The sequence below is a fragment of the Nycticebus coucang genome, chromosome 12, assembly GCF_027406575.1.
Source record: "Nycticebus coucang isolate mNycCou1 chromosome 12, mNycCou1.pri, whole genome shotgun sequence".
NCBI lineage: Eukaryota > Metazoa > Chordata > Mammalia > Primates > Lorisidae > Nycticebus > Nycticebus coucang.
In genome coordinates, this window is record NC_069791.1 from 45,422,052 (window position 1) to 45,494,140 (window position 72,089).

General features: G+C 39.5%; 1 pseudogene; it reads right to left on the reverse strand.

Annotated features, from left to right (window-relative positions):
- Positions 1–32,935: 32,935 nt before the first annotated feature.
- Positions 32,936–39,223, reverse strand: LOC128561927 (tubulin beta chain-like; annotated as a pseudogene).
- Positions 39,224–72,089: the final 32,866 nt, after the last annotated feature.

Sequence of the window (72,089 nt, forward strand, 5' to 3'; positions counted from 1 at the left end):
AAAAAATCACATTTCTTTTGCTACTCTCAAAGTTTTCTTTGTTTTCGACTTTTAACAATTTAATTATGTCTTGGGGTGGATTACTTTGAGTTTACTTTATTGGTTGTCCTTTCAGTTTCCCAGATCTGGAAATTCCCAAAGTCTGGGAAGTTTTTAGCATCATGCACCATATAATAACATTTCAGTCAACCACAGATTGCATATACTATGGTGATCTCATGAGATTATAATGGAGCTGAAAAATTTCTACCGTCTACTGACATAGCCACTGCAATATGTTAGTGCAGCATATTACTCAAGTGTTGGTGGTGATGCTAGTGTAAACATCTGCATTTCAAGTTGTATTAAAGTATAGCATATATAAACTGAACATGGTGGCTCATGCCTACAATATTAGTACCTTGGGAGGCTAAGGTGGATCACTTGGGACCAGGAGTCTGAGACCAACCTGAGGAACATAGCAAGCCACATCTCTCCAAAAAAAAAAAAAAAAGTTAAACAGATGTGGTGGCATATGCCTGTAGTTCAAGTTACTTTGGAGGCTGTAGATCACTTAAGCTCAGAAGTTTGAGGTTGTAGCGTGCTATGAAGATGCCACTGCACTTTAACCTGGGCAACAGAGTGAGATTCTGTCTCAAAAAAAAAAAAATTAAAGTATAGCATATACCATATATATAATACATAATACTGATAATGATAATAAATGACTATGTTACTGGTTTACATATTTACTATACTATGCTCCTTGTCATTATTTTAAAGCACACACCAATTCCCTTTCCTCTTTTTCTCCCCCCTCAGCATTCCACATCGTATATCAAATCAACACATTATACCCCATAAATGTATACAGTTATGATTTTAATTAAAAATTAATAAAAATGAAACATACACCTTCTACTTATTACCACAAATGTTAACTGTGAAATGGCATCAGGCAGGCCTTTCAGGAGGTATTCCAGAAGAAGGCATTGTTATCATAATACCTCTATGCACATTATTGCCCCTGAAGACATTCCAGCAAGATAACATGTGAAATTGGAAGACATTGATATTGATGATCCTGACCCTGTGTAGGCCTAGAGTAGTATGTTTGTATCTTTGTTTTTAACAAAAATATTGAAAAGCAAAAAATAAAAATTTTTAGAACAAGAAAAAGCCTATAAAATAGGGATATAAGGAAAGAAAGTTTTTTTACCAGCCATACAATGTTTGTGTTTGAAGTTAAGTGTTATTACAAAAGAGTTAAAATGTTAAGAGTTAAAATGAGTTACAAAAGAGTTAAAATGTTTTAAAAAATTAAAAAGATTGGGCGGCGCCTGTGGCTCAGTGAGTAGGAGCCAGACCCATATGCCAAGGGTGGCGGGTTCAAACCCAGCCCCGGCCAAACTGCAACAACAACAAAAAAAAAATTAAAAAGATTATAAACTAAAAAAGGTACAGTAAACCAGGGTTAATTTATTATTGGAGAAGAAAATATTTTAAGTAAACTTAATGTAGCCTAAGTGTACAGTGTTTATAGAATCTACAGTTTAGATTCTACTCATTCGTTGACTTACCCTAAGCTTAAATATAGAGTCCTAACATATTCCCTCAAAAATATTTCCTGTCTCTTGTTGCTTATACACATCCTTCTTTCAGAAGTTATTATAATTGGTTGTGATCTTTTGTTTGCATGTTTATATTTTTCTTCACAATGGGAACATCTTTTGATCAAAGATCATGCCTGAGTTATTTTTGTCTGCCAATTTCCTAGTGAGATTTTTGAGACGAGTAAACACTCAATAAAAGATGAATAAATAAATAAATACATTTTCCCCTCAGAGATCTTCTTTGTGCCTTCCCATCCTCCATGTTCTGTGCATTAATTGTATCAATTACTTTAAATGTTCCATTAATGATTGCTGCAAAGACTCACAGGATGCAAATTATTTATACTCATGGAACAGTTTTATTACAAGCAAACAATATGGGACAACAACATGAGGAATGGAGTATTTATTTAAAGTATCTGGATTTTGCATGTCTTAGACTCCTTTGCTCTTCTGTTGCAGGTTTAAACAAGACAAGCTTTGTCTCCAGGTCTCAAACCACCACAACTGTATATACAAACCATCTCATTACCAAGAAGCCCAGAAATGGTTTCTGGCCTTTGTCTCATATAACGAGCCATCAAAGCAGTTATGAGATCAGGCTTGGCTATCAAATATGCCTCATTCCACCAAAACCAAGTACAAGTCATAAGGCTAATTATTACTACTAAAAAATGCTGACAGGCTGGTACATCCTGTTTGAAAATAACTCATAGACCCACAGTTAGAAAGCATCACTTGTATTTAGTTGCTATGACTGTGTGAAGCCAAGGGCACAATTGTGTACCAGGAAGATTTGGAGTAAGTATTCCAGAGCAGCTGAGGTTATTTTAAAAAAACTAGTGGGAAGAATAGTGTCAGGATAGTTCTTAGGTTTTAAAGAATCACAGATTTTTTTTTTTTTTCTGATGCTAAACATGTGAAATATCAGTCTTTAGCTGGGGGTAAACATAAGCTTTCTTGCAAAGAAACCCAGACAAGCGTTGAAATACATTTTTGTGAATTAACTACCTCTTCTCAAAATCACAGCTAGCTGCTGTTCATCCTCAAACTAACTAGGTATTAAGTGGCTTAGAAGAAAGTTGGTCAGAACCAAAAGAAAGGTAAATCTAATTTAACCAAACTTCAGGCAGGCCTTACCTAATTATAGAATCTCAGGAGTGCAGAGGGCCTTAATTTATTTATGTGAGGTTTATTTCCTTTTAATTGTGATATTCATGCTCATTTTAACGCTATTATTAAAAGGCAGGTCTCTCTCATATCCATTGAAATAAAACTTACCAAAGTTTTCTCAAAGCCCTTGTATTTCAGTATACTTCTATACTGGTTATACATTCTCCCTTTCATTCTATAGTACATAATGCCTGGGATATAGTAGGTGTTAAATAAATGTTTGAAAATTAAGGAACGTGCAGGTAATTATAATGCCAGATGAAACTCAGATGTTTCCCACTGTTGACTCTCCAACTTTCTCCCCCAGACTCTTAAACATTGCCAGAGGACATGATCTAACAGAGCTGATATGGCGTGGTTCAGATTTATGCTATTAAACCCAGCTAGGTCCTTATTGCCTTTGGACAATCTTTTTAGTCATGTCTCTCTGCCCTCCTAGAACATTCACTGTAATTGTTTATTCCAGAACTTTAACTCGTGCAAACCCTAGTCTCACCCTAAGCTTCCTTAATCTCAGCAGCAGACCTTTTGAGAAAATTGTTCAGCAGCACTATCAACTTTTTACCTTGTTTGGTGGTTACATGTGGTTATGAATTGTTGGGTGGTTATGTATGGGACTTATTTTGCCCTCTCATTTTAAACTTCTTAAGACCAGGATTCATCTCCACCATCCCACCTCAACCTGCACCATAACCCATTAAACACAGAACAGTAGTTTCCAATAAATTGAGGCCATCTACTCTGATTTTTGCTGCACTACACACCACTCCTAAGCTAGAGGTATAAAATAGCAACTATTTCGTTATTTGTGTGTCAGAAATTTCGGAAGGACACAGTGAGTAGGATTTACCTCTGCTCCATTATATCGAAGAGTCTTACCTGGGAAGACGAGGAGCCTGGAATCACTGGCAGATACATTGACTCTCATGTCTAGTAAATGAGATAGGAGGAACAGAAACCGGTATTACCAACTAGAGCACCTGCATGCAGCTTTCTTATAGGATGGTAGACTCAAAGTCTTTGTACTTACTAAATAGTGGTGGTCTTAGGCTTTGAGTGTAAGTGTTCCAACGAGCACGGTGGAAGCTGCATTTCTCTTTATGTGTTGGCCTCTAACATGGCTTTCATATCTGCTGCACTGTATTGGTTGAAATAGTCACCAATTTCACACATATTCAAGGGGAAAGGCCATAGACCCTACCTTTCAAAGAGAGGGCATGTCAAAAATCAATTGCAAAAAGAGCATGTGGGTGATACCCTGTTTCCCCGAAAATAAGACATCCTCTGAAAATAAGACCTACTTACAGGAAAGATAAGACGTCCCCTGAAAATAAGACCTAGTGCATCTTTGGGAGCACACCTTAAAAAAAGACACTGTCTTATTTTCGGGGAAACAGGGTAGATATTGTTGCATCTATCTGTAGAAAATGCGGATTGCCCTCTTATTGCCTACATTTTCTCTCTGTCACCTCCAGAATTTTCTGTTAGTCCTTAACCACACAGCCTCAAGGCCAAGGCTAATACCTCCATCTCTACCCTCTCCTCTGATTGGCCCTTTTTCATCAACGAAACCATCAGTGAAATCAATGAAACGAGCCTCAAAGGCAAGGCTGATACCTTTGTCTCTACCTTCATTCTCTTATCAGCCCTTGTTTCATCAGTGCTGCCTCTTTGATGTTTTTCTGATGTTGTCTGAAAATTGTTCATTGTCGGTTATGGGAAAACTTACCCTTGGCCAGGTGTGGTCACTCATACCTGTAATATCCTAGTACTCTGGGAAGTTGAGGCTGGTAGATTGTTTGAGCTCAGGATTGAGACCAGCCCAAGCAAAGCAAGACCACGTCTCTACTAAAAATAGAAAAATTAGCTGGGCATTGTGGCTCAGGCCTGTAGTCCCAGCTATTTGGGAGGCCAAGGCAGGATGATTCCTTGAACTCAGGAGTTTGAAGTTGCTGTGAGCTGTGATGATGCCACTGCACTCTATCCCTGGTGATAAAGCAAGACCCAGTCTCAAAAAGGAAAAAAAAGAATAAAGCTTACTTTCCTAAATTCTTTCACTGATACTATTTTCCTTTTAAGTTCCTTTCTGTAATTTTCTTTCTCATTCCAAACATATCCCTGTGTCTTATTTACACATCATTTACTTGTTTTTTAACCTCCTGCACTCTGACTTCTTTCTCTTCTACTTCCCCTGAAATTCCTCTGAAGCCTGTTAATATGTTCCTAATTATCAATCCCCATAGGGTCTTTTCAGAGTTCTCATGCCCTGTACCATTTCTGCAGCATTTTGTACGAATGCCATATGCACAGCTACATAATTGATCTAATTAATCTGAACTACTTTGAACAGGCTTCATTTTCTCCTGCCCCTGCTCTTGTGTTCAAGATACTCTCTTCACAAAAAATGTCCTCACATCATCTCCACCTTTGAAATTTTTCTAATCCTTTATGGTGTGACTCAAAATGCCTCTTCCTCCATAAAGCTATGCCTAACTACCCACTCTCCCCTTTCTTTCTATAGAATTCATTGCTTCTGGTTTACCGAAAAGAGCTTTAGGCATATTATGTTAGAATTCTTCTGATTCTGTCACTGTATGACCTTGGACAAGAAATGTATCTGGTCCTTAGTTTCTCTCATCACACAAAATTTAACTTAAGTGATGTTACAAATTTAATACAAGTTTGTTGTAACAAATAAAAATCTACTCAATTCAAGTACAATCTTCCACTTCTCCCAATTCCACTTTGGTTAAGAATTCCCTTCGGTCCTTAAAGATATTTTGATGCTGAAATGACACATACCCACGAACACATAGGCATACATGCACATTCACATAAACATTTTTCCTATAATAATGAATTCATATTACATAACAACTTGTGATTTTTTTATAGGAAGCAATATGTATTACAGACATCTCTCATTTTTATAGTTTTATTACTTTAAATTATTAAAAAATACACACAATGAAATTTTTTGGCATATAATTCTGAATTAAGCACATATATAGATTTATGTATGTATACAAATATATACACAGATATTGTACACGTGAACCAACAGATAGTCAGAATAGAGAATGTTTACATGACTCCAAAAGTTCCCTTGTGCTACCACTTTGTAGTTAAACCTTTTCCCCATCCCTAACCTTCAGCTCTTTCTGAAGCTGAATCTCCATAGTATAATCTCCATTGTCATATAAATGGAACTATCCAGAATCCAGTCTCCATAGTATATTTGGAGACTGGATTCTTTTATTTGGCATGATTGTCTCTACATAGAAAAATCTTAACAAATCTGCTACAAAAGCTCCTAGAACTAATACATGAATGTAACAAGACTACAGGATACAAGGCTAACATTAATTATATTTCTATATACTAGCAGTGAACATGTGGAAAATAAAACAAAAAATAGAATTTTCAATAGTTACATAAAAAATGAAATAGGTGTAAACCTAGCATTCTTGCCAACTTTTTGAAACTGGGCTGTTTGTTGATGATATTTCCCTTGCAAATTGTTGATTTTTTTTTCAGTTCTTCTTTTGTCAAGTAATTTGGATTGCATCATTGACATTTTGATTGTTATAAGACTTTGTGTCTTATTTGAATCCTATGGAGAATGTTGCTTTTTGCTTGCTTATTTCGGTAGGCATGTTAGTTATGTGCTGCCACATAACGTGTTATTCCAAACTCAGTAGTTTAAAAGCAAACATGATCTTGCAGTCTTTGAAGGTCAGAAACTAAGAGTGACATAGCTCAGTGGTTTAGTATTAGAAGCTCCCCAAATGTTGCAGTCAATGTAGTTAGCATGGGCTGCAGTTATCTGAGCTTTGACTGGATCTTGAGAATCATCCATTCATGTGGGTGTTGACAGGAGACTTTAGTTCCTTGCCAGGTAGGTGTCTTCATAGGGTTGCTCATGACCTGGCTTCCCTTGCATAGGGTGATTGAGAGAGAGAGAGAGTGACCCCAAGGCCAAAGCCACAGTCTTTATAACCTTGAAAGCAACAAGCAATCATTTTTGCCATATTCTAGTGGTCATGCAGACTGACCATGGTACAGTGTGGGAGGGAAGAGTGGGTGTGAATACCAGCAGGTTGGGGCATTGGGAGCCACCTCGGAGTCTGGCTACCACATTAGGCATTCAAACCAGTTATGTTTAAGCTGAATTCCTACTTGCTTTCTGTGTACTGTATTTCCAATTCAGTTCAATTTTCAAAGCCTTTTCAATTCTATTTGAGTCTTTCCCGTATGTGTGCCACCTGGTAGGCAACCTGGAACCCTCGGTGGTGTTCTATCCTGCAGTTCACTTCTGAAGCTTTAGTATACTGTTTAGGATCATCTCCATGTATGCATATCTCAAGGCTGAGCCCGGAATTTCATCATAGCTATACATGATCCTTTTTTGAGCCTCTTCTTCTCTTTAATCTCCCCAACACTCTCTGTAATCCAGGAGTATCTCTTTCTGGTCCTTTGGCTAAACAGCAGGGCATTTTGCATTCCCACTTGGCCACATACTTCCTGCAGCTGGGTCTGCCTCCATATTTAAGTGATGAGTATGTGTATAAAATGGTATTTCTCCCTATACTATGCATATCACAGTTCATCTTGGCAGAGAGAAGGAGTTTCCCTCCTCAGTTTCCTGTAAGGTCTAGCCAACCCTGTTGTCCTTATACAGTCATGATCCAGCTGCATTGTAGTGTTGGCATGGTGGCTTCCTTGGTGTCTTGGTTAGGAAAGAGAAAAAAAAGAATGAGAGGGAGAGAGAGAGAAGAGAGAGAAGGAAGAGGAGGAAAGGACAGAGGGAAGGAGAGAAGCAAAGAAAGGAGGAAGGAAGGAGAGAGAGAGAAGAAAAGAGGAGAGGAAGGAAGGAGAGAGAAGGAAAGAAAGGAGGAAGGAAGGAGAGACCGAGAAAGAAAGACAGAAAGTGACAAGGAGAAAGGAAGCAAGATAGGAAGGAAAGGAGAGAGGGAAAGAAAGAATGTAAGAAGGAGAAAGGGAGGGGGAGGAAGGAATCTAGGGAGGGAGGAAGGGAAAGAAAGAGTATGAGAAGGAGGGAGGGAGAGAGGGAGGGATGGAAGGACGGAGAGAAATGGAAGGATAGAAGGACAGAAGGAAGAAAATGAAGAGGGAAGGAAAGCATCTCTCCTTTTCTTTCTGGTCCATACAGTGCCCTATTTCTCCTCAGACCAGAGAGGGCTTCTCCTGGAGCCCTTGCTCTCTGTGCTGACTCCACAGATCTGGGATTTGGGTTGCTTTTCAGTCCAGGCATGGAGAAGAGGAAAGAGAAAAAAAAAAACATAGGAAATTCATTACTAAATTGTTTGTAATTTGTGTTCTTCTTCCTCAATCTGCCTGCCATTTACTTTTCAGTCTTCATATAACTTCCCTGTGCATTTTTTTTTTTTTTTTGTAGAGACAGAGTCTCATTGTACCACCCTCGGTAGAGTGCCGTGGCGTCACAAGGTTCACAGCAACCTCCAGCTCTTGGGCTTACGTGATTCTCTTGCCTCAGCCTCCCGAGCAGCTGGGACTACAGGCGCCCGCCACAACGCCCGGCTATTTTTTTTTGTTGTTGCAGTTTGGCCGGGGCTGGGTTTGAACCCGCCACCCTCGGTATATGGGGCCGGCGCCCTACTCACTGAGCCACAGGTGCCGCCCAACTTCCCTGTGCATTTTGTCTAGGGTCTTAGCTGCATTCAGTAAAGGGTTTTCAGATAAAAATACAAGACACCCTGTATAGCTTTTTAGTATATATTTACTTTAAATATTGTGGGACATATACTAAAAATTACTCATTGTTTACCTGAAAATATCATTTAACTGGTATCCTATATTTTTATTTGGTAAATGTGGAAATCCTAATTCAATGGGAGACAGGGTGGAGTGTGCTTACTTCATCTTATCCAGAACAGGAATTTCACCTCATTATTTTGACAGCTGCCTACCATTCCCTTTTATGGAAGCATAAAATGTATTTGGCCACTTCTCCATTGATATTTAGGCAGTCTTCTATTTTCTCCTCTTTTAAATAATGCCACAGTGACATTCACTTATATTTATCTTTGCACACTTTAGTCTCAGTTTCTTTATCTATGCCAAATGGGGAAGTGCAACTGCCTATCTCAAAGGGTTGTTGTGAGAATCAAATGATGATGAGTGTGAATATGCTTAGTAAGCTGTTAAGGACTATGGAAAGTCTTTCTCAGCACTTGCCTTGGGAGTTGCAGTGGACTTCTAAACACACAGGCATAGCTTCTCTATCAGCTTAAAAAAAATTCCTGGAGTGGATAGGTTTTGTCTTATTTAGCTTTGTAATCAATTCTATTGAGTTCTATCACACTATTTTGCTTTTAGATGACTCCAAATAAATAATGGTCCACTAAGATAATTAAATTTGCCTTCTTTATTGGCCCTCACCTTCTAACACTTCCTTCTCTCTAGATGCAACTTATTAATTATGTCTGTCTTAGTTCTCTTTCTCCAATCACTTATTTTGTTCAACAAACTGGTTTCCTAAATTTATTGACCTCTAAGTTTTTACATTACATCTTTATGAAATGTTCAGGTGATGCAGGTGGTTCTGCCACCTCAGGAACCCCTGGATTAATGCACTGTCCCAGTAATGCCTTGGCCTCTTCCTACCAAATCACACGTTAGGGATCATTTATCTGACCTTGCCTCCATGCAGCCAGGATTCTTAGGGTTGCAAGTGACAGAAAACTCAAAATAGCTTAAGCCATAAAGGTGATGACATGTGGCTAAAAAATCCAGAGGTAGCATTGGCTTGAATTACTGACATGTTAAATATGTCACCAAAGGGATCACAGCTGCTCCAGATCTGGCTTCTGGATTATATAGTTCCTGCAGTAGTTCTAGAACTTATTTGTATCTTCCAAGAAGAGAAACTCTCTTTACCTAGCTCTTGAGGAAAAGAGAAGAAATTTCTCCTTTGAGAAAGGAGGAAGTTGTAGCTAACTGCTCATTGACTTTGATTCCTAATCATCAAATCACTACATAGGTTGGGGATGGAATATGCTGATTGGTGAAAGTCTACTAAGGTGGCCCCCTGGGGTACAGAGAAAGGGGCAGGAAAAGTTCAGGGGCCCAGCAACACCTGGTGTTCTCTAAGGAGCTTCTATGTGTCAGTTTCATGTCAAATATTCACTGAAAACTCTAATGTTTTTCCCCCTCATCTCTATGACTTTCTTTGTGTCAATACCAAACCCACTTGCTAGAAGCCCACTCAATGGTAAATTCTGTTTAATGAAAATGTTTTTCTGAGAGTCAAGTAATTTCCTTTCAGACACATGTGAATTGTGATTAATCATTTTTAAAAAGAAGCAAATTTCTTTAACTATCTCCATTGAAAACCTCTTCTGGTTATACACCTTTGCATTAAACACAAAGTGAAAATACCAACCTCCTTATCCAAAGGCAGGTATAACATATGGTTGCAGGTAGATTCTCACATTTAAATTGAATTTAATTATAATGATTTGCCTGGGCAACAATTATCCTAACTGAATGTAAAAGAGAATCACACTTTTCATTAAAATGCAGAATCAATTGGGCAACTGAAAGCAGCTGCCTTGGATGGGGACAGACCAAAAAAAAAAAAATAATAATAGACTTAAGAAAGGCCAACAGCAAAGCAGATGAAACAAATGTGTCTTTTTGTTCCTTGGATTTCTTACCAATATCTTTAAAAAATAATTAGAAACAAGCAAATAAACAAATAGCAAAAGCAGCTATTTACAGACCAAGGAGAGGGTAACCTATTCCATTATTTAAGCAGTTTCTCTGGCTGATAGGAAAATTGATGCAAATTAACATCATGGGTGTTTTAAAGCTAAACTCTTGATTTTTCCCTTCATTCCCTTTTTGTTGTTCCTGAGATCCATTAGAGCACTTAAGACATCAGCCCAACTCCCTCTGTTTATAAACAGAAAATATCATTTGATCTGTCAAAGAGCAGGCATGGGTAAGTGACCTCTTCTTAGAGTGCATTCACAGAGCCTTGTCAGACAGTAGCCCTTGTTTCCAATGGAATGTAGGCTAAAGAGCTTCCAGGTTATTGTTCTCTGGTTACTGAGCAACCATGAAGTCCTTGCCAGGGTCAGTCCCCTCCCCCAAAATTAATCTGCTTGCATAATAGCCGGTGATCCAACCATCTGGTCACTCTGCTCCTCTGTCGTCCATCCTGCTTTCTAAGGCCCTCTCTCATCTGCCGTCAGCTCCCCTGGAGCTGCTTCTCTCACCTGCTCCCATCCTCTGTGCTCTCACCCACCCACTTCTTCATCTCATGGCTTCTAGGCCTCTGCAGCTTTCTGTCCCTTCTTGACCCTCTTACAATCACAGTCCTGTCTGAAATTTGGCAAAGAGAACAAACCCTCTAAAAAACATTAATGCTTCTGATGGAAACAGCTGGTTCCTCGAGTTGGAAGGAATATGGGGCTGGGGATTGTGAACGGCACTTGTTGTGAAAGAAGCAAGTGGAAAGGCAGAGTTCACACAGAAAACTCTCCCCCTTGACCAGCTCTCTCCTGACTATCTTATGTTTACCAAAGACGTAGCTAAGAGATTTTATGAATAGGTATGTTCTAAAGCTCCCTCCAAAGTGGAAAATTTTCAATGAATGTTGATAGTCTTCTGGTTTCTACCTTTAATGTGAGGGCTTGAGGGGTTTATTAAAATGAAAATGTAAATTAATCTAAACATCAAATTTGTTGGACCCATTTCATTTATAGCATTTTGTTGTTCAGCACATAATTAGGCCAACTTAATCTGTAGTTTCTGGTCACCCTTTCTATTCTTTTCTGACCACCCCCTGTGTTGCCAGGATACGATGGCTATTCACAGGTGCAGTACCATTTATAACCTGGGCCAAGAAATATCTCCTTGAACTGAAATTTTAATAATTTCACACATTGATGCTGGGTGGGGTAGCTCATGCCTGTAATCCTAGCTCTCTGGGAGGCTGAGCTGGGTGGATTGCTTGAGCTCAAGAGTTGAAGACCAGCCTGAGCATGAGTGAGACCCCCATCTCTAAAAATAGCTGGGCATTGTGCCGGGTACCTGTAGTCCCAGCTACTTGGGAGACTGAGACAAGAGAACCACTGAGTCTAAGAGTTTGAGGTTGCTGTGAGCTATGATGCCACAGCACTCTACTGAGGGCAACAAAGTGAGACTCTTTAAAAAAAAATATATATATATATATACATTGTATTAACCAGGGTCCCAGGAAGATATAAACCCTGAAGTTATGAAAACTGGATGAGAGTTTATTAAAGGGACTATTTACAAAGGCATAGTAAGGTATAGGGAACCACAGTGGATGGTAGAAGCCAGGGACTTCCTTACCAGTCCCCGGCCTGTAGGGCCAAAGGAGGGAGCAATTACTAGAACTTTCAGGTAGAGAGTCATGTGGAAAGGACATCTTTTCAGACATTGTGGCCTTTGGTTGAGGGATTTGGCTTGTTCATATTCTCTTCTGCCAATCTTCTCCCAGGTTTCCCCTTTGACAACCAGAAGCTGGAGAGTCATGGAGCCCACAGATGTGACCCAGACAAGTCAGCCTCTTTCCAGGGCAGAGATTAGGCTGGAGATGGGAGGAGAGTAGATCCAGAAGGGGGCAACAGAAGATATATCACAGGCAGGCACACCCTCTGGGAGAGGCAGGCAAACTGGAGATAAAGAAAAATAGCACAGGAAGTTTATGTATATGTATCAGGATAACATTTTCTGAGTTAGAAGCCAATCTGAGATAGAAATACAAGATTCTTTGGTCCTGGTCTTTGATTTAATTTTAGATCCCTGTAATTTTTGGAAGTATTTCCGTATCAGTGGGTACACAAGTCTTTAAAATATGTGCCAATATTTTAGGTCCATCTAAAAATACTATATGGGGGGAGCTTAAGTATATACGTATTTAAATGTTTTCTGTGTTGGCATGGAATAATTTTAATAAATGAATACAAGTACTTTTATTTTATGAAGAGATGCTGCATCTATTATTTTTAGACCTCTTCCCCCTCCCCTCCATAAAAAGGTATTTCTTCTTTTTAGAAATACCTCCTTGGGCTGGGCATGCTGGTTTGCACCGATAGTCCCAGCTACTTAGGAGATTGAGGCAGAAGGATCACTTAAGCCCAGGAGTTCTGGGCTATAGTATTCTGTGCCAGTTGGGTGTCCACACTAATTTTGACATCAATGTGGTGACCTCCCAGGAGTAGGGGACCACTAGGTTGCCTAAGTAAGGAGTGGTGACCTGGCCCAGGTTGGAAATGGAGCAGGTCAAAATTCCCATGCTAATCAGTGGTGGTACTGCACCTGTGAATAGCCATCGTATCCTGGCAACACAGGGATACCCCATCTCTAATAAGAAAAAAAAGAAAGAAAAAGAAATATCTCCTTGAATTTCCATCGGAGACCCTTCCTATCTCAGCTCTTGTGGCTCTGTGGTTGGGCATGGGATTCAGTTTGGCTGAAAGTGTACTTAGTCCCCTCAACCACGGGAATGTGATCAAGGGTGAGCACCCAAAACATGTCAGGCCAGAGGGGAACCCAGAACATTTATTCTTCAAACTCCCTCAAACTCTGGAGAGTGTTAGGACAGGAGCAACAGACAGTTGTATCTGCACCAAGAGGACACTGGCCATGAAAGTGACGTGAGGGAGAGTCGATCTCAGGTGTGGAGGTAACAGGCTCTAGGGACAGGGTTCAGTCCTTGAATTAGTCTGTGCGGGAAGCCAGCTGTAGCCTGGTGCACACACTAAGGGTTCCCTTTTTACTCAAGTCAGTTTGAGTCAGATCTTCTGTCACTTGGAACTGAAATTCCTCCAAATGATACAAAGTGTTCTAGTGAAGTCATCGGTATGAGACATTTCCTTAAGGGCAAAACGATTGTCCCATTAACTTCCATTATGAAGTTGTGATTTCTTTTACTTTCTCAAAAAATTATCTCCACAGGCTGTTGGAAATGAGATAAGTGACACCACATCACAGCACCCTGGGGTCTGTCAGCAGCATGCTGTGTTATGCACAGCTTCTTAGCTATTCCTTCCTTTAGCATTTCTCCCCTCAGTTTCTCTCCTCAGCCCTGTGCTCGCCATTTGATTTGCCTCTCATCTTCCCTTAGTCCGAGTATTTACACTGCTCGACAACAGGGCTCCAGCCGGCAATGGGCATGTCTGTGTACCCCTCGAACATCAATACAGAGCACCACAGAATGGGGTGAAATTTGTTCCTCACTTCATGGCTCCTGTAAGCTCAGCCTTTGGTGTAGTTTATATGAGTGAAGCGTATTTGCGTTCATCCACTTATTCAGTGAAGTGAATCAAGCCACTTTCTAACATAAGGACAGGGGGTGAAAGAGAGACTGCATTTTGTAGAATGTGGATGGGACTCTTAGAGCTGTTCTGCAGTCTTAGGTTTTGGCAGCACGGTGGTTAGAGTCAGCCCTGCGTGTCTTGATCTGGGGGGAGGGATGAGAGTAGGGTCACTGGGGGACTCAGCCTGGACTCTGCCTGGCACTCTGCATCAGTGGTGCAGATCTGCAGGGAGGTGCTCCAAGTGTATTAGGGGGGCTGCCACCCCTGTTCTTCCTGGCTCGCAGGGGCAGTTCTAGGCCTGCTCACAGGGATGGATGTGTGAGTCAGAGCCAGTAACAGGGCATGATTCTTTTCTTCAGAAAATGACAGAAAGTGGGAAAGGTGAGTTACCTCCTTTGTCCATCTACAAGAGCCCAAAGGTTTGATTCCAGATTCAGAGACATTGGGTTCAAATTCTAGCTCCATCTTTAGGAGCCAAATGGCTTCTGTAAGATGGAAATAAAAATAACAGTCACCTCAGAAAGCTGTGATAATTAATTGAGATAATATTCACGAGAGCAGTTAACACTGTACCTGGAACCTGTAAGTCTCCAGTAAATGGGAGCGCGAAAGGGAGAATGGAATGCACTATGGAAGATTTTTAAGAAGTAGACTATCTTTCTGCAATTAATTTCCCTCACCTCTGACCCACAAGTCTCCTCAGAACTGCTTAGGTGTCTCCAAGTTTCCTTGTCACACAGTTGAAAAATGACTGTGGATCACGTTGCATTGCAAATAATCCAACAACCAGGCAGCAGACTCAGGATCTGAAACTGACTTTTCATATTGTTCATGCACATTGCTCTTCAAGCACAATTATCATCAGAAAGCTAGCACTAAAAATAATACCAATTCTCATTTTTCTCTCAGCATTATGCATTGCCTCAGTGTTTCCCAGGCATGTTTATTTACTTGATTCATAACAGTGAATCTTTTCTCTAATTAGCCTGATGGCAATGTGTTGGATTCCTCGGCAACGCTCAGTCCAGGTAAAATCTTTATTACTGGTGAAACACAGGAGGCCCCTGAGTTACTGTTTTCCCTTGAGAAGCTCAGTGGATGTGTGGATCCTGGCAGGAGCTGTGAGAGCAATTTTGATGGGGAAAAAAAAGAGAGGACCAAAGTCAAATCAAACCATTACTTGGACAATTTCAGAACCTTGTTCCCTCTGAGGAGAATGACAAGTTCGCCTTCCTCTTGTCCCCTTTTCACTGCCTCAGTGTACCTTGTACACATGTAAATGGAATGCTAGGCAGAGAGAGTTATGGGCAGCTCCCTGCACGTGTCCCAGCACCTCGCCCGTATCTCCTACTCACAATTTGGCCATAAACCACGGCAGGAACTTGAGAGCTCTGTTTGTAATCTTTTTGATTATTAGATGCCAAGATGTTGGCCATCCAGGTAGTACAAAATCCCTTAACACCGGTAACATTTTACCCTGGGCCATTCACTCCCAACATGTCTCTGACTTGTTCTTCACAAACCTGAAGAGTTAGAATAAGATCATTTGGGATCTGAGAAGGGTTTTTAGGGCTGAGAACCAATTATTAATTCCGGAATTATTCAATTTGTCCCCTAACATGTCTTTTCTCTCTCTCTCTCCTAAAGAAAGCAGTTCATGCATCCAACCCTGAGAAAAAGCAACAGGCAGTCTGAGGACACAGCTCTGTAATCTGTGAGCTCTAAGTGTTGGCTGTGAAGCTGGGAGATTTGCAGCTAAAGCTGCCAGTGAAGTCGCATCTGAGACAAGCTTAGGAGAGAGAGTGTGTGTAGGGAGGAAGGGGGAGGCATACGAAGGTGGGAAGGAAGGAATAGAAAGTGAGCAAATTGAAACAGGAATGGAAGCAAAAAAGAAATTAAAAAAGTCAACCCAACCAAGCAATTTCATATTACAACTCCTTCAGTCTTGGGGAAAAAAACCTTGCAGATAGAGGAAACATGAAAGGCTGAGAGGTTCTAGCTCTGGCTCTGACCCTCATTTGCTGCGAGATCGCCAGCAAAGCTTAGGGCTACCACGTGTATCCAATGGAGGATACTCAGAGCTGTCCAAGCTATCTCCCTGGGCTGATAGGGGCTGAAGTCATATGACATGTTATGAAACTGCTTTGAAAACTGAAAAATCTAGTGCCAAATGTAATGTATTACCAGTTTTTTTTTCAGAGAACCTGTGTCTAACATGCCTCAAGCTTCTCTATTTCTGCCCTTCCCTTACTGTAAGCCATCTTAGGCTCTGCTCGGAATCTTCCATTGACACATCATATGTCATTTTATTCTCAGCAAAGAAGTACAGGCATAGACCTGGCTCTGCCACTAATTCCCAAAGGTGCAGATGGTATCAGATCTTTTGTGTTTTCTTGCCTCTGGACAGGTTTTCCCCTGTAATCAAACAGCTAGAGGTTATTGTCCAGTGGGCAGTGACTCTCTGGTCAACCTCCCCATATGGCATGTAGGTGGTCATCCTTTACTGCCACATATGGGAAGGGGTGTCAGTAAGGAAGGATGTGGCTAGCATGCTGTGGGGTTCTGGGGCCCTAGAGGTTTCCAAATGGCTGAAATTGGAGGTGTAACTAAAATCATTTCCTGCAGTTTGAGGAATGAGTGGAAGCTCTCAACATTCATACCACCAAGTTGTAACCAGACTGCGTTGCTTCCAAGTGTGTGGAAAGTCCTTCATTTTTATTATGGAGTTTGCTATGACTCTGGGGTTAATGTCCCACATAGATTGTATCCAGGTTGCTGATCAGAGCAGGGATTTTCATAATGGGCAGGATTTGAGGGATCTCTGGAGATCTCTGGGAGTTTCTGTGCTCTGTGGCATGCTGGGAAAAAGAGTTACAGCACCTCGGACATCAACCCTTTTCAACTGGAAAGAGAATGTTCTGGGTACCCTAGTCGCTTCAGTAGTTAGTGACAGACTTCCCTCATTGCTTTGATGTCTATGCTCTCTATCACTCACATATTAAATAACATTTGCTTACTGAGTGCCTATTATGTGGGTAAGCCCCACAATGCCAACAAATATTATATTAAATATCTGTGAAGACTATATGTTCTCAGGGAATTTTCATTGTTTTGTCTGAGACATATGAGCTTATTTTCTAAAAAATGGCTGCAAAGGCCACAGTATGTCCCTCAGTGCCAAATGAGTGGCAGAGGAAATAGTGCCTATCAGAGCTCAGAGGAGGCAGAGACCCATACACACTAGAGTGGTCTAGGAAGAGGTAGCAGAAGAGAGGGGACGAAAATTGGGCTTTAAAGGAGTATAAGTAGGATTTCGAAGGCTGGAGAGAGTGAAGACTGTGGGCCTAGGGTACCCAGTGGGAGCAAACTTTGCACAAAAATATGCACAGGACTGAGATTGACTTGGGAGCAAAATGGGGGCTCAAGACAGTAGTTAAGGGCATGCTCTTTGGTGTCAGTCTGCTATCTGCTATGTAAGTGACCTTCAGAAAGTTACTGATGACCTCTTAACTTCCATTTTTCTCATTTATTAAATGAAGATAAATGCTTGCCTTAAAAGGTCATCATAAGGAGTAAATGAGATAATACATAAAGTGCTTATCAGAGTGCCTTGCGCATAGGTAAGCCCTCCATAAATGGTAGTCATTATTAGTCATCTTGGGAATAGTAATTGAATTATGGACAATGGGGAGGCTACTGAAGACTTTTGTGCAGAGGTGTGACAAAACCAGAGCAGTCTTTTTGAGAAATGAATAATACAGTGGTATTAATTTGTAGGGGGAGAAAAGGCTAGATGTAGGAATACTAATTAGAAAACAACTTTAGTCATTCAACTGTGAAGAAATAACCTTGATCATGGTGAAGGCAAGAAAAGATTGAAAGAAAAGACATTTATATCTATTTTCATGATTGTACGTAGGAAATTAAAAAAGTGGAAAATTTCCAAGATCAGAGTGTAAGTTTCTGGAGCACAGGAGCTGTATTTTAATTCTCTTTCTTCCCAGTACTTAGCATATCTCTTGTATTGTATACTGCAATCATTGGTAAATGTTTTTGAATGAAGGTGTAAAGAAGTTAGTGAATGAATGAATGAAAGGAAAAATGATTTGTAATTCATGATCGAAAGTTGTTGAAAGAATGACAGTTGCTACTGACCAAATTCAATCCTTTCTTGAATTATTTTTGGTATCTGTTACTCTTTACTCATCATGCTTATGCATGGACATTTACATACTATACAGTATGCAGAGTTCTAATATCTGTATGTTATTCCTTTTTAAGGAAATGATTCTAATTTTAATGAATATGGCTAAGGGGATAGTTTTAGTCTAGGGATTTTTGTTTGTTGTGTTTTATAAACTTGAATAAGGATGTTATATGTCAAATATGTTCCCGTTACGGTTGTTAAAACTAAAAACCATGCACGTTTTTATTTAATTGTGGGAAATTTCTTTCTTTTTTTTTTTTTTTGAGACAGAGTCTTACTATGTCGCCCTTGGTAGAGTGCTGTGGCGTTACAGCTCACAGCAACCTCAAGCTCTTGGGCTTAAGTGATTCTCTTGCCTCAGCCTCTCAAGTAGCTGGAACTACAGGTGCCTGCTACAATGCCTGGGTATTTTTTTTTTTTTTTTTGTCATTGTTGTTTGGCAGGCCCAGGCTGGATTCCAACCCGTCAGGTCTGGTGTATGTGGCTGGCACCGTAGCTGCTGAGCGACAGGCGCTGAGCCAGGAAATTTGTTTTAAATATCAATATTTGTAGAATGGGATCAAGAGACCTTATCCACTTCTACATATATTTTATTCTTTCCCTTTTCTCCTTTTTTCCATCTCACAAGAATTCGTGTAAATTGATTGTTTCTTTAAACCAATAATGTTTCCAGAAAACTCAACTTTTTGGTTTCTGAGGATGGGGAAGAAGTTCTAAAATGATCAGAACTAGGAACTTTAACCCTATCCAAAAGTGAATATCTGCTGTCAATCTTTGTGTCATAGCCTGAAACTGTTTACTAAAAGAAACTAACTTCCTTAAGATTTAAATTCACTCAAAGGCCTTGTTCATGTTTTTCAAAGAGACCCAAACACATTAATATCTGGCATAGGTATACTTGATCAGATTGTGAGTCATCCTTTGCGAGGATTACCATGAAATTATAACTATCACTCTCTTTTGCTGGACAGTTTACTAAGGTAATTTCTCCTTTTTACTATTAAAACCCAAACAATTCTCAGACTTGGGAATAGGTGGAATTAAGCTGTGTGACTGCATGAGCTCTTGCTGAAAACAAGATGCCCTCAGGAGTTGTTCAGCAGTGTTTGCCTTTCCATACACAAATAGAATAGAAAATGACTTTGTTACCTGCAGTCTTTTTATGGGGTCCTGAACTGTGGTGATTATGTAAGATTCCAGCTCTTTAAACTAAGATTTCTCATATAGGGTTAGGATATTATAGTCATTTGTAGAGATGTATAGGTTTTTGATACCCCAGGAAACAAGAGGAAACAAGGTTATATGATGGCCACATCTACCCGGGTAGGCAGTGTGGAAAAGACCTTGTACTTGGTGTTGCAGATCACCATGTACCCGATTCCTGAGAAAGGCAAACACTGGGGAACAACTCCTGAGGGCATGTAGGTATCATCATCTACACTTTCTCTTCCTCCCACTGCCACCACCAGGCGGATCCTGACAGCACAGAGGTGATGCCAATGTATTAACAGTGTTGAATGGTAGGGATTATTGACAGAGAATCACTGACATATGGTGTTAATACCCATCTGGGCAGTACATGAAACAATGAAGAAACTCAAGACACCAGGTTTGCTGATCTTATTGTACAGTGAAATTGTCTTCTTGGACAGCTGCTTCTTTCTGGCCCTTGCACAGAAGAGGAGGGGTTGCTGTCCCTTCATGGGACTGCCTTGAGCATCCATTCAGCTAAAAGGTGGAATAGATACTGATTAATTTAGATAACTGGGAACAAAAACAAACTCAAGGTAACTTACCTTGGAAGGGGGATTTATTGGAAGAGTATTAGAATATCTCATATTGTCTAAAGAGGAGTTGAACATTTCGTCTTCAGGAAGGGCAGTGACCAGCATGGCGTTAGGGACCTCTGAAAGCACTACTGTTAAATAGACTCAGTTCTTAAAGATTTCAGTTTCTGAGTCTCCATTCAATATTTCATAGTTACTACAGGGAGACTAATTGCCTAATTTGTGCCAGGTATCTGTTCTTGGACTGATTAGCTATGGCCACCGGGACAGAGCCAGCTACCAGAGATCACCTTTATGGAGAGCTCAAGCAGTTCTGTGAGAAGTTATTATAACATGTTTTTGCTACTAGGAAAGACTCTGTTGCTCTGCAATAGGCCTGTGTGAACTGAGATAAAATTTCTCAAAAGTAGAGTAAAACTCTTTATTCTCTGAGCTATTAAAGATGGCTGCAGAGCACTAGGGAATCTCTACGAGGTTCATAGAATGGTGGCCCATGAAAATCCCTCATTACTAGTAGGTCAGTTATGTATTGCTACATAACAAATCACCCCCAAAACTTAGTGGCTTAAAAGAACTGTTGTTATTTACTCAGCATTCTACGAGTCAACAGTTTGGGATGAGCTCAACTGGACACTTCTCCTGGTGTCATGTAGAGTCAGTGATGTGGCTCAAGCCTCTAGAATGGGGTTGAATAGTCCAAGGTGGTTTCACTCACCTACCCGGCATTTGGTTTTGACAATGGGCTGGGCCCCTTTCCACGGGGTCTCTACTCTCAACCAGGAGAGCCCAGGCTTTTTCATATGGCACTGAGTGTTTCTAGAGGCACACAGGGAAGGCTTAGGCTTAGAAGAGCCTAAGAAGCTCTGCTATAGCACATTCACTGCATTTCATGGTTCAAAGCAAATCACAGGCCACCCCAGACTCAAGGCTGAGAAAAATAGACTATCTTCCTCTGGAAGGAATGGCAGAGTGGTGAGCAGATAGGGATGAAGAAGGATTATTGTAGTCATCTTTGTAAACAACCTACCACACCTGGGACCTACCTGTATTAAAAAGCAAACAACAACAAAAATGTTAAGCATTTATAGCAAACATGCAGCCACGGAGGAAGTTAAATAGCATGCTATTATAAAATACCCACGAGAAGTTAGTAGCAAAAAGTGACCTATACAATTTCTAAAATTCACAGGGAAGTTGTGAGTAGAGGACATCAGAAAGTGTACTGGATTGAGATAAAGATAGATTGGATCACAGATCCAGTCTTGTTATCACCTTCTCTGTAAATTTTACCATCTGCTTAACCTGCACACCTTAGCTTCCTTGTGGGTTGTATAAGAAAATGTACAAGTCACATGATTGTTGTGAGATAGAGCCTGTGGACAGTAAACACACTGTACAAATGCAAAGTCATTAACAAGATTTCAAATTATAAAACCTTGTTTTCTTCTCTTCTAGTTATGTCCTTTAAAATAAGGAATAATCTTAGGCTTATGTAGCCACAAAAGATACGTTTTTACGAAAGTTTTCTTTGATCTAAATGCTTTTTGATGATTTGCCAGTGAATATAGTGGAATATATCTTTGTTCTAAGTGTACAAAAATGTGTGAAATTAAAATACCCAGGAGGAGAGTAATTGGATGTATCCATTTGGTGAAAAAGTAAAGCATGTGGAAAAGAAAATGAGCCTAAAAGCATGAGAGAGACTGTGTCTTTGAGACTGTGTACCAATAATTAGGTGAGATTTCCTCCATGTGAACAGTTTTAAGAGAAAATGATTTGAAATGGTAGAATGTATGCCAAGCTAGGTATGAAAGCTAAACATAGCTAACTTTGAAGAAGCAAAAGGAAAAATTTCTCTAAAATGCAATAACTAATTTTCTTAGAGAATGAGTTGTGACAAATAGAAAACCAATAGATTTTAGTATTCCAGAGAACAAAGAAAGTTTCTCCCTCTATGGGCTCTAGTGTGAGAATTGGCAAACTTTGACCTGGAGCTAAATTCAGCCCAAGTGAGTAAAGGTTGGGTGGACCACAGTCCTGCCCATTCGCTTACGTATTGTCTGTGGCTACTTTCATGTTACAGGGGCAGAGTTGATTACTTGTAACAGGGACTGCACAGCCCACAAAGTAGAAAATATTTAATACCTGGCCCTTTACAGAAAATGTGTGCCAATGTCTGCTACAGGGGGACGATTCTGAGGCACATTCTGTATGGTTCTTCAGGGTGTCCCCAGCAAGATTGAGACCCAGATGTCCACAGCGGTAACCAACACTTTAATTTACACTTTATCCCCCCTTTGCCCAGCCCTGTCTCTCTTTCCCTCCTCTCTTGCTTGCATTTCCTAGGACCACTTTCCAAATAAGCTACTTGCCCTTAAGACCTTGTCTGCTTTGGGGGAAATACAAACTAAGATAGAACTCAGTCCCCTCTGGTAGTTATTTTTCAATTTACGTGTATGTGATCTTGCTCCGTGACTCATCACACATGCCATGCAGCTCACACATATGACCTTACCATTGAAACAAATGTTTTGTGAAATAATATTTACCTTTGCTTGTGTTTTCTATTCTCTTTTATATTTAATTTTTTTTAAATGATCTGATCATGACCAAATAAACTGATTCGACATAGCCCAGGAACTATATACCAGGTTTTGAATCCATGGGTCTGTGAGTGGCCACAAGTCAAAATTGCATGGACTGGGGTTCATAGGCCTTGATCATGTTGTCTGGTTAAAAGAAAGCAGAGTATGTATCTGGAAGACTTGAACAGGAACTCTTACTTGTAAAGGCAAAAATGCATTGGCTCCATCCTGGAAAGAACACGGGGAAGGAAACGAAGGCATGAAGTTGTAAGGAAACAAAAAAATGCCTTTAGGATGAAGGAGGAAGACTGAGAAACCCAGTGAGGAGGTAAAGCTGCCAAGAACTTGAAGACATCCCTCTTTCCTTCATTCCCACATTGTACCAAACAGGTACCATGTGTAAAAGCAACAAATAACATTTGAATGAGTGTGAGCAATCAGCGGGCAGCATTCCTATATTTTTGAGTCATTGTCCTCTATTGCCTATAATTTATGCCCTTGTCATTGTCAACTCTTTACCTGTGATTTCAGATGATCTACTCCTGCTAAATACTATCCTGCCTGAATCCTTCTACTTCTCTGCTACTCCTTCTTTTTTTTTTTTGAGACAGAGTCTCACTATGTCACCCTCAGTAGAGTGCAGTGGCATCACAGCTCACAGCAACCTCAAACTCTTGGGTTTAAGTGATTCTTTTGCCTCAGCCTCCCAAATAGCTGGGACTACAGGCGCCCATCACAACACCTGGCTATTTTTTTCTAGCTGTTGTCATTGCTGTTTAGCAGACTTGGGTTCAAATCCACCAGCCCTGTATGTGGCCAGCACCCTAACCACTGAACCACGGGTGCCACGACCTTTTTTTTTTTTTTGAGACAGAGTCTTACTCCATTGCCCTCAGTAGAGCGTTGTGGCATCATAGCTCACAGTACCCTCACACTCTTGGGCTTGAGCAATCCTCTTGCCTTAGCCTCCTGAATAGCTGGGACTACAGGGACCCACCACAACACGGGGCTAGTAGAGCCCTTTTTTTTCAAGTAGAAAATAAAAGAAAGGGTCTCACTCTTGCTCAGGCTGGTCTCCGACTCCTGAGCTTAGGCAATCCACCCGCCTTGGCCTCCCATAGTGCTAGGATTACAGGCATGAGCCACGGCACCCGACCCTGGTATCTGTTCTAAACTGTGGATGTTTTCCAGGGCTCATTCCTTACTTTTCTTTTTTTTTCATGCCATATACTTTCTTTAATCAATTTCACCCACTCTCATGATTTAATGGCCATTTTTATGTTTCTGGTCTATGAAATAAATACCTTCACCCTAAATCCCACACCCTCAGATTTATTTCACCATCTGCCTGCTTAATCTAGACTAAAAACTTAACACATCCTAAATTGCATTCATCATCTGTAACGCCCACCAAATCTCCTCCTCCTCCCATCCCTGTTCTGTGTTCTCTCTTTCCTGCCATTGGGGCAATAACCCAGGTCGGAAGACTGAAAGCCTCCTAAATTCCTTTTATTTTACTCCCCTATCCAAATGGGCATAGGTCCTGAATATTCTTTCTAACCATTCTCCTGTCCTATTTCTATTGCCATTGTCAGAATTCATTACTGGATTTTGAGCTTCATCATTCTCCTTTATATTATTGAGATAATCTATTTATTGATCTTCCTGTCCTCTTCACATTTAATCCTTTCTTCATAAAGCCACTAGGGTCATCTTCTAAAATGCTTCAGATCAGGGAGAAAGAAACCATGGGGAGTATTTTAAACAGGAATGAATTTAATACTGCTAGCTGGTACTTAACGAAACATTACAAAGACTATAGGATTGTAGGTCAGAGAAGGCTGCCAGTGGCTGTACAGTGTGATAGTAGTTTTCTGGGAATAAAGGACATGGCTGTTGTTGCCTAAGTGAAGGACTTTAGAAAACCACTGCTGATGTTCATAGATGCCTGTGGCATCAAAGTGGGTGCTTCCCATGGAGCTGAATGAGAAAAACCGAATGTCTGTTTCAGCTCACACATCTGCCTGCCACTGTTGGAGGGATAATGGTGGCCTTTGATTTCTTTCTACTTTCTGAATCTGGCAGGATTCCAAATTGGTGAACTGTAAATTGGAATACAGCCAATGTGGGATCTAGAAAATATATCCCTGGATTCCCAACTCATGCAATCCGGGAGAGAGCATGGAAGGGATGGGAATGACTCTGAGGCCCACAGATAGTCTGGCACACTCCCCTCTATCACTTGTAGGATAAAATCCAAACTGCTCATCAAGGACAAACCACATCCTTCACAAGCAGGGGCCTTCTGCTCTAATCATCCCTCTTCCTTTCTTCCTTGGTGCTGACCTTATTGACTTGCAATTACTCAGCTGCCCTTTAAAGTTTATGCCTTTGTGCCTTTGTATCCTATTCCCCAGGGCTGGGAGTCCTCTGCCATTCCCTTCCTCACCAGTGGCCTTCTTGACAGGCTTCTGTTTATTCTTAAGACCCCAGTGCAGAGACTGCCTGTACTACTAAGTTTCCCTGATTGTCCCCAGCAGGGCTGACCCTCTCTTGTGCCATCATTGTACCTTGACTCACCTCTTTACTTGGTAGGTCCCATATTCATTTGTATGCCTGCCTTCTTTGCTACACTGTGAGCTCCTTAATTGTTTCTTCTTTACACTTCTCTCCTGAGTGCCCTGCCCAGAGCTTGGTTTATCATAGGTGCCCAGTTCACTTGGAATAAACGAGTAGGCAAAGGCTCCTATACGGCACTATGCCTCAAGGTTATAGCATCAGTGAAATTGCTTGCAAGAGAAATAAAGAACTAGACCCCTTGTAATAGAGATACCATTTGCTAATTTCTAACCTATAGAAAACAGTATTCTACAGGTGGATTCCAGCTGTCTTTCTATTCATGGCCTGAATTCCTTGTCATATCAAAAGAATTATTCAGCAGCTGCCTGTATTTCTACATCTCAAATATCTTTTCAAATAGATTCTGAATTTGAAAATGGTATTGGACCCTGGCTGGATACTATTTGGCTTAAAAAATATATACTTTCCTCAAATGCCTGCTTGCTTTGTTAGACTGTGAGATCTTTGAAGAAGGAAATGGGGATGGGAAGAGGGAAATTTGGCCATCTTTTTGAACAGAGAATGAGGAGGAGTGAATTGGTTTCCTAGGAGATAAGGCTCTTCTTTATTTAAAGTTTCCCCACAGAAAGGTTTCTGTACTTGTGTCTTCTCCTTAGTCATAGGAGTGTACCATCAAATATGCAGCTCAGAATTCCTCTCAGCAACTATCAAATGTGAGCCTAATATCCTGGCCTTTGGTCCTTAGTCTCTCTGCTAGAGTGTAATAAAGGAAACTGATCATGCTAATTGTAATAGACATTTTGGTTATTTAATCTCCTAATCACTAGGGCAGGAATCTTTAACAATTGACCTACTGCGGAGTACAACCTCAGCTCCCCAGCTCACAGTTTCTTTACAGCAGTTGACAGCCCCCACCCCACCCCCACCACACGCCTTCTGAGCCACTTCCTCCTACCGGGCATTCTCAGAGTTCCTGGAAGAAGGCGATGTGTAATAATCTCTCAGTCTGGAGACTTTAGAACCAGAAGCGCCTCCCTTCCAAGAGACCTCTTGGCTTTGGAGGAATGAAAAGTGGCACCTTATTAAAAAGAGATTGTGAAACGGAAAAATAAACATCCAATGTACTCCATACTAATATGAAACCAATATATAAAAAATTACATGTGCTTATGAAAAATAAAACACAAATATAGTCTAGTACAGGGATAAAGGGGAGCAGGAGAGGGAACGACGGCAGGAGGAGGGCGAGCATGAGGCAGGATCTCACCTAACGTGCACATTGTGAGGGTGTATACCACGCCCCTGGGTGAGGGGCTTTTTTACAACTGGAACTTTACTCTGGAAGTGAGAACAATGTAACCTAAAAATTTGTTCCCTCATATTAACTTGAAATAAAAAATTTATATGTATAAAAGAGATTATGATTTTTGTCTCCCTGTGTGCATGTGACCGGATAGAGCCAAATTCCTTTTATCTGTCTTGGTCAGCTGGAGGTAATGGAGATGATCTAGGCAGAACCATACAGAAGCTAGAGGTCACCCCAGCCCCTATGTCAGCATTTCCCCACCTCTTGCAATGATCACTCCCAAGATCGAAGAAAGTCTATACCGACAGCCCTGGAGTATTGCAAGTGTCTGTCCACTCACATCTCTCTTCCCTGAGGACTGTCACCTCCTTGACTGCCAGGTTCCCCTTGCTTCACTATTCATCTTTTTCTCGGAGTACCTGAGCTTCTGGTATCCATTGATTTCAGTGAGGTTTGATTCTAACTCAAGCTAGGCCAGGTAGTGCTCCCTCCACGTGAGTTTAGGTTGAGGCCCGAAATACTAGTTTCTAGCTGAGGTGACTCTGTGCCTGGAGAAAATGTCAGGTCAAGAGCTGCGTGGCAGCTGTGCACTCGGCTGGGGGTGGGGGTGGGGGTGTCAGAAAGCAGAAGTGCAGAGGGGCTTGGTGCTAGGACCCAAGGGAGTGCCCCACCCAGGCTCCTGCTCGCTCTGGTTCTAGTCCCTCCCTCAGAGTCACCCAGCTTTTTCCTTAAATTGGGTTAAAGTTGCATTTTGTCCTAATAAACAAAAGAAATTTGGGGAATCCATGCACATAAGAAAGGAGATGATCAAGCATTGAGTAACTCGTCTTTTATGTCAAGGCATTGAGGTAAGGACGGCAATTGAGGAGAGTTCCAGAAAAGGATGATGTGACGATCAAGTCTGGGAATTAGAGAAGTGGCATGAACTTAGACAGCAGGACAGCTGTGGGGTGTGTGTGAAAGCGATACAAACACACACACATGGGGTGGCAGGGATGGACGTTTAGTGCGGCTAATATAAATCCTTTAGGGAATGTGGTTTGTCATTATTTTTTCTAGTATTTCATTTCAGAGTCACCCTGAAAACTGTGCAGATAGAGAGGTCTTTGCAAAGAAAGGAATTGTGGTTAGTACAAGTCCTGCCAAACGCCTCCCCAGCTCTCCTTGTTTTTTTGGACCTTGAAATAATAAAGCAGAACTTGGCAGCTTCCACCTGAGAAAAAGCATAGCTTGAGCATGAGAGTGTCTGGACTCCTGGAGTAGAAAATTTGGTGAGAAAGCCTCACCGTTTAGTTATTCTCCAAGTCCTGACCTCCCCACCTGGAAAGCATATAAATCTGCCTGGAGGGCAATGCCAGGTTGGACTTGAGATGTGCACAGCACAATATCTGCCATGGAAATTCCCTGCAAAGGCGGCAGGATTGCTGACATTTCCCAGCCACAGGGTTCCACAAACTTTCTTTTTCTGGGACTTTCCCATCCTCCCGTTAGCCCATGCTGTTTGTCTACTTTCAGATACCTGTTGCCCCGCTCTTCCTCCAGTTTTCCAGTAGATCAAAGACTGCAGTGATGGAGCTGTCTCAGGACACAAGCCTTCAGAAAAAAATGCCCAAAGACTGCTGTGCTTGGCACATGTGCCCAGAGGCTACCTCTCCTGCCAGGCGTGGCTGGGGGACCAAGGGTGCAGGTCCTCGTCACTTGCTGCATTCTTTTTTATTTCATTTGTTCCACCCCTGAGCTGCCACCTGCCCTAGACCCACAGTCCATCTTCAGTGCATGTTCTGGCTACTCCAAGTGGCTGCTCTTGCCCAGATCTGACTTCCTCCTCAACCTTCTTGCTTTTTCCTCTTGGCCACAGTGGTGGTCAGGTGGAGCTTCATCTACAGTTTGTGCAGAGTTTCTGCCACTGGGCCCTTCTTGAATAGAAACTTCAAGAGGAGAACAGTGATAATTGCCCTATAGATAGAATAATGGGCAGCAAAAGCTTTGGAGCCAAGATTCTGAATTTTTTTTTTGTTATTGTTGTTATTGTAGTTGTCATTGTTGTTTGGCAGGCCCGGGCTGGATTCGAATCGGCCAGCTCTGGTTTATGTGGCTGGCGCCTTAGCCACTGAGCTACAGACACCGAGCCAAGATTCTGATTTTTTTAATGATGCTGGGATGGGCCGCATATGGACATTTAGAAAGAATCCAAGAAAGCTGGGAATATCAGTGTCATTTGTTAATACCAGAGAACAAACAGTGAAAGAATTCTGCTAGTAATTTGTGAGACTGACTTATCCTTTATAACTAATTATTGCATGCACCACAGCTATTATGCACATCATTAATAGGTGTCAGATTAGTTTTGTCGTTAAGTTTTGTTTGATCACAACTCTAAACCACACAGATGCATGCTCAGTCGTCTTGTCTGGAATGGGCCTCTGCTCACAACTTTAAGTAATTAGGAGCAGCACTATGTGAGACTGAATTAGGACAGGGAACTCAATCTGTGACCATGGTAACACCATTATTTATTTAATAATCATTTTATATTTGAAAAGGATACAGATGCAATTACTGTATGTTTTTCAGATTTCACAGGAAAGATCATGCTTGATCTCCATTCCATTCCCTTGGAGCTGCGCTGTCCATTAGCCATTCATGGCTACTTAAATTTGTCTAACTAATTAAATGAATTCCTCAGGTGTACTAGTCACATCTCAAGGGCTCAATAGCCACCTGTGGCTAATGGTTACCTATGAAATGTCCTGCATATACAGAACAGTTTCACTATTGGAGAAAGTTCTGGTGGCCAGCGTGGCCAGAGTGCAGTTAGTGGAGAAAGTTACATCTTCCATGGGATGATGAGGCCAGCTGGCTCTGAATTTTCTGTGCAGAGGCAGGGCTCCTCTGGGGCCCCAGATGTGGAGGAGATGACAGTGCCTGAGAAGCAATCCTAAGAGATGGCTGCAGTACATGTCGGGGAGATTAGGCAGGAAGCAGGAAGGAGCCATGGCAGGCTCCTTCAAAGACTGCAGTGATGGAGCTGTCTCAGGGCACTGGGTCGCAGCTCTGCTCACAGAGCTGGGCTGCTACTCTTTACTCTTGCCTTGTCCAGTGGGATGCAAGGATGTCCCATCCAAATCAGCTTGATGCATTGACCAGTAGCTGGGTGAGTATTGTTCAGTAATGATTTGCAGAGTGAACAGATGAATGAGATCATCAACTACATAGCAGATTTTTGCCACGTCACCACCTTTCATGCATATAAGAACTTTACAATTTCTGTATCACTTCAATGCATTCTTTCGTTTAATTCTCATAAACCATATAAAGTGGATGAGAAACCTGTTTGTCTTCTCTTGCTGATGATAAAGTTAACTCAGAGAGTTTAAGACGTTTTCTCAGAGTCACTAATCTAGCAAGTAGCAGAGTTGTGACTCAAATTCAGGGCTGAGGATTCCAAATGACATGTTCCATGGCATCAGTAAGAGTATTTCTAGCAGAATACTACTGAAGTGATAGGACTCAAGGATGCCTTTGACACTTAGGGTTTCTCAGGGACCAACTGGATAAACTTTGATGGGTTTTTCAAGTTGTCAGTACAATGCATGGTTTTTATTTTTACGTTTGCCTGAATTTTTGCTTTCAGGCTTTCACAGACCAAATGTCTGGCATCCTGAATCAGAGACTTTCATACTGTGCCCAACCGATCCCAATAGCTTCATGGAGGGGCTGTAGAGGCTGCCGCAGGGGTGGAGCACAGCAGGAAGGCCGTGTGTTTGGGCTCTGGGCTGTTCAGGGCTGATAGGCTTTCAACTATTTTTATATATTGACATTCCTCAAAAAATTTCACTTTAAGGAAGATTCTTTTGCTAACCACTACAAAAAAGAGTCACTCTTCTAAAGGATTTTTATGGCAGCTTGCTTCCTGTGACAAGAAAGTAGAACAGTATTCACTGCACACCGACTCCTTCTGCCTAGTTAGAAGCAGCCCCTGGAAGTTCAGAGTTTCCTATACCCTGTGGAGCCAGCCCAAGGCCAAGGCAGAGGGCCCCTGTCCTGGGATCAGAGGGCCCATGGCTGTTGGCCAGTGCTGCCCTGTTGTCTTACTTTGACAATTTACTCTTATCCCATTCCAAGACAAGATTCTTCTTCAATACCTGAGCCCCCATACCTGCAGCATTCTCCCTCAATGGCTAGATCCGTAGCCCTATGGACTTGTTGGTCTTAGCCAGAAGCAGCTGCCAGGTCGCTTCAACTCAGAGATGACTACTTCTGACTTCATCTGGGCTGCTCCTTTCTGTTGTTGCTCACCTATTCACAAGGCAAAGAATTTTTTTGAGACATAGTCTTATTTTGTTGCTCTCAGGAGAGTGCTGTGGCATGTCACAGCTCACAGCAACCTTAAACTCTTGGGCTCAAGTGATCCTTTTGCTTCAGCCTCCCAAGTAGCTGAGACTACAGGCATGCTCTCCTTTCTGTAGAGACAGGGTCTCACGCTTGCTGAGGCTGGTCTTGAACTCTTGAGCTCAAGTGATCCACCAGCCTTGGCCTCCTAAAGTGCTAGGATTATAGGTGTGAGCTACTGTGCCTGGCCCAAGGCAAGGAATTTTTAAGAAGGTCAGAAAATTCTTTGACGTCACCTTTTGGACTCCTTCTTCCTCCCTTGAATGCGAATACACCAAATTTGATTAAATCAGCCTGGATTTTTATATTATAATTCTGCCTTTGCCTAAAATTTACTGTGTAATTAATCTTAAAGCTCTTAATATTTCGTTGATAGGTTTAAATAAGCATGCTGCTATTGTCAGCACAAAAAGGGGAAAAAGAATGTGCCATGTGGGAACTGGAAAATAATGTTAACTTGTGACAGTAAAACTAAAAAAAAAAGAAAAAAATTCACACATAACGGATGAAAGTAGCTACCTTTAACATTTACATGCCTTGAGGAATAATTGGGAAATCAGTGCCCAGATGACAACATTGGTGGGTGGCGGCATTCTATTACATGTAGAAGATGACTAGGGTATACTCAGGAAGACAGAATGGTACCTATTTTTCCCTGTTTTAAATTTTTTAATTGTGAAATACATATAAATTAAAATCTATCCTCTTACAATGCTTAAATATACAGTTCAATAGTGTTAAGCATATTTACATTATTGTGCACCCAAAATCCTGAACTCTTTTCATCTTGCAAAACTGGAACACTACACTGTTTTTTTTTTTTTTTTTAATTTCAAAATATTAAGGGATGCAAATGTTTTTGTAATGTGGATGAATTGTATGGTGCGGAAGTTGGGGCTTTGATTATGCCTGTCATGAGAGTAGTGTCCATTAGTGTCCATTCTCCCCACCCACCCTGCCCCTTCTTAGTTTCCATTGTCTTTTATACTACTTTATGACTGAGTCTATCCATTGTTTAGCTCCTACTTATTAGCGAGTATATGTGGTTTTAGTTTTTCTGTTCCTGAGATACTTCACTTGGATAATGGTCTCCAGTTCCATCCAAATATATATATGTATACACACACACACACACACACACTCACACACACACACACACACACACACCACATTTTCTTTATCTACTCATGAATTTATGGGCACTTAGGTGGATTCCATATCACTGCAATTGTGAATTGTGCTGCAATAAACATGTGGGTATAAGTGCCTTTTTGATACAATTTTTTTTTTCCTTTGGGTAGATACCCAGTAGTGGGATTGCTAAATTAAATGGTAGGTCTACTTTTAGTTCTTTGAGGAATTAAAGAACTAGAGGATGCAGTAATTTATACTCCCATAAACAATGCATAAGTATTCTTTTTTTTTATACCACATTCATACCAATATGTAATGTTTGTAGATTTTTTTAATGTTGGCCATTCTCACAGGTGCAAGTTGGCATCTCATTGTGGTTTTCATTCATATTTCCCTGGTGGTTAGTTATGTTGAGCGTTTTTCCATATGTTTGTTGGACATTTTTCTATCTTCTTTTGAAAAAACTGTTCACATCTTTTGTCAACTTTTTAATTTTTTTTTCTTGCTGATCTTTTGAATTCTTTATAGATTCTGGATAGTAGTTCTTTGTCAGATGTGTAGTTTGTATTATTTTCTCTCATTCTGTAGGTTGTCTATTTATTCTTTTCTCTCTCTCTTTTTTTTTTTTAGGGTTACCCAGAATGCAGAAATCTATGTTTCTTAAAGTGGAAAGAGAGAGGAGATATTCCACAAACAAGTATTTATTAAGCACCTTTATGTGCCAGGCACTGTTCTAGACCCCTGCTCTCCCAAAAGCTAAGAGATAGCAAACACAAATTCTGAGGGAGAGGAAAGAGGTAGTTGAGGAAGAAGGGGGCTGAGAAGCCTGGTAGGGGCTGTGCCTTAGGCCTCCTCATCAGCCTCCTCACTGAAATCCTCCTCCTCTTCTGTGGTGACATCCTAGTACTGCTGATTCTCAGAGATGAGGTCATTCATATTGCTCTTAGGTGAATGTCATCTTGTCCATGACTTTGTCTGTATACCTCTGGAGGAAGGCTTTCCAGAGGAATATGGCAGTGACCTGCTCTGAATTGCACTTGAAGAGCTCCTAGATGGCCATTTTGTTGCCCATGAAGGTGACTGCCATCTTGAGGCCACAAGGAGGGACGTTGCAGACAGTTGTCTTGACATTGTTGGGGATCCATTCCATGAAGTAGCTGCTATTCTTATTATGCACATTGAGCATCTGCTTATCTACCTCCTTCATGAACATCTATCCATGGAAGACAGGTGAAGTATTAGCCATGGCTGGGGTCATAGGCAGCCGTCATGTTCTTGGCATCAAAGACCTGCTGGTTGACTTCTGGTACAGTGAGAGTCTGATACTGCTGGCTTCCATGGCATGGAGAAATGGAGATGCAGGAAGGGCACCACATCGACTGCCAACTTGCAGAGGTCAGTGTTGAGATGGCCAGGAAAGTGGAGGCAGGTGGTGACACCACTCATGGTGGTTAAGATGAGGTGATTCAGGTCCCTGTAAGTTGGTATGGTCAGCTTTTGGGTATAGAAGCAGATGTCATAAAAGGCCTCCTTGTCAATGTAGTAGGTCTCATCAGTGTTCTCTACCAACTGATGGATAGAGAGGGTGGCAGCTGAAGGGCTCGACCATGGTATCAGACATTTTGGGTGAGGGCACCACTCTGAAGGTATTTATAATACTCTTCTAGGATCTTGGTGACAAGAAAAGTGCCCATTCCAGAGCCTGTGTCCCTGCCCCACTAGTGGGTCAGCTGGAAGTTCTGTAGGCAGTTACAGCTCTCTGCCTCCTTCTGAACCACATCCAGGACTGAATCAACCAACTTGGTTCCTTCCGCATAGTGGCCCTTGGCCCAGGTGTTGCTTGCTCCAGACTGACCAAAAATAAAATCGTCTGGTCTAAAGATTTGGCCAAAAGAATTTGAGCAAACAGAGTCCATTGTCCCAGGTTCTAGATCCACCAGGATAGCATGAGGAACATAATTGCCACCTGTGGCTTCATTGTAATAAACAGAGATTCAGTCCAGTTGCAGATGGCTGTCCCCATGGTAGGTATCTGTGGGGTCAATGCCGTGTTCATCACTGATCACCTCCCAGAACTTCGCACCAATCTGGTTGCCACACTGACTGACCTGGATGTGCACAATTTTCCTCAAGGTTAAAATTTAATTTTTTTACTCACCTCAAGGTGTGTATTTGACAACCCCCCCCCAAAAAAAAGTGTTTTATTTTTCTCTACTAGTCACAGGCTAAAAGAATGGAATGCCTCAAAAGCTGGAGCAGCACGGTCTGAACATAATGACAAGAAGGTTCTGAGAGCAGGAATGAGATTTTGTAACCTTCCTGGCCTCTGATCATTTGAGCATGTAGCCAGAGATTTAAAAATGGAGGCACTCCTATAAGGCAGCTGAGTGGTTAAGGACCCAAAGATGAAAGATATTCCAAGGTGTGAAACGAAAGGAAAATGGAGCTGGGTTCTGTATGGGCAAAGTGGTTTTTATTCCACCTGGGTGCAGAGTGGGTGAAATCTATGACTGGGAAAGAATTCCACTGTCTATTTATTCTGTTGGTTATTTCCCTTTCTTTGCAGAAACTTTTAATTTAATTAAGTCCCATTTAAAATTTTTTGTTATTTCTGTATTTGCCTTTGGGGTCTTAGTTATAAATTCTTTGCCTTCTTATGCTTTCTTCTAGAAATTGTGTGATTTCAAGACTTATGTTTCTGTCTTTCATCCATCTTGAGTTAATTTTTGGATGTAGTGAGAGATAGGGATATACTGCTTTGTTCTTCTGCATGTGGCTATCCCCCAAGTACGATTTGTTGAATAGGGCATCCCTTCCCCAGTGAGTATGTTTTTTCCTGCTTTGTCAAAAATCAGTTGGTCATAGCTCTATGGTTTTATTTCTAGGTTCTCCATTATATGCCATTAATCTATGTTTCTATCTTTAGACCAGCACCATGCTGTTTTGGTTACTATAGTCTTATAATATAATTGGAAGTCCCATAATGTGATACTTACAGATTTGTTCTTTTTGCTTAAGATCGTTTTGGCTATTTGGGCTCTTTTTTGTTCCATGTGAAGTTTAGGATTAATTTTTCTATACCTGTGTAAAATGACATTAATATTTTGATGGGAATTGCATTGAATCTGTAAGTTACTTAGGATAGTATGGAAATTTTAACTGTGTTGATTCTTCCAATCCATGAGCATGGGATGCTTTTCCATTTGTTTGTGTCATCTATGATTTCTTTCATTAGTGTGTTGCAGTTCTTCTTGTAGAGATCTTTCACTTCCTTGGTTAAGGACATTCCTAGGTATTTTATTTTCTTTGCAGCTATTGTAAATGGTATTGAGTTCTTGACTTTCAGCTTGACTATTACCTGTACATAGAAATGCTACCGGTTTGTGTACATTAATTTTGTAACCTGAGAATTTGCTGAATTTATTTATCAATTCTAGGAGTCTTTTGGTGGAGTCTTTAGGGTTTTCTAGATAGAAGATCATATCATTGGCATAAAGGGTTAGTTTGACCTATGCTTTTCCAATTTGGATCCTTTTTATTTCTTTCTGTTGCCTAATTGCTCTGGCTAGGGTTTCCAGTACTATTTTGAGTAGAAGTGGTGATAGTGGGCACACTTGTTCAGTTCTTAGAGAGAATGGTTTCAACTTTATCCCTTTCAGTATGATGTTAGTTGTGAGTTTGTCATAAATGACTTTTATTATTTTGAGCTATGTTCCTTCTCTGCCTTGATTGTTGAGGGTTTTTATAATGAAAGTACGTTGAATCTTATCAAATGCTTTTTATGAATGTATTTTGATGATTACATGGTCTTCGTTTTTGCTTCTGTTTATGTTGGTTGATCACATTTAGAGATTTATGCATTTTGAATCATCCTTGTATCCCTGGGATGAAGGCCACTTCATGGTGGATTATTATTATTACTATTATTATTGATGTGCTATTGAATTCAGTTTTCTCATATTTTATTAAAGATTTTTGCATCTATATTCATAAGGGATATTGTTCTGCAGTTTTCTTTTTTGTTGCACCCTCTCCTGTCTTTGGCATCAAGGTGATACTGGCTTCACAGAATGGGATACAGAGGATTGCTTCCTTCTTAATGTTGTGGAATAATTTCAGTAGAACAGGTGCCAGTTGTTCTTTGCAGGTCTCATAGAATTTGGCTGTGAATCATCTGATCTCGAGGTTTTTTGTGGGTTGAGAGTTTTTCATTAGTGTTTCAATCTTGCTACTCATTATAGGTCTGTTCACAATTTCTACTTCTGATTTGGGCTAGAGAGGTTGTGTATCTCCAGAAATTCATCTATTTCCTCTAGGTTTCCACATTTGCATGTGTAGTAGTCATGGATGATATTTTGTATTTCTGTGGTATCAGTTGTGATGTTTCCTTTTTCTTTCTGATTGAGCTTACTTGAGTTCTTTCTTTGCTATTTCTGGTTAATCTAGCTAGTGGTCTATAGATTTTGTTTATTCTTTCGAAGAACCAACTTTTTGTTTTATTTATCCTTTATGGGTTGTTTGTTTTGGTTTCCATTCCAATTAGTTCTGTTCTGAGCTTTATTATTTCTTTTCTTTTTCTATTTTTGTTCTTCTTTTTCTAGTTCTTTGAGGTGTGACGTGAGGTTTTTAATTTGTGATCTTTCTTGTGGTGCATCTTACAAGGGTATATGTGAAACTTAGTAAATGTGGAATGTAAATGTCTTAGCACAATAACTAAGAAAATGCCAGGAAGGCTATGTTAACCAGTGTGATGACAATGTGTCAAACGGTCTATGAAACCAGGGTATGGTGCCCCATGATCACATTAATGTACACAGCTATGATTTAATAAAAAAATAAATAAATAAATGGAGATGACAAAAAAAATTTGTGATCTTTCTGTCTTTTTTAATGTAGGCATTTAAGGCTATGAACTTTTACCTTAGCACTGCTTTTGCTAGATCCCATAGATTTTGGAAGCTTGTGTCCTTTTTGTCATCAGTTTGAAAAATCTCTCTCTCTTTTTTTTATGCGATTAAAGTGGCTTTTATTCCACCTAGAGTGTAGGTGGGCTGAGATTCCTGACTAGGGAGAATCCACCTGAAAAATCTTTTGATTTCTATCTTAATTTCATGATTGATGAAGGATCATTCATTAGCATGTTGTTTAATATCTATGACTTTGTGTAGATTTGAGAGTTACTCTTGAAATTAATTTCTAGTTTCATTCCACTGTCTGAAAAACCATACAGTATGATTTTGATTTTTCAAAATTTTCTGACTTGTTTTGTGGCCTAGCATATGATCTATCTTGGAAGATGTCTCATGTGTTGATATTATTATTCTTGATAAGAAGAATATACACACTATAGTTTTGGGGTAGAATGTTTTATAAATATCTGTTCTATTGTTCTAGTCTAGAGTTTCATTTAAGTCCAATGTGTCTTTGTTGATTTTCTGCCTGGATGTTTCTGTCTCCATCTATTATGTGCCCTTGTTTATTGTTTTGTTTAGATCTGGAGAGTTTGTTTTATGGATCTGGGAGTTACTGTGTTAGATGCATATATATTTAGGATTATTATAACTTCTTGCAGAATTTTTCCCTTTACCATTATGTAATGACTACTTTGTCTTTTTTTTTTTTTTTACTGTTGTTGATTCAAATATTTTGTTTGATATGAGAATAGCTACTCTTGCTCACTTTTGGTTTCTATTTGTGTGGAGTATTATTTTCTATCATTTTACCTTGAGTCTATATAACACTTTACAAGTTAAATGAGTTTCTTAGAGACAATATGTTTTGGGGTTGTGCTTTTTAATTCATTCAGCCAATCTATATTTTTTGAATAAAGTATTAAGACCATTTACATTCAATATTAGTTGTGATATGTGAGAAAATGTTCTGTTCATCATGTTGAATGATTCCTTCTTTTGTTTTATGAAAGCTGTGAGCTTTAAATTTTGGTTGTTTTTACACTGGTGAATATCAATTATTCTGTTCCATATAGAGAGAACTTTTGAGCATTTCCTGTAGAGCAGGTCTAGTGGTGATGAATTTTCTTAGTGTTTGCTTGTCTGGAAAAGACTTTATTTCTCCTTAATTTATGGAACTTTAGTTTTGCAGGATACAAAATTCTAGGTTGGTATGTTGTTTTGTTTAAGAAGACTAAAAATTGGACTCCAAATCCTCTGGCATGCAAGCTCTTTGCTGAGAAGTCTGCTGTTAGTCTGATGAATTTTCCTTTGTGTGTTACATGATGCTTTCATCTTGCAGCTTGTAGGATTTTCTCCTTCATTTTTTGACTTTGGTCAGACCAATTGCTATGTATCTTGGTGATGTCTTATTTGACATGAATCTTCCAGGTGTTTAATGACTATTTTGTATCTGGCTATCTAAATCTCTGATGATACATGAGAAGTTTTCCTTAATTATTCCCTCAAATAGGCTTTTCATGATTTTTTTTTTTTTGAGACAGTGTCTCAAGCTGTCACACTGGGTAGAGTGCCGTGGCATCATAGTTCACATCAACCTCAAACTCTTGGGCTTAAGTAATTCTCTTGCCTCAGCCTCCCAAGTAGCTGGGACTACAGGTGCGTACCACAATACCCAGCTATTTCTTGGTTGTACTTGTCATTGTTGTCTGGCAGGCCCGGGCTGGATTTGAACCCACCAGCTCCAGTGTATGTAGCTGGCACCCTAGCCCCTACAGTGCTGAGCCAGCCTTCCATAATTTTTGCTTTTTCTTCTCCATCAGGGATACCTATGATTCTTGTCTGAGCTCATTTTACATAGTCCCATATTTCTTTGAGTGATTGTTCATTCTTCTTTTTTCTACATTTTTGACTGACAGGGCTAACTCAAAAGCCTTCTCTTCAAGCTTCAAAAATCTTTTTTCTGCTTAGTCTAATTTATTGTTAAGACTTTTGGCTGTGTTTTGAAATTCTCTAAATGATTTATTTCTTTGAGTTCTGTTTTATATTTTCTTATGTTTCATTCATGTCCTGAATTAATGTTTTTTGATTTCTTTGTTTCAATTTTCAATTATCTTATCAATCCCATTCATCTTCTCTGCCATCCATATTCTTAATTCCATATCTGATATTTCAAAAATTTCCTTTACATTGGGGTCCATTGTTGGAGACCTATTGTCATCTTTTACGGGCATTGAAATAGCTTGGTGGGTGGTGCCTGTGGCTCAAAGGAGTAGGGCGCTGGACCCATATGCCAGAGTGGGCGGGTTCAAACCCAGCCCCAGCCAAAAACTGCGAAATAGCTTGGTTTGTCTTGTTGCCAGAGTTTTTATGCTTAGTTCCTTCTTGTCTGAGCTCAAGACAGATGTGTTTGTATTATGCCTGTTCTCCTCTGATGGGAACTCTCCTACTTAATGAATAGAAGGAGAGGGCCCTGCCTGGTGCACTTGTGTTCTACTCTGGAGGACTGACCAGCAGGAGAGGGGTGGAAGTACTGAAAGCCTATAATGCAGCTCTTCTCATGCATCATCCAATTCTTCTATGGTTGTCACAGTCCAAGTTGGGATATTTGTGTGCAGTGGTGATTTGGTCCCCAGGCTGTTGTTGGAAGCTTGGACAGGGGCCTGGGCTAGTCCCTCTCCATGAAGGCAGGTGGTGTGAGGGTTTGCTCTTCCTAGCTCTCCCTGTAATGGTGGCAGTGGCAACTGGGCAAGGCTGTTCAGATGGTGGGTGTCAGGGCTTTGGGCTTTCACTCCACCCAGGTCCTGGGGCAGTAGGGCAGTAGTGGCATGTAGCAGGGGTGGCTTGTGGTGAGCATATCTGTGGTGGTGTGTGGGAGCAGGGCCATAGTAGCTGGGCAGTGTGTAGTGCTGATGCGGCAGCACCTTGGAGGCCCAGGGCTGAGCAGCACATGTAGGTAGGGCCATAGGGCTAGGAAGTATGTGTGGGCAGGACCACTGTGGTTGGGTGAGTCCTGGAAGACACTTAGTATGCAACAGGTGAGTTGCTGTGTCTGGCTCTCTTTCTGCCCAAGTCTGGCTGTAGTGCTATTCAGGTGGTACTGCCAGTGCTATGTAGGCCAGCAGCAGGTCCTGGGGACCATGGGTGTGTGCTCTGCCCAGATCCCCCAGTGGTGGAGGGGATGCACCACACCCAGGCATGGTATGCTTCAAAGCTCCTTCCCCCATTGCTCTCTCCCTGGCCCATCAGGAACCATGGGAGATGGCTACGGTGGAGACAAACCTCATGTAGACTGGGTGCTCTGGGGCTGAGAGCTTAGAATGGCATCAATTGGATTCTAATTTCTCCACATTTCCCCCAACACTTTTCTATTTTCTTTCCTTGTTTTTTTTTTTTTTTTTTTTTTGTAGAGACAGAGTCTCACTTTATCGCCTTCGGTAGAGTGCCATGGCATCACACAGCTCACAGCAACTTCCAACTCCTGGGCTTAAGCAATTCTCTTGCCTCAGCCTCCCAAGTAGCTGGGACTACAGGTGCCTGCCAGAACACCCGGCTATTTTTTTGTTGCAGTTTGGCCAGGGTCAGGTTCGAACCCGCCACCCTCAGTATATGGGGCCGGTGCCTTACCGACTGAGCCACAGGTGCCGCCCCTTCTTTCCTTATTTTATAGTAGCTACCATAATGGGTGTGAGGTGATATTACACTGTGGTTTTAATTTGTCTTTCTATAATGATTAGTAATGTTCAGCATCTTTTTAGGTGTGGGTTAGCCATTTTCTTTGGAGAAATGCTTATTTAAGTTCTTGGCCAATTTTTTAATTAGGATTTTTTGTTGTTGAATTACATGTATGGGATTTTTTATATATTGCAATACTCAAATCACATTTGACTTCTGCAATTACAAGAGGTACAAGATTTAATATACAAGATAAACATTTTCAGTATATATTGAGTATTACAATTTGAATACAGTTTTTCCTGTCTTAAAATGTGTATGCATTTTTTGGCATCCTTTCTATTATGGATATTAATGCCTTAACAGATACATAATTTGTAAACATTTTCTCCCATTCTGTTTGTTGCCTTTTCACTCTTGAACTGTATCCTTTGATGCTTGGAAGTTTTGATGTAGTCCAATTTTTACTTTTGTTGCAGTTCTGTAATTTTTGCAGGTATAACTCAAAGCATTCTAGGAAACAAATGAACAAGGTGAATCATACTGTATAGTAATAACAAGGTCAGAACATTGACCTGATGAATTGCTGCCTTGTTTGAGCACATATATCTTACGTGCTGTAATTGTTATAGGGTGTTTGAGGGTAAAAACAAAAGGACACAGAATTTCTTCACATCTTCAGCATTGTCCAAAGAATGTAGGGTATAGACAGTGAATTTATGGAATAGAAATATATTGATTATTGGTAGAGTGTACTTTCTTGGTCAGAGTTCTCCAGAGAACCAATAGGATAGATAGGCATAGATGTACATGTAGATGTAATATAGATTTTTTTTTTTAAATCATAGCTGTGTACATTGATATGATCATGGGGCATCATTTACTAGCTTTACAGACTGTTTACCAAGTTTCACATATACCCTTGTAAGATACACCGCTGGTGTAATCCCACCAATCCCCTTCCCTCTACCCACCTCGCCCCTCCCTCCCCTCCCTTTCCCCCTTCCCCCTATTCTTAGGTTGTAACTGGGTTATAGCTTTCATGTGCAAACCCTAAATTAGTTTCATAGTAGGGCTGAGTACATTGGGTACTTTTTCTTCAATTCTTGAGATACTTTACTAAGAAGAATCTGTTCCAGCTCCATCCATGTAAACATGAAAGAGGTAAAGTCTCCATCTTTCTTTAAGGCTGCATAATATTCCATGGTGTACATGTATCACAATTAATTAATCCATTCATGGATCGATGGGCACTTGGGCTTCTTCCATGACTTAGCTGGTACAAATATCTTTGTTATGATGTGCTTTTTGGTCTTCTGGGTATATGCCCAGTAGAGGGATTACAGGATTGAATGGCAGATCTAATTTTTAGATCTCTAAGTGTTCTCCATATCTCTTTCCAAAAGGAATGTATTAATTTGCATTCCCACCAGCAGTGCAAAAGTGTTCCCTTTTCTCCACATCCGCGCCAACATCTCTGGTCTTGGGATTTTATGATGTAGGCTAGTCTCACTGGAATTAGATGGTATCTCAAAGTAGTTTTGATTTGCATTTCTCTGATGATTAAAGATGATGAGCATTTTTTCATATGTCTGAAGGCCATGCGCCTGTCTTCTTCAGAGAAGTTTCTTTTCAAATCCCTTGCCCAGCCTGTGATGGGATCACTTGTTCTATCCTTGCTAATGTGTTTGAGTTCTCTGTGGATTCTGGTTATTAAATCTTTGTCAGAGACATAATCTGCAAATATCTTCTCCTATTCTGAGGGCTGTTTGCGTGCTTTACTTACTGTGTTCTTGGCTGTGAAGAAGCTTTTTAGTTTGATCAAGTCCCAGTAGTGTATTTTTGAAGCTGCTTCAATTGCCCGGGGGGTCCTCCTCATAAAATATTTGCCCAGCCCGATTTCCTCAAGGGTTTTCCCTGCACTCTCCTCTAGTATCTTTATAGTTTCATGTCTTAAGTTTAGATCTTTGATCCAGTGAGAGTCTATCTTAGTTAATGGTGAAAGGTGTGGGTCCAGTTTCAGTCTTCTACAGGTTGCCAGCCAGTTCACCCAGCACCATTTGTTAAATAGGGAATCTTTTCCCCATTGAATGTTTTTAATTGGCTTCTCAAAGATTAAATAACGGTAAGTAGCTGGATTCATCTCTTGGTTCTCTATTCTGTTCCAGACATCTAATAATCTGTTTTTGTGCCAATACCATGCTGTTTTGATCACTATCGATTTGTAGTATAGTCTGAGGTCTGGTAGCGTAATTCCTCCTGCTTTGTTTTTATTTCTGAGTAATGTCTTGGCTATTCGAGGTTTTTTCTGATTCCATATAAAATGAAGTATTGTTTTTTCAAGATCTTTAAAGTATGACAGTGGAGCTTTAATAGGGATTGCATTGAAATTATGTATTGCTTTGGGTAGTATAGACATTTTAACAATATTGATTCTTCCCAGCCATGAGCATGGTATGTTTTTCCATTTGTTAATATTTTTCAGCTATTTCTTTTCTTAGAGTTTCATAGTTCTCTTTATAGAGATCTTTCACGTCCTTTGTTAGATAAATTCCCAAATATTTCATCTTCTTTGGCACCACTGTGAATGGGATAGAGTCCTTAACTGTTTTTTCAACTTGACTGTTGTTGGTATATATAAAGGCTACCGATTTATGAATGTTGATTTTGTAACCTGAGATGCTGCTGTATTCCTTGATCACTTCTAAAAGTTTTGTAGTAGAGTCCCTAGTGTTTTCCAGATATACTATCATATCATCTGCGAAGAGCAAAAGTTTGATCTCTTCTGACCCTATATGGATACCCTTGATCGCCTTTTCTTCCCTAATTGCAATGGCTAAAACTTCCATTACAATGTTAAAAAGCAATGGAGACAATGGGCAGTCTTGTCTGGTTCCTGATCTAAGTGGAAATGATTCCAATTTAACTCCATTGAATATGATATTGGCTGTGGGTTTGCTGTAGATGGCCTCTATCAGTTTAAGAAATGTCCCTTCTATACTGATTTTCTTAAGTGTTCTGATCATGAAGGGATGCTGGATATTATCAAAAGCTTTTTCTGCATCGATCGAGAGAATCATATGGTCTTTGTTTTTTAATTTGTTTATGTGCTGAATTACATTTATAGATTTACGTATATTGAACCAGCCTTGAGACCCTGGGATAAAACTGACTTGGTCATGATGTATAATTTGTTTGATGTGTTGCTGGATTCTGTTTGTTAGGATCTTGTTGAATATTTTTGCATCTATATTCATTAGTGATATCGGTCTATAATTTTCTTTTCTTGTTGGGTCTTTTCCTGGTTTGGGGATCAGGGCGATGTTTGCTTCATAGAACGTGTTGGGCAGTCTTCCTTCTTTTTCTACCTTTTGGAATAGGTTGAGTAATATAGGTACTAATTCCTCTTTAAAGGTTTGGTAGAATTCAGACATGAAACCATCTGGTCCCGGGCTTTTCTTTTTAGGGAGGTTTTGTATGGTTGATGCTATTTCCGAACTTGATATGGGCCTGTTTAACATTTCCACTTGATTCTGGCTAAGTCTTGGAAGGTGACGTGCTTCCAAGTATTGGTCAATTTCCTTCAGATTTTCATATTTCTGAGAATAAAGTTTCTTGTAATATTCATTAAGGATTTTTTTGATTTCTGAGGAGTCTGTTGTTATTTCATCTTTGTTGTTTCTGATTGATGAGATTAGAGATTTTACTCTTTTTTTCCTGATTAGGTTGGCCAAAGGTTTATCTATTTTATTGACCTTTTCAAAAAACCAGCTTTTTGATTTATTGATCTGTTGTATTATTCTTTTGTTTTCAATTTCAGTTAATTCTGCTCTAATTTTGGTTATTTCTTTTCTTCTACTGGGTTTGGGGTTGGAATGTTCTTCCTTTTCCTGTTGCTTGAGATGTCCCATTAAGTTGTTTACTTCCTCTCTTTCTGTTCTCTTGAGGAAGGCTTGTAGTGCTATAAATTTCCCTCTTAGAACTGCCTTTGCGGTGTCCCAGAGGTTCTGATAGTTCGTGTCTTCATTGTTGCTTTGTTCCAAAAAATTGGCAATTTCTTTCTTAATCTCATCTCTGACCCAGCTATCATTCAGCATAAGGTTATTTAACTTCCATGTTTTTGTATGAGTATGCAGATTCCTGTTGTTACTCAGATCAAGTTTTATTCCATGGTGGTCCGAGAAGATGCATGGAATAATTTCTATTCCTTTAAATTTACTAAGGTTAGACTTGTGACCTAAGATGTGATCGATTTTGGAGTAAGTTCCATGGGCTGATGAGAAGTATGTGTATTGAGTTTTGTTGGGATGAAATGTTCTGTAGATGTCTGCTAAATCCAAATGTTGGATGGTTAGGTTTAAATCTAAAATTTCTTTGCTCAGCTTCTTGTTGGAGGATCGATCCAACACTGCCAAAGGAGTGTTGAAATCTCCAACGATTATGGAGCTGGAGGAAATCAAGTTGCTCATGTTTGTTAGAGTTTCTCTTATAAATTGAGGTGCATTCTGGTTGGGTGCATAGATATTAATAATTGAGATCTCATCATATTGAGTATTACCCTTAACAAATATGTAGTGACCGTTCTTGTCCTTCCTTACTTTTGTTGGTTTAAAGCCTATTGTATCTGCAAAAAAAATTGCAACACCTGCTTTTTTTCTGATTACCATTTGCCTGAAATATGGACGACCATCCTTTCACCCTGAGTCTGTATTTGTCTTTTAAGTTAACATGTGACTCTTGTATGCAACAAATCTCTGGCCTGAGTTTTTGTATCCAGTCAGCTAACCTATGCCTCTTTAGAGGACAGTTTAAGCCGTTCACATTAATGGAGAATATTGATAAGTCTGGTGAAGTTTTGGGTATCGAGTTTTTCAAAATTCCAGTGGGCATTTTTAATCCTTTTGCCAGTGTGGAAATTGGAGTTTGATCTGAAGTTTCTGAGTGAGTTTACTTTTGTGGTATAGGATTGGGTTGGTCATTATGGAGGATAGGTCTGAGAATATCCTGAAGAGCTGGTTTGGTTATGGCAAATTTCTTCAACATATGAATGTCATTAAAGTATTTAATTTCTCCATCATAAATGAAACTCAGTTTAGCTGGATACAAGATCCGGGGTTGAAAGTTATTTTGCTTTTGGAGATTAAAAGTTGGTGACACCCTCTTCTGGCTTGAAAAGTTTCAGCAGAGAGATCTGCAGTCATTCTAATATTCTTCCCTTTGAAGGTAATGGTTTTCTTTCTCCTGGCAGCTTTGAGGATTTTCTCCTTCTTATTAACTTTAGTGAAGTTAATTATGATATGCCTGGGGGATGTGTTATTGGGGTTGAGTGGTGCTGGGGTTCTGAAGCTGTCCGCTATCTGAATTTCAGAATCTCTAGGCATGTCTGGAAAATTCTCTTTCATAATTTCTTTTTTTTTTTATTAAATCATAACTATATACATTGATATGATCATGGGGTATCATACACTCGCTTCATAAACCATTTGACACATTTTTATCACAGTGGTTAACATAGCCTTTCTGGCGTTATCTCAGTTACTGTGCCAAAACATTTACATTCTACATGCAGAAGGGCCTCTGGCCCCAGCGAGGCCACTTCATCTGTTTCTGGAACCCCTATGATTTGGATATTCACCTTCTTCGAATTATCCCAGAGTTCTCGGAGAGAATGATCCGTTTTTGCTCTCCATTTCTCTTCCTCTTTGAGAGTTTGGGAGAGTTCAAAGGCTTTATCTTCGATGTCAGAAATCCTTTCTTCTGCTTGCTCCATTCTGTTGCTGAGGGATTCTACTGTATTTTTCATATCTTTGAGGGCTGCAAATTCTTGCTTCAGTGTGTCTAAGTCTTTGGTGGTTTTGTCTTTAAATTCATTAAATTCTTGAGACAACTTTTGAATTTCTCCTCAAATTCCTAATTCCACTTTGTTAATCTTGTCTGCAATCCAAATTCTGAATTTGATTTCTGACATCTCAGCCAGTTGTTTATGAATGGGATCTTCAATTGCATCTGCCATATCTTTCCTTTGGGGGGTTGATGTATTCTGGTTATTCATGTTACCAGAGTTTTTCCATTGATTCCGCCCCATGGTTGTTTTACTCCCTCTGATTTTTTCCCCTGGGGCTTTGTCGAGGGCCTGTACAGTGTTGTGGCCTGAGAAACTGGGGCCCTGTCTGGTGTGGTGGGGCTAAATGGTTCTGCCTTGTTTTCAGCTAATTTCTGTTCCACCCTAGTGAAATGGATACTTTGGATTGAAGTCTCAGCTGTGGAGAAATATCAGCAATTAAGTCACCCCGCCCCCCACCGGCAAACAATTGGAGAAGAAAAATCAAACCTTCCTACCACCGTGCACCCAGGGCACCACCTGATTTGTCCTCAGGCGATTGGTTTAGTTCAAAAAGGTCCAAATCAATTGTCTCAGTCTGCACCTGTCCCGGTTGAGAGAGTTTAAGAGGTTTCTGGGAACTAGATCATAGGGGTCTGGTGACTACTCTGGTGTGGCTTGCTCCAGTGCTGCGTGGAGTCAGGAGAAGCCACCCAGCCAATAAATCAGTCTGGGAAGGTTGCTGCCTCCTTCCCCACCTTGCACCACTTCACATCCAGTCACTGATAGCCCTGCAGTTGGCTGACCCAGTTGCCTGTAGTGGATCGGTACTCAAGAGTTTGTACCTGCCTGAATCACAAGGAAGTCTGCCAGGCTGCTGCGCTCTGCCTCTCTCCAGCAGGAGGAGGTGAGGCCTGACAACCTTGGGCGCTTGATGAAGGTTGGGGGTTTTTCACTCAGGTCCAGTCTCGCCCCTGATTAATGTTACTGACAGAACAGAACAGAACAACTCTGCGGTTCCCCTGCAGAAGAGAAGCTGAATTGAGCTCCAAATCAGCTTGTCTTTGCTCCTGTATTGTCTATAGGCTGACGATCCCCTGAGGGCCAGGTGTGTCTTAGGTTTAGTAAAGCGGACCTCTGGGTCAGCCCCACCCTGGGAGTTTTCCTGGTTTGCAAGTTGGGGTTGCCTCAGGCAAACTCAGAGTCTCTGGTTGCCCAGGGAGACAGGGGTGTGGCTTCAGAATATTCGGTAGTGACCCGTATTGCTAGCAAAAGAGGGCCGCTGCTTTATGGCTCAGGCAACGGCCGCTCTGGTGTAGCTCCCCTCCGGCCAACCATCCTCTCTCGGCTCCTGTACCCCAGAGCCTGCACCGATAGGCTGCAGCCCAGCACTGTCTACACCCGTCGAGCAATCGCCCAAGAGTCCGGACCCCTGGGGGACAGGCCTCCAGACCTTGGAGCGACAGCAGAGTGGAGTGCGGGGAGCGCTGGGAGCCTGGGGTTGCGGGCAGAGAACACACAGCTTTACACAGTTTTATGCCTGGCCGTATTGTCACCAAAAGATGGCTGTCACACTGTGCCTCAGGGAACTGCCACTCCGGTGCAGTCCCCTCTCCGCCGACCAACTGGCCTCCAGACCCCAGTGTGAGCGAAGGGGAGCACTGAGAGCTCAGAATTCCAGGTAGAGACTATATACAGTTTATACAGTTTTATGCCTGGCAGGAGGACACAGTGGCACTCTAGTAGGGGAGGTAGGTCCAGTTTTTAGGGGTTTCTCCCATGGAGTGTAGTGGGAGGACCTTTGAACTCTGACCGGTTGTTTGTGGGGCACTCTGAGCCATTCTCATGAGGGAGGGGACTCCTGTCCGCTTGGTGATGGATTTTGTACCTTTTGTTTGTATCCTTGTGGTTGCAGCTCGCCTCAGCAGGGTTGACGTGCATTCTACAACCTTCTCTCTTAGTGCAGCTCAAATCCACCAGGTTACTTGCTGAATTTTTGTCCTTTAACTCTCCTTCTGGATGGGAGCCTCTGTGGAAAGCTGGCTTCAGTCAGCCTTCTTGTCTCCTCCCCCAGATATAGATGTTATTGAAGATTTATTATGGGTATTGGCTCACACAACTATGGAGGCCAAGAAGTCCCATGCTATGCCAGATATGCCATCTGAAAGTCAGAGAACCAAAAAAGCCTGGGGTGTAATTCCATCCAAATCCAATGTTCTAGAACCAGGGGAACCAATAGTATATTTCTGAATTTCAGCAGAAAACCTGAAAACTAGTGAGGTTGATAGTAAGTCTCAGAGTCCAAAAGGCCCAAGAACTAGGAATTCCAGTGTCTTAGGGCGGGAGAACATGGATGTCCCAGGTGGTGGTGGTGGGGGGAGGGATGGGAGATAGAGAGAGGGAATATGAGAATTTTCCCTTCCTATGCCTTTTTGCCTTTTTGTTCCATTTGGGCCCTAAAGGATTGAATGATACTCTCCAATATTAATGAGGGCAAATCTTGTTTAGTCAGTCTAATGATTCAACTGAGAATCTTTTCTGGAAACATCCACACAGACACACCCAGAAATAATCTTACCAGCTAATGTGACAGGATGTCCCTTAGCCCAGTCAAGTTGACACATAAGATTAAACAAACATCAGCGCTAATAAAATTTCAAATGGCTTTCCTAGAGCCTAGGTGAATATGTTCAAGTTCTTGGCTGCAAAGAATAGAGGAGACTTTCACAGTTTACCCTAATCAGAGGGATTTGTTGTAAAGATACATGGGGAAGTAAAGAAGTTAGGAAAGCAAAATCTATAGTCATTCCATAGGCAAGTCTCAGGAAGAAATAGCAGGTGGTTTTACTTGGGACACCAGAATCGCTTTCCCTGGAGGAGCCTCTTGCTCTTCTAGTCTGCTAGGTGCATGATTCGGCACTACTATCTTTGCTTCTTTTTCTATCTGCACTTGTTCTATACTGCAAAACTGAACAATCTCTGTTTATTTTTCTGTATAACTGCTTCTTTTGAAATATTACTTCTATAGTCTTAAGGCTTTTACTTAATTTCTTTCTCCTTTCCTTCTTCTATCTCTCTATATTTCTTATTTAAAATCTCAAAGAGAAGCCAGGAGTGGTGGCTCATGCCTATAATCCTAGCACTCTGGGAGGCCACGGCAGGTGGATTGCTTAAGCTCAGGAGCTTGAGACCAGCCTGAGCAAGAGTGAGATCCCATCTCCACTAAAAACAAAACAACAAAACAAAACAAAACAAATAAGCAAAGCTAGCTGCACATTGTGGCAGGTGCCTGTAGTCCTAGCTACTCAGGAGGCTAACGCAAGAGGATCTCTTGAGCCCAAGAGTTTGAGGTTGCTGTGAACTATGATGTCACAACACTCTACCCAGGGTGACAGAGTGGGACTGTGCCTCAAAAAAAAAAAAAAGAGAAATCTCAAAGAGAAATGATCTTACTGAGTTGTCATTTGCCATTTAGTACAGAGTCACCGCCTAGAATCAAGAGGAACAAAGGATAAAAATCTATTGGCAGAGAAGATGTTAAAAGGCAAGAGCTTGGAGTCGTCTCTGAAGTATCTGACCAGCACAGCAGAATTATTCCCCACAGCTGTCCCTCTACCTTTGTTCTGATTCACACTCCTCTAGTAGCTTTAGGCTTATTAATTAAATCTAGCAAATGATCTGATACTAAGAATATTTTCTGGCTTGTGAGCATTAATACTTTAATCACTGGAAAGAAACGTTGCAAACTTAAATTAATAAATTGACATTGGGTTTATATTAAGTCTCTTGTGAATTTGTTTAGCAGAGGTCAGTACTTTTGAATTTATTCTACTCCAGGGGCTCTGAAAAGTCACATTTGTCAATTAGTTATCATCTCTAGTTAATGTCTTTCCTTTTCATACTAATTATACTGATCACTTCCTGAGAAATTCAATGATTTATTTAATGCTTATTGAACATTCTTAGTATTCTTAGATTCAAGTTTCCATAGCACTATAAAGTGAGATTCAAATCTCCAAGTAAATTTCAAATAATAGACAGACACTGGCTCCGAATATTTGACGGAGTTGATGGCAGAAGGCAATACCTTGACTACGAGTGACAAAAGACCAGGTGGACTGGAGGCAGATGTCTCTAAAAGTTTTAGTTATTATCTTTGTTTCCTATTGCTTTAACAAATTATCACAGTTTCCATTGTTACATTCTTTTTTTCTTTTTTTTTTTTTTAAATTACCAGTGAGTTAGTGGCTTAAAACAACACTAATTTATTACCTTATAGTTCTTAAGGTCAAAAGTCTGCAATGGATTTCATGGGTCTAAAACCAAGGCTGCATTCTTTCCACAGGAGCTACTAGGGGAGCTCCTTGACTTTTCCAGCTCTAGAGGCTTCCCACACTCCTTGGCTCATGGCCCTTCCAGCTAGCAATTCATCACTCTGACCTCTGCTTCCACCATCACATCTTCTCTGACTCTGACTCTCCTACCTCCCTCTTTTACTTTCCAAGAAACTTTGGTTAGATTGGTAATCCAGAAGAATCTCCCCATCTAAGATCCTTCACTTAATTATACCTGAAAGTTCCTTTGTGATATGAAATGTAATAGATCCATTGGCTCTGGAGATAAGGACATATATTTTTGTGGGAGGGGAGGGGAATTATTCTGCCTACCAGAGTTACATTATTTTCTAGTTAGAAGGATTTAGGTGGCAAGACTCTAAAATTGAAAGTAAAGAAAATAGTCATTTAGAGTCACATTTTAAAATTGACATAAAATTTACAAAAAGATATGCAAAATCATCTGAAGATGAGATTACTTCTAGGCAAGCAACCCACACTGTAACCTCTTTAATGTCTTAATCACCAGTAAAATTAAATCAAATTAAAGATAAGGGAGAATAACGTAGGTTCATATTGCTGGTAGTCACCTAAGCATTAAAGGGAAAAGGGAGATTGAGATACAGACATTTTGATTATTTTAGTCCTTATGGAAAGTTATGTGGTTGGGTGCAGTGGCTCAGCCATCTACCACTCTGGGGAATCAGGGCAGGAGGATTGCTTGAGCTTAGGAGTTTAAGACCAGCCTGAGCAAGACCCTCATCTCTACTAAAAATAGAAAAATTAGCTGGGCATTGTGGTGGGCAACTGTGGTCCCAGCTACTCAATAGGTGGAAGCAGGAGGATCATCTGAATCCAGGAGTTTGAGGTTGTCATGAGCTAGGCTGATGCCTTAGCACTCTAAAGAAAAGGATGCATCTAGAATGAATGAGGCAGGGCTTTAATTTATCCTTGCCTTTCAATCATGCTAGGCCTCCTTCTTTGGTATGGGAGAGGAAGTTGAGCAAGGGAATTCCACAAGGCTTAGGTCTTAATAAGACCAGGACTTGTAGAAAATAATATAATGACACAAGATCTGAATTAGATCAAAGAGAAAGCATACTTCCCAAAGAAAGATTTTCTTTGTATTTTTCCTATATTTTATGCATAAAAATTTAATTTGAATGTTGATTAATTAGTTTTCAAAGAGGCAATTAAACTCAGAGAAATTTACATGTGACTTTAGATTCATAGTCCCAAATTATAACATAATTATTAAATATTAATATCAAGATTTCACAAAATAAAAAAAAAAAATTAAATGACCCTAAACCAATAGAAGTTTAGTATGAAAAAGTATGCTGTACTTTAAGCTATTTTTGGTAGATTTATTTAGTAGGCTCTTTCTGTGATCTAGACAGAAAGGTTCTAACATTCTGTTATTTTAGAATTATAGCTTTGAAGATTGAACTTTTACACTTACAAAGCTCAGAAGTGACTACATAAATGGTACTAAGTGCTCACAATTCTCCTTCCTTCTCTCCGATTATGAAAGGACTATAGTATCAAAGGCTATATTTAATTCTGAAGGTTCACAAAAATTTCAGAGAAAGTTTCTTTGCAAATCTAAACTTCTAAGAATTTAGAACTCTTCCCTTCTACTCACTAGGAATTAGTACTAACCTTTTTTGCTTCTTCAGAGCTGTCTGGAAAGTATCTAGCCATGTAATATGAAAAATAGTATTAACAATGGCTGAATACTTTCCGGACATTCTCATATATATTAAGTTCTTTCATCCTTGCCTATAGAGTCTATGGGAAAACACAGAAAACACATGTGGCTTGATGTCTGGAATTCTTCTAGTGGCTCGGAATATTGGATTGGAATATTGTGATTGCATATTGCATTAATTTCAGTTTTTCAGTGAAGCTTTGTTTATTGATATCTGTACTGCCCAATATGGTAGTCATTAGCCAGAGATGCCTTTTGAATACTTGTACGAATGGAGATGTGCTGTAGTGCAAAACACATACCAGATTTCATAGACTTAGTATAAATAAAATAATATAGGAAAATCTTATCAATAATTTTTATGTTGACACTATACTAGGTTAAATAACATTTATTATTGAAATTAATTTCACTCTTTTAAAATCTCTTTTAAAGTGACTGTAAGAAAACTTAAAATAACATATGTCATTTCCATTTGTGGCTTACATTTATATTAAACAGTAACGATCTAGAGCCATTGTGCAATGAAGTATTTTATGTGTTTATATTTTCCAGATACATTTAGACATTAAAATGTTCACTAGAATCATCACTGTGTAATTTATTTTTGAGAAAATCCCTTTAAATGGTACTTTATATCTTCTTAACCAGAGAAAGCAATTTAATACAGGCTTTGCTAATTTTTCTTTTCTTTTCTTTTCTCATTCTCTCTCTCTCTCTCTTTTTGGAGACAGCGTCTCATTCTGTTGCCCAGGCTGGAGTAAAAAGAGGCATGATCATAGCTCACTGTAACATCCAACTCCTGAATTCAAGCAATCTTCCCACCTCAGTTTCCCAGCATAGCAAGGACTATGAGTGCATGCCCAGCTATTTAAAAACATTTTTTGTAGAAACATGGTTACTGTGTTATGTAGGTGGGTCTGAAGTTCCTGGTCTCAGGCAATCCTCATGTCTCAGCCTCTCATACCTGGGATTATAAGTATGAGCCACCACCATTCTGACATTTCTGTGCCACAAATGCCTGGCACATTTTCTCGATAGGCTAGTGTTATCATTATGAAGAACTGTTTTTATTAATATTGTGTTTTATTGATACTCAATAAGCTAATGAATCTTATAGGACTATTGATCTCACTGGTTTTCAGCCTTTTGGCTAAGATCATGTGTATGACTATTACTCTCACATAATATGGCTCCTGGTTGATGTATGATTACAGTTGATAATTTGGTTATGTTTTTCCCAGTGCTTGTAATTGCTTCTTTGCACACTTTTATCCAAAATAATCTTGTACATTCCTTATTAATTAAGAAAATCTGACCATTTTCTAGAGAAAGAAGATAGCCTATGAAGTCTTCAAGCTTTTACAAAATTATTGGTCCTGGTGGCCCATGGCAGGCTCTGCTCCTTTTGTCGACGAAGTCCATGGACTTCATTATAGCTGATTTCCTTGTAGGGCGGAGATATTTCTAGTTTTTGAATTAGTGGTTATGGATTAGATATCTATTTGAATAGCTGCCAAAAGTCTTCCTGCTAACCTATTACCTGTAGTGCAAGGCATTTTCAAATGATATTAGAATTTATACAAACAATTGTTGGGAAAACCGTATGAAAATATATAAGGTATTGACAGATTATAGCTAGAATTATTCTTTGGCTTCTATTTTTGAAGACAATGCTGTGGGTTCAAGCTACAACTTCCATGTTCAAAGGTGGCAAAGTAGGCGAATGTATAATGAACTATTTATATATGAAATTTGATCCTGGGCTAGCAGGTGTAGCCCATTGTTGTTTAGCTATTCGCCTGAGGGATTTCTTGGGCTTTCTTCACATTCTTCATAGTGCAGCTAGGGCTGCATTGTGTACTGCTGCTCTTTCCCAGCACTCCAAAGCTCTGTTGTATTGCCTGATGCTGTGCTTCAATATGTTCTTATAGCATTTATCCTGCTCTCCTTGCGTGTGATTTATTTGACATTGGCTTTCTTGTACAATAGCTCCTTGAATGTCCTGCTGTCTTCCATTCTCTGCATACACACATTCCAGTGGTACATCAATACAAGGACTATCTCAATGCCCAAAGTGACACTATTCCTTATGATGCTGGTAAGAGTTCTGATTTTTAAGTTAACATTCTTCCATCTGTGAGGTAGCAATTTCCTCAAACACACAGACGTCTATTATTATCCATATCACATTGCAGCATAAATAGCTATTTATTAGTAAATTTTATCACTCTAGTGAGAGATTCTAGGATGTCTTCAGCTGCTATGTAATGCTATAGGTGTTTTGTTTTAGATGTTAAGAATTGAACTAAACTGACGAAACTGCTCAATAAGCCCCATTTGGGATGTGCAAAAGACAGAAGGCCTGCAACAAAACAGAAGTTTAGAATGCAACCTTGGTTATGGAACTTCAGTTTATAATGCTAGAATAATAGAGTAATGCTGAGTTAGAGCCAAACTAAATCTATCAGCCTCACAAAAAACATAATTAAATCTCTCATGTACTTCTCTACTTTTATCTCAATAACTGTTGAAGGAAATGGCTCTTTTAGGCTTACACCCATCCACTGTCCTCTCTTTATAAAGAATTTCCTGATAAATCCATGGCAACTATTTCATTACCTTTCCATGGCATTTGATGTTTATAATGAAAACATTACTCTTCAGCCTGCATTCATTGAAAAGGTTGTACAAAGCAGAGCATGGTACAACTTTGTTATCATGCTGATGTAGAATAGGTTAGATAGGACACCATCTATTATTAGGTGACTGCATAAGTCAACATTGCTGCATAACAAACAATGCCAAAATCTCAATTGTTTATAATAATCGCCTGAGGGATTTCTTATATCTGTAGGGTTTCAGATGGAGTTTGCTGTACTTGGCTGAACTGAGCTGGGCTTGGCTCCAGGATGGAGATTGGATATAGTTTTGCTTTTATGTTTCTTTATTTTAGGATCAGTGACTGTCCATGGTCTTCTGATCAAGGGTCATAGGAGTGCAAGAGCTAAGCCAAATCATTAGACTACATAGTATAAACCCTCTGCTAATATATTATTATCATATAATACCCAATACAGTGGGACAAAGAGTATATTCTAGCTACTCTAGGGAGAGGTAGTACAAAGCCATATTACAGAGGTGTTTCCAGTTATGATAGTGTAAAGAGGTCAGTGAATTTTTAAAACTAAAAAGCTTCTGCACAGGAAAAGATACTTACTCAATGAATAGATGATATACGGAATGGGAGAAAATATTTGTGAACTATACATCTGATAGAGGCCTAATGTCCAGATTCTATAAGAAACTCAAACAAATCAGCAAGAAAAAAACAAATAATACCATTAAAAAATGGGCTAAGGACACGAACATGTATTTTCCAAAAGAAGAGAAACAAATAGCCAACAAACATATGAAAGAATGATCAACATCACTAATTGTCAGGAAAATGCAAATAAAACCATAATGAAGCATCATTTTACCCCTACCATAATGGCCATTGTCAAAAAGTCAAAAAACAACAGATGCTGGCATGAATGTAGTGAAAAGAGAATGCTTGTATACTCTTGATGGGAATGTAAATTAGCACAACTTCTATGGAAAGCAGTATGGAGATTTCTTAAAGAATTAAAGGAGCTATACCATTTGACCCAGCAATCCCAGTACTGTAGATTTACCCAAAGGAAAAGACATCATTTTATAAAGCAACACTTGTACCTACATGTTTATTGCAGTACAATTCACAATTGCAAAGATATGGAACCAACCTAAGTGCCCACCAACAGATCCGTAAATAAAGAAAATTTGGTATATGTATGGAATACTATTCAGACACACAAAAATAATTAAATAATGTGTTTTATAGTATCTTGGATAGAACCAGGGACCATAGTTCTAAGTAATGCAATTCAAGAACAAAAACCAAATTCTGCATGTTCTCACTTATGAGGGGAAGCTAAGCAATATCTATGAATGATCATTCAGAGTGACTTAATGACAGGAGACTTAGAAAGGGGAGGGTAGAAGGAGGAATGCAAGATAAAAAATTGCCTCTTGGGTACAATGTACATGATTTAGGTGATAGGTATACTAAAAGTTTAGAATTCTCCACTATGCCATGTGGGCCATCAAAGCTAGGAATTCAGATTTGACTGCCCCAAGAGGTTCACCAACATAATATATTTACTACAAAAAAGAAAGTATATTTGGTCACTAGAGCAAATAGAATTATTCCATATTTTTCATTTCCTTCTTATTATATATGTAATATACCCTTCCTCATGTGACTTTTAAAGACAGGTTGGAAGTATTCAGCCATGTAACAAAAAAAATTTGCACCTTTAAATCTATTTAAATAAAAATTTAAAAAAAGAATTTAAGGGAGAATATCACCACAGACCCTATACATGTAGAAATTAAAAGGATTATAAGAGAATATTATACCAAAAACAGACAATGTAGACAAAATTGTTAGTATTCTGGTAAGATAAAAATTCTGGTAAGATAGAAATCTGAATAGCTTTGAAATACAGAGAGATTTAATTAGTAATTCCTTTGTAGGAATTAAATCTTCCTACAAAGAAAAACTCAGACCCAGATAACATCACTAATAAATTTTATCAAACATTTAGAGAAGAAATTAAACCAATCCTATGCAAACATTTTCAGCAAAGTATAGGAGGGACCCTCCCCAACCTTTAGTATTAGTGTGATAGCAAAAACAGATAAAGGTATTGCAAGAAAAGAAAACTACGAGAAATTATTTCTAATGAACATAGATGCAGAAATCCTTGACAAAATATTAGGATACTAAAACCAGAAACATAAACAAAACATTATATGACAATTCCAAGTAGAATTTATCACTGAAATGCAAGAATAATCTTATATCCAGAAATCAATTAGTATAATACATCATATTCATAGAATAAAGAACAGAAGTTATATAATTTTCTTAGTAGACAAAGAAAAAGCAATTTATGGGTATTATATTTGACAAAAATATAATACCCATTTATGATTAAAAACTCTCAACAAGTTAGGAAAAGAAATGAACTTCTTCTTCCTGATAAAGCGTATGTATGAAGAACCTTCAGCTAACATTATGTTGAATTGTGAATAAAGTTTTAAAAGCTTTCCCACTGAAGTTAGGAATAAGTGAGTTGTACACGCTCACTATTTCTGTTTAACATTTTACTGAACAATCTAGCTAGTGTGACAAAGCGATGAAAATGAATTAAAGGTCTTTATGATTTTTGTATGTAGAAAACCCTAAGATCATGTGTAGGTATGTACATGTTAGCACTAAGAAGTGAGTTTAACAAGGCTGCAGGATAAAGTCAATATGCAGCAATCAGTTTTGTTTCTTTATCCTAGAAATGAAACATTTGAAGATAAATTTAAGAAAGCAATGCCACACACAAATGTGTCAAAAAAGAAAAATGTCTCAGGAATAAATGTAACAGAAAGTGCAGGACCTATGCTCTAAAATATCACAAAACTTTGCTGAGAGCAATTACAGAAGATCCGAATTAATGGGAAGGTATACCAGGTTCTTGGATCATAAGAGTCAATTGTGCTAAGATGACAGTTCTTCCCAAAATGATCTATAGTTTTAAAACAATCCCGATCAAAATTCCAGCAGGTTTTTTCTTGTAAATTTGGCAGATTGATTCTGAAGTTTATATAGAATTACAAAGAGTAAAAACAATTTTGAAAAACTAGAGTGAAATTGAAAGATTTACACTAGCTTATTTCAAATTTGCTAGCCAGGTACAGTCATTAGAGATGGTGGTATTGGTGTAAGGATAAACTTTGATCTGTGGGACAGAATGGAGAACTAGAAATAAGCTCTAACGTTTATGGTGAATTGATTTTCAAAAAATGTGCAAACATAATTTAATTGAGAAAAAATAGTCTTCTTAACAAATTGTTCTGGGATAATTGGATTTCATTATGAAAATAAAAAAAAACTTTGACTCTTCCTTTACAATGTACACTCACAAAAAATTAAATCAAAAGGGATCAGAGAGCTGAATGTAAGAGTAAGAACTATAAAACTTCTAGAGAAAAACATAAGAGAAAATTTCTGTGAACTTAGGTTTTGCACATTGCTTAGATCAGACAAAAACATATGACAGAATGGGTAAATTATTAGGCCTCATATAAAAATAAGGTATTTTACTCTCTGAAGACACCATCAATAAAATAAAAACACAATCCACAGACTTGGAAAAAATATTTTTAATTCACATATCTAATGAGAGACATTCAGAATATATACATAACTCAATAATTAAAAAACCAATTAAAAGGGCGGCGCCTGTGGCTCAGTCGGTAGGGCGCCGGCCCCATATACCAAGGGTGGCAGGTTCAAACCCGGCCCCGGCTGAACTGCAACCAAAAAATAGCCGGGCATTGTGGTGGGCGCCTGTAGTCCCAGCTACTCGGGAGGCTGAGGCAAGAGAATCGCTTATGCCCAGGAGTTGGAGGTTGCTGTGAGCTGTGTGATGCCACGGCACTCTACCGAGGGCCATAAAGTGAGACTCTGTCTCTACAAAAAAAAAAAAAAAAAACATTAAAAATACATGGAAAATTTGGATAGGTATTTCACCAAAGAAGACATGCAAATGACTAGTAAGCACATAAAAAGATGAAAACATTTGGGAAAGGAAAATGAAAACTATGATGAAATACCACTAGAGACCCACTATAATAGTTGTTATGAAAGTCTGACTATGTCGTATGTTGGATGAACTGAAATCCTTACCTAATGCTCATGAATGGAAAATGTTACATCTGCTTTAGAAAAACAGTACAGCAGTTTCTTGACAAGTTATTCATATGCTGTACTCACCCAGCATTTCAACTCCTTATTATCTACTCAGGAGAAATGGAAACATACAAATTCTTGCACATGAAAAGTCATAGCAGCATTATTTTTAATGCCCCCAATTTGGAAACAATCCAAATGTTAACCAGCCGAGGATGAGCAAAGTATGGCGTATCTATACAAAGAAATACTGTTCAGCAATAGGAAGGAATGAAGTTTAGTAGAGGCAACAACATCAACAAATCAGAACACCATAAATAACCACATGGAAGAAACTAGACACAGAAGACTTTCTATGATTCCATTTATAAAAAATTTTTAAAAGTACAATAAAGAGATGATTGCTTGGGGAGAAAGAATTGATTAAAGACAGCATGAGAGAAGTTTTGGGGGTAAGAGAAGTGTTCTAAAATTACACTAGAGTGATAGTTCTGTTATTGTATAAATTTACCCCACACTCTTGAACCGTACGCTTACACTAGCTGAATTTTATGGCGTATTAAATTAGACTTCAAATCTGTTTTAAAAAGTCATATGAAAAGGTTATATGACATATGACTATATTGCAATAAGGAAGTGAAGCAACTGGAACAATAATTCAATCTGCATAACCAAATGCACTTTTTTTTGGAGTAAGTATAATATATTGATGAATCTTTTGGGGCAGTCAGACTTGAATTTGTAGCTTCTATGCCTCAGATTTGATATTGGCTTCAATTAGACTCTACTAGACACATCTTTGTGATTCACCACTCTATCCCTAGGAATTAGCATAGGGCATATAATAGATGTTTGATAAATATTTTTTGGATGACATGAAATAAATATGTCTTAAAACTATATTTAGTATCTACTAGGCAGTAAAACCCCTATCTTCATTCCTGAATGAGTCCCTGATTCCGCAGTAGGCCACTTCAAAGCTTTGTGGTGCTAAGAGCTTGATATGGTCATGTCACAATCTTATAATATTCTTTTACTTTTTTTTCTTGCCAGGAAAAACACATGTGTAATTCAAATTATCCTAGCTGCAAACCACTAACTAGGCAAGAATTTAGATCCTTCTAAAGTCATGCCAGCCATCTCTCACCCTCTATTAAATATAGCCCAGGGAAAGGATGCCCTGTGTCAGGACTGCCTTAGGACAATTTGTCACCTGATATTTACACTGCTTTTCTGGGCAGAGTGGTTTCCATGTTGGTGCCTATTTTCACTTTTATAGGTAGGCCAGGTGTTGGTTCTCAACTGGCCCTCTGCCACACCATGAGAAGTGTCACACAGTGACAAGTGTCACATATCTGCTTTGTCAAACAACTGCACCTGGAGGAGTGCGGCAAGGGGGCACTGTTAGCCTGTGCTGTCCCACTCTGTGTGTGGGACATATTCCTTGTCTGCTGGAAACTTCACCAGGCTCTCAGCACGACAGATGTGGAACTGGAGAGGATGCCATCCTTCCCTTAGGGTTGCTGTGTGTTTGATGTGACCCAAGGCGGTACCGCTTAGGCCTCCAAGTGCTAGAGAGTTGAGAGAGAAATTTTTCACTTTTTCCTCTTTTCTTTCTTTTTGGGATCCAGACCAAGGAAATGGAGTTGGAAACAGATTTTCCCAGTCTCAACCATGATGTTTTCAGAATTCCTATTCTCTGACTTCAGAGGCTAGCCCTGTCATGCTTGGCTCCTTTCCTGCCACTAAGTACTTCAGACCCCCCTGAAAATAGACTTTTATCAGGCTACTCCATCAATTTGACAAACACATCCAGACATGCCTGAAAATACGGCAACAGATGATGGCTCAATATTGATCTTTACTATGTTGTTATCAAGAAGACCCCTAACATGGCATGTTATACAAAGGACTTTTTAAAAAAACTTGTGGACTTACTATTTCTTTTTTTACCTTGTTAGAATTATCTTTATTTAAATAACAGAAATTTAATATATAAAATTATTTTATAATGTATAAAAGTAAAGAGTTTCTTCACTTTTTTTGGATTGTGGCTGCTTAAGCAAGATGATGAATAGAACATAAACTGGGAAGTGTCACAGGGGTATATATTCTGTATAATCTTTGTGACTCCATGTCCAGCCTTCAGAAGTTGACTTTTGGCAAATGTAGATACTCTGCTGTGTCACAGGCTGCTAATTGTTTCCTCAAATCTATATCCTTTTGCTTCTGAAGTAACCCACTTCTCAAAATGGGCCCAGCTGAGAACTGCATTTTCTGGCCAGCCTTGAGGAGAATATGGCCAATGAGATATAACATGTTTGCAAGACTTTTAGGAAGGTTCCTTAGAAGTGAGGGGGTGAGCATTCTTTCTTCTCTTTCTTCTTTGTGGGGATGTGGCCACTGGAACTGACCAGCTATATTGGAAATGGGAATCAACCTTGCAAATGGAAGCCGTGCTTGAGGAGGGCTGATGGTACAAAGGTACAATGAGCCTGGGTCTAAGAGACTTAAAGGAGTCTCCATGGAGGTTCTAGTCTGTCTGTATAAGCCTTTTTTTTTTTTAGGGTTAAGGGAGAAATGAAGTTCTGTTGTTTAAAACATTCTTTGTGTTTTTTTTTTTTTGTGTGTGTGTGTGCAATACACAGCCAAGTCTTTTTTTTATATTTCAAATTAATATGATGGTACAAATTTTTAGGTTACTTTGTTCTCACTTCCAGGTTAAAGTTCCAGTTGTAGAAGAGCCTCTCACTCAGGGAGTGTATTATACACCTTCACAATGTGCACGTTAGGTGAGATCCCACCTCATGCACTCTACCCTTCTGCCAATTGTCCTCCCTCTGCCCCCTCCTGCCTCCCTCTACCCCTGTACTAGAATATATTTGTGTTTTATTATTCATAGAGCATGTAATTGTTTATATATTGGTTCCATATTAGTATAGAGTACATTGGATATTCATCTTTCCATTCTTGTGATACTTTACTAAGAAGAATGTATTTCAGCTCCATCCAGGTAAATGTAAAAGATGTAAAGTTTCCATCTTCTTTAATGGCTGAATTGTATTCCATGGTAACATATACCACGTTTGTTGATCCATTCATGGGTTGATGGGCACTTAGGTTGCTTCCATAACTTGGCAATTATGAATCGAGTCACAATAACATTCGTGTGCGAATGTCTGTGGTAAAATGATTTTTGTTTTTCTGAGTAGATACCTAGTAATGGGATTACAGGATCAAATAGAAGGTCAACTTTTAGATCTTTGAAGATTCTTCATACTTCTCTCCAAAATGGCTGTATTAGTTTGCAATCCCACCAGCAGTTTAGAAGTGTTCCCTTCTCTCCACATCCACACCAGCATCTCTGTAGTACCCAGCCAAGGCTTATTCCTAAAGAATATTATACCTGCTATGCACAAGAGGACGATGAAATGTCCCCACTTTCAGAAGAATAGAGCATGTGATTATTATCTATTGATTCAGGAATGGTTCTCATTCTCATTATGGAATGACATTCAAAAGAGCAGCTGTTACAGTATCCAGTTTATCTGAAGCATTTCAAATATTAGTTAAAAATAAATGTTTATGTTTGTGAGCCACAGAATCATAAATGGCTCTGAAATGAAGCTGGGCTAAATACCAAACCTCTGAGACTGAAGTCAGGAAAGGATGATTCTGTTTCCCACACTGTATCTCCTGAGAGCTTTGTTAAATATTATGCTAAATAAACCCCAATTTTCATCCATGAAATGGATCCCAGGTTGCCATACGTCAAATATAATAAATGCCTTAACTCTTTTGCCTCTAAAGGAGAACCAATTTATTAAAAAGTAACACATCCATAAAACAAGAAATTTAAACAAGGCAATAAGATAAAAAGATATCGTTTAAACTATTAAAACCTCCCTTTCTTCTGTTCTAATAGAAGCTAACCAAGGGAGGCTTTTATGTGTATGTACCTAACAGATGCCTCATATGTTTAGCCTATCATCTATTTATTCATTTGTAAATTCTTATGATGATATTAAGTATTATGCCACCTAGATTATTAATTCCCAGAAGTCAGGAACTATGTCCTAAGTTTACAAATTAAGCCACTAGCCTATTACAATCATAATCATACTAGTCAAAGATAAATTAAAGTACAGTTAAAATTAAATGCCCCATAGTGATATAACAGAATGTTTGAGATGTTGAAGGAGTTGCACCCATTTATTTGGATGTAGGTGCTCTGGCATCTGGAAATGGGTCACTCTTCCCAGCAGATCTCTTTTGTATCCACAAATTTACATAGGAGAGGAGGATTCTCTTAGGAGGAAATAAGCTGGTACCCTGACCACTCCATCTTCCTACTGAGGTTCAAATATGTAAAATCATGTCTGTTCTAGGAGATCTGACTAAGGGTGGTTGCTGTAAAGCACATTGAGACACTTGAGAATAAATTTTCCAACATGCAGAGGTGAGTCTGCGGCAAAGAACTAGACCCAGCATCTAGGTGTAGGTTATTAGAGGAGTGATGGGTGGGGTAAGGAGCATGACCTTGTGATAGTATCTTTCTTGCCAAGAGTAATTGTTTCCTAGGACCACCATAACAAATTCCTATAAACTTGGTGGCTTAACAGAAATTTATTCTGTCAGAGTTCTGGACCCCAGTGGTACATCAAAGACAAGCACACCTTGCTATATTGTGCTCCTCTTTATTGCTCTTCACTGATCTTGTGTTTTTTACAAATTGAAGATTAGTGGCAACCTGGTATTTAGCAAGTCTGTCTGTGCTACTTTTTTCCAACAGTGTGTGCACATTTTGTATATCTGTGTTGTATTCTGGTGATTCTGATAATATTTTAAACTTTTTCTGTTTGAAAAAGAAAAATTACATTCAGAAAAAAAGAAAAATTATATCTGTTATTGTGGTCTATGATTAGTTATCTTTTTTTGTTTTAGAGACAGAGTCTTACTCTGTTGCCCTTGGTAGAGTGCCGTAGCATCACAGCTCACAGCAACCTCCAACTCCTGGGTCTAGGCGACTCTCCTGCCTCAGCCTCCCAAGCAGCTGGGACTACAGGCGCCTGCCACAATGCCCAGCCATCTTTTTGCTGCAGTTTGGCCGGGGCGGGGTTTGAACCCACCACCCTCAGTACATGGGCCCAGCGCTCTACCACTGAGCCACAGGTGCCACCCTGTGATCAGTTATCTTGATGCCACTATTTGAGTTGTTTGGGGGCACCATGAACAGTGCCTATAGAAGACTGAACTTAACAGATAAATGTGTGTGTTCTGACTGCTCCCCCAACTGGCCATTGTTCCATTTCTGTCCCTCTCCTCAAGCATTCCTATTTCTTGAGACACAACAGTATTGAAATTTAGCAAGTTAACAACCCTGCAGCGGTCTCTAAATGTTCAACTTAAAGGAAAAGTTACAAATCTCTTACTTTAAATCAAAAGCTGAAAATCCTTAAGCTAGGTGAGGAAGGCCAAGGTAGGTTGACAGCTAGGTTTCCTTGGCCAAACAGTTGGCCATGCTGTGGATACGATGGAAACGTTCTTGAAAGAACTTAAGGTGCTACTCCAGTGAACACACAACTGGTAAGAAAGTGAAACAGCCTTACTGCTGATACGGACAAAATTAGCCATAACAGTCCCTTGAGACAAAATCAAATCAAGAGCAAAGCCCTAACTCTCTTTAATTCTATGAAGACTAAGAGAGGTGAGGTCACAGCAGAAGAAAAGTTGGAAGTTAGCAGAGGTTGGTTCATGAGATTTAAGGAAAGAAGCCACCTCCATAACATGAAAATGTGGGCTTGGAACAGCAAGTGCTGAGGGAGAAGCTATAGCAAGTTACCCAGAAGATCTAGATAAGATGACTAATGATGGTAGCTGCACTTGACAACAGATTTTCCATGGAGGTGAAACAGCCTTATATTGCAAGAAAATGTCATCGATCTAGGACTTTCATAGCTAAAGAGGAGAAGTCAATGCCTGACTACAAAGCTTCAAAGGGCAGGCTGACTCTTGTGTTAGGAGCTACTGCAGCTATTGACTTTAAGATAAAGCCAATATTCATTTACCATTCTGAATATCCTGGGCCCCTGAAGAGTTATGTTAAATCTACTCTGCCTGTGCTCTATAAATGGAACAACAAAGTCTAGATGACAGTACACCTGTTTATAGCATGGTTTGCTGATTATTTTAAGCTTGTTGCTCTGTTATTACAAAGTTCTGTTCAATGCTTAGTAAATCTACACAGGATAAGATGAGCATTCATTAAAAGGGGTAAGGAGTAATGGAAATAGTCAACATTGTGATCTTCCCAGAGTGGGTAGAAGAATAATCATTTCTCTTCTTGGTTTGCATATGTGGAGAGAAACTTGTAACTGACATTGAACAGTTCATTTAGGCTGTGGTCCTAAGATAATAATTGATATGCCCTCATTTTATAGAGGCTGTATATCTTGATTTTTTTTTTTACAGCTGAAGGAAATAAAAAATATTTTACCCAAAATACACTTCCCTAGCAGATTTTGAGATGACTACGGATGAACAGGAATAATGATATAAGGCTGTCTAGGTAGAGAGACAGGGGGAGAAATTTGTATTTGTAGAGAATCTCTGGTTGTTAAATGTAGCCAGGATCTACCTGTTCGGTCTGAGCCAGATTTGCTGAGAGTCTGATACCCTTAAAGGTCTAAATAAAAACAATTCCCTGAGGGCTATTATCTCAAAGTTGCATAACAGGGCCATTTTATCAGCAAGGCTTCTATTCTCCCTCCCATAACCCAGTCCACCAAAACAACCACACTCAATCCTTTCTTAAGCCTCCTCATTTCTTAGAAAAGGACTGACTTCTGTGCCTCACTGAGGGGAGGATAGCTCAGTGCTCAGGCTCAGTTGTCCCTTTGGCATAATGAATATGGGGGTCCTGAGATTTTTATTTTTTCTTTACATGATCTACCTATTGATTTATTTCAAGGAACTGGCCTACAGGATTATGGGGCCTGGCAAGACCCAAAGTTAGAGGGCAGGTCAGGGGGTTGGAAACTCTGGCAGAGGCTGGAGCACATATATCCACAAGCATATTTTTTCCTTCTTCAGGGAAATTTTGGTTTTATTTGCTCTTTTCCCCCCCCCTTTTGTATAGCTCTATTAAGATGTAATTCCCATGCCATGTAATTTACCCACTTAAAGTATACAATTTAATGGTTTGGGGTATTATTAAAAAATATGTACAACTATCACCACAGTCAATTTTAGAATATCTTTATCACTACAAGAAGGAACTCTATATCCTTTAGTTATCACTCCCCATTGCCCCTATCCTGTGTTCCTCCACCCACCCCACAGACCCACTAATCGACTTTATGTCTCTACAAATTTTCTTACTTTGGGTACCATGTCTCATTGCATGGGACCATCAGATACCAGTCTTTTAATTCAGAACCTTCAGAGTCATCCTAGATTTTACCCTCCCACTTAACTTCTCACTCAATTAATGTTAAGTCCTATGGATTATTTCCTTGCAATTCCTTTTGTACTAACAACCTCCTTTTCCATCTTTAATTCAGTCTCTAAATAGCCTTTTCTGCCTATGATCATGTTTACCCTCCAGTGAATCCTTCACACTGTTGGCAAAGCAATTTTTCTAAATTCTAATCTGATGACACAACCACCCTGGTTAAAATCCATGATTAGCTACCCATTTCCTAGAAAAGAAGCTCCAAATCTAGGAGTATGATAAACAAGGCTTTTATACCCTGTATGACTGCCTCTCTATCTGTCATTCAACATCATGTTGTCATCTTTACGACCTCTCCTCCAAATAAGTGTCCGTATTTCAGCCACACCCAATAACCTGCATTTCCCTAAATATTCAACATTGTTCCATATGCCTGTATTTTTGCTCTGTCTCTTCTGTCTTTTTGAATGTCCTCCCTCTACGAAACATAGTTATCTTTTAATGTTAAATGCCTAAAGGGAATGAAGGGAAGAAAGAACCTTCAAAGAAGGTTGAAGAAGAATTATCCATTTAAGAAGATTTAAGAAAAAGTACTAAGTCCTGAATAGTTTTAAGATATGACATGGCTACTCTAAAAAAAGATTGAAATTAAAAACATCAAAGCAAAATATTCCTTTGAATGAACATAAATGTTGTCAAACTTTTCTTTGCTTTTAGACTTGACCTTTATATTAGGACATTCTCCTACACAAAGATATACAGGTATTTTCATAATGCCCTGCTATAATTTTTTAAATTTAATAACTTTTGCATTTGTAAGTATGACAGAAGCAATGTATATGTATCATATAAATTCAAAAGAAATCTTCTTCCAAAAAATGATATGGACTTTAATTTGGTACTCAAAGTTATTATCTTCTCATCCATGGCAGTTGTTGGTGTAATTTGTCACAAGGTGAGTGTCCATTTTATGACTGCATAAAATGGTTGGCCTGAAGTTTAATAAATTCACCCCTGAATTTCTGTCTAGTTTATTTCTATCATAATCCCAAACTAAGTTATTAAATCTTAAGATGCACTGGGGAAAGAAATTAACATACACAAAGTCTTTATGAAGACTTTGCATGTATCTATGTGTGCACATGTGCAGTCTGATCTGTGTCTACGCATGGCGTTATCTATGCATTCATGATACATTTTTTTCTTGTGCAGTTTTAAGTCCATTTTCCTTTTCCTGAGTGGAATGGAGTTAAGCTTGTCATCATCTTTCTTAGACTGACCATTTATACTCTCGAATACTGTTACTAAGCCATCTCTTAGCCTATTCACCGTGAAAGAATTACATAGTTCTTTCCATTTGTCTTCATTCTATTTCTCCAATGTAAAATCATTCTATTCTAGAGAATGCTGTCAAATTCATAGCAGGCTTTGAGGATATCAAAATGGGGTTCCTCATTTTAGGAAATAGAACAGAAAGGTGGAATAGAGTAGGAGGATTATTTTTCCCCAGGGTTTTCTAGGAGATACTTGTATTTATCTAAATATTAAAATGATCGCAGCAATAATACCACCATTTTTCATGTCAAGTGTCTTTTGAGGAATTTTAAAACACAAAAGGTTTTGAACAGTGCAATGGAATCTAGTTGCTTTGCAGTTCAGAAAACTGCAAACCTAAAAATTCTTCAAATCGTGCCATTTTTTTTCTGAAGTAGAAATGGCCTCCAGCTTCAGATGTGGTGTGTCCTGATAACGGGCCAGAGTGAGGGACCTATTATCCTGAAAGATTACATTCCAGCTGCTGCTGTAGGGCATTTTTTATTATACAAATGTACTGTGTGATTTTATATCTTTGAGTGGTTTTAATGTTAGGCGTACTTTGTCCCAAAGATTTTTTGTTTCAGTAGTACTTTTTCCAAAAAAGGGGGGTATATTCTAAATGACAAGAAGGTCATCAATCTGTGTTGAAATGAACAGACAGCAACTTCAGTTCTGCACAATTGCTACATACCAGAAAGTGGAAAAAAGAATGAGATATAGTGGTGTGACTTGTCAAGAATTAGTGCACAATTTATAGATCTGGATTTTTCTCTATGGATATGCAACAAGGACAAAGTAGCCTAAAAGAGAAAGACTGTGGTATCACATTGGTCACATATCCTGGGTCCCAGATCCCAAGTGGGGAGGGAGAGAAGGTGCCGTTTTCGTTTACTCATGCCCATCAGAAAACTGAGATGTCCTAGGATGTGGACCAAGGAACAGAGGAGAAGAAAGAAGGAAAGGAAATTGTGTATTTGCATATTTCTGGATCAACCCAGCTCCTGGCACCATGGAACCAGTGCACAATAGGTGATTTATGAAGACTTGGCTAAAGAGAAGGGCTATGTGTGAAGGAGGCAATGTAAGGACACTGTTTAATAAACAGTCGTAGGTGCATCAATGCATTTGCTTTTCTCCCCCAAAAGAATATGCGAAAAAGGTGACATGAGCGATAGGCAAGGGAAACTTGAGGTCCAAATCTATTTTCCACTGTGACTAAATACCCTATCTGCAAGCTCCTTATTAAAGCCATCTTTAGGGTGGCGCCCGTGGCTCAAAGGAGTAGTCTGCTGGCCCCATATACCGGAGGTGGTGGGTTCAAACCCAGCCCCAGCCAAAAAACTGCAAAAAAAAAAAAATTAAAAAAAAAAAAGGTAATCTTTACCTGCCTATCACAGTTGAATATTCTGCAAGCTTTTTCTTTGGTTCAAAAAGATCATCACAACATGTTAAGTACCATAAAGCTATTAAGGCTTCCTTTTTGCTCTTATTAAATGAGTTTAAAATGAAAATGACCTCTCTCTTGCCTCCACTTTTGTACTGACCGCTCTTAACTAGAAGCTTGCTGCTATTGCTGGTGAGTTTTCTCTCCGCGAGCATTAGTTTAATGCCTCAGGGATGACTTACACATTCTGGAGCACGGAAACAACCCATCTAACTCCCCCATTTCTTAAATTATAATAGATTTTTAACCTTGCTACTAAGCAAGCATGGTGCTCTACCAGTTAAGAAGGAAAAAGTCCAGTTAATGTTTTTCTGAAATGTTAACTTATAGATCAGAATTTTTTTTTTATATTCAATCATAATGAATGTGTGTGGTTTTTTTTTGGTAAACCTAATATTTAGAGCAATCCATTCTGTCAAGGAATGTGGCTGATTTATCCTATTCTATGTCTCTTTTTTCTTCCCCTAACCTAATGTGACCTGACTGATGTGAGCAAGACATGGAGAAATAAATCAGACGAGAAAAAAAAAAAAAAAAATCCAGCTTGCCTTACAGCGTTCAGGATAAAACATCATTAAAAATCTTTATTTCTTCTGTCAAAAGAGGACATCAGATATTAGAAAAGACTGTTTTAGGAAAGATAACATTGAGTTGTATGTGTTTTTAACCTGGGAGTTCTTTTAAAAACTGTTATTAATCCCATTTCTCTAAGAAATAGGTGGGAAGCAATCTAGAGATGCATTTTCTAGGGAGGCTGAATGCCTCCGAGGGTTAGGCTGAAGTGCAGAGCATCACAGAACTATTCTTTTGGCTAAAAGCGATTCACTTTTTCATCTGGAGCTGACTGGAGTGCTGAGCATACCCTGTCCAGTCCAATGTACTTAGGTCACAATCAGGAATGCTGACAGACTTAATAGACTGAAAAGGCACTGCCACCATTGGACAGGAAATTGAAGCTCCTAGTTTTAAGTTGGAACCAATAACCTAGAGATTGTTTTTGTGCTTTTCTCAGCAGAGCAAGGAGTCCAGCAAGGGTCTGTGCTTCTAGTGAGCTAAATAAAATAATGAGCACGGGATTGTTGAATTCTTTTCTTCTTGGCATTTCTCTCAGAAACTGTATGATTTTCTTATGCTCGAGACTTTCTTGAAGGTGGAAGGAGAAAAGAAAAGTACATGAGAGGACCTAGAAGGGTGAAGGAATGTGAAGTTAGCACATGAAGGGACTAAGATCCCAAAGCCGGTGTGAAGAAAGCCTCTTTCTTCTCTTTCCTTCCTGAGAGTCTTTAGTGACTTTGGCTCAAAAGATAGCCCAAGAGAAGGGAGGAAAAAAATTGCCAATGTTGTACTTTTTTAGGAAGAAAGAGACTCATGGGGCTTTGTCCAGAGCTTCTTTCACTGATAAATTAAGTGTAAGAAAAATAACTTTTACCACACCATTAACTAAGCGTCAGAACCAGACTTTCTACCAGCTCTTTTAGAATAATTACATGCCCTGTTCTAGTACTATCAGTGATTTTTTTTGTGTATTACATTAATATGGCCTGAATACACATAATGTGGGTCGCAATCCTAACTCATGGCCTTTTGGAACACCATGCGGAAAACTTGTAACTTGGTTCTCAAGCCCTGAGATGTCTTTTTTACTAACTGCTTTGTTTTTGTCACTTGTATGTCTTTCATTCATTTTAAAAAATATATCAAATGAACATTTATTATGAAACGTATAAATGAAAAAAGAAACACTATAGTAAGTAGATTTATAAAATATATTGTGTGAATGAACATTTTTGATGGGACTTGACTGTTACAATTGGGATGACACTAACACATGTGGGTTTCATTTCTCTTTATCAACTTTTATTCAAGAAAAACCAGTAATAAAATTATTAATCATAGATAGAGCATGCAATGGTTATAGAAGACTTTATAACATTCCTTATTAGCTATTGTTCACATCTGTGTAATGAGCAGGAATTGCTAGGAATATATAACACCCTCAGACTTAAAATAATAATTTAAACAAAGGCCAAAGTTCAGGAATAAGAAATATTTCCAGCACTTCAAGTGTACAGTTACATCTTTTTAATGAAAACATGACCTTCAGCCTCAAAGTAGCTCCAGCTCTGAATACAATTTTTTTTTTCTTTTGAGACAGATTCTTTGTCATCCTTGGCAGTGTGCCATGGTATCATAGCTCACAGCAACCTCAAACCCTTAGGCTCAAGTGATCTTTTTGCCTCTGTCTCCCAAGTAGCTAGGACTATAGGTGCCTGTCACAACGCCTGGCTATTTTTACAGACCAACTCTTGCTCTGGCTCAGGCTGGTCCTGAACTCCTAAGCTCAATCAGTCCACCCAGCTTGGCCTCCCAGAGTGAAAGGATTATAGGCATGAGCCACTGTGCCTGGGTCTGAATACAATTTTTAATTACATCCTTATATAAAATGAGCTCCAAATCATTTGGAAAGTAAAATAACAGCTGAAATTTAGAGAATATATTTTAGAAAAATTTTGCTGCAAATTCTTAAAATTCTCTGGAAACCAGGACCCCAGGATAGGCC